Source organism: Lagopus leucura, unplaced genomic scaffold (genome assembly GCF_019238085.1).
Source record: "Lagopus leucura isolate 7727_CA_CO unplaced genomic scaffold, USGS_WTPT01 Super-Scaffold_100050, whole genome shotgun sequence".
NCBI classification, from domain to species: domain Eukaryota; kingdom Metazoa; phylum Chordata; class Aves; order Galliformes; family Phasianidae; genus Lagopus; species Lagopus leucura.
Window position 1 is genome coordinate 299,156 of NW_024962296.1, and position 71,283 is coordinate 370,438.

The 71,283-nt window shown below is 46.6% G+C and overlaps 2 protein-coding genes across 4 annotated transcripts; one reads left to right on the forward strand and one right to left on the reverse strand.

Annotated features, from left to right (window-relative positions):
• Positions 1-14,229: 14,229 nt before the first annotated feature.
• On the reverse strand, positions 14,230-56,052 carry MAPKAPK3 (MAPK activated protein kinase 3). Of its 3 annotated transcripts, XM_042885463.1 has the most exons (11): positions 55,765-56,052; positions 28,237-28,376; positions 27,382-27,446; positions 25,193-25,272; positions 24,210-24,336; positions 22,588-22,663; positions 22,299-22,423; positions 20,258-20,343; positions 17,495-17,575; positions 16,864-16,978; positions 15,863-16,016 (listed from the first exon to the last, which is right to left on the reverse strand). In XM_042885463.1, exons 1-11 carry the CDS (start codon positions 55,987-55,989, stop codon positions 15,958-15,960), a joined length of 1,179 nt encoding a protein of 392 aa, XP_042741397.1. In that variant the 5' UTR covers positions 55,990-56,052; the 3' UTR covers positions 15,863-15,957. The 3 variants fall into 3 exon arrangements, with proteins under 3 accessions (XP_042741395.1, XP_042741396.1, XP_042741397.1); XM_042885461.1 differs by lacking the exon at positions 16,864-16,978 and having other exon boundaries at positions 14,230-16,016; XM_042885462.1 differs by lacking the exons at positions 16,864-16,978; positions 24,210-24,336; positions 25,193-25,272 and having other exon boundaries at positions 14,230-16,016.
• Positions 56,053-61,166: 5,114 nt separating this feature from the next.
• CISH (cytokine inducible SH2 containing protein) lies at positions 61,167-67,991 on the forward strand. Its single transcript, XM_042885411.1, has 3 exons — positions 61,167-61,608; positions 64,662-64,888; positions 65,044-67,991. The coding sequence occupies exons 1-3, from the start codon at positions 61,562-61,564 to the stop codon at positions 65,544-65,546; spliced, it is 777 nt and encodes a 258-aa protein (XP_042741345.1). The 5' UTR covers positions 61,167-61,561; the 3' UTR covers positions 65,547-67,991.
• Positions 67,992-71,283: the final 3,292 nt, after the last annotated feature.

A 71,283-nucleotide genomic window follows, 5' to 3' on the forward strand; every position in this document is an offset into this window, starting at 1 on the left:
GTTCAGCCTGGAGAAGAGGAGGCTCAGGGGAGACCTTATTGCTCTCTATAACTTCCTGAAGGGAGGTTGTAGTGAGCTGGGGGTCGGCCTCTTCTCTCGTGTCATTAGTGATAGGACCAGGGGGAATGGTTTCAAGCTACGGCAGAGGAGATTCAGGCTGGACATGAGGAAGTATTACTTTTCAGAAAGGGTGGTCAGGCACTGGAATGGACTGCCCAGGGAGGTGGTGGAATCACCGACCCTGGGGGTGTTCAAGGAAAGACTGGATGTTGCGTTGAGGGACATGGTTTAGTAGGAGCTATTGGGAATAGGTGAACGGTTGGACTGGGTGATCTTTTAGGTCTTTTCCAACCTTAGTGATTCTATGATTCTATGATTCTATGATTCTATGATTTATGGAGGCAGGAAAGGGAAAGGAATACAGGTCAGAAACATAAAGATGAGAAAGCAGACCAAGGCCATCTGATCCACAAAATGGAAGGTTAGCAATAGGTTTTTAATCCTGCATCACAAACCAAACTTCCCTGAGGCAAATTGCTTAGTTCTTCTAATTTCATTTTCCTAGTTGGTGTACAACTTACCTAATAGAAACCGCATGAACAACTCACTGTTCCTCCAAATACTCCGAAGTTCTTATTAATAAAGATGAGGTTGAGATATGCTGAAGTAGGATGGAAAAGAGCAAGAGGAGAAAAATTTAAAAGAATAATTAGAATAAGGTAGAAAAGATTTCCAGATGATTGGAGCTGTGGTGCAGCAATAAAAGAAAAGCCAACTATAATAGATTCAGAAAAATGTAACGGTAAAATCCTCCCAGCCATAAGTGTTTAAAAGAAAGGACGAGAAGAGGTTTGGAAGTAATCTATTTGCAACATTTGGATCTTTATTATTCATGATAAAACAGAATTTTCCCAATCCAAATTTATTTTCAAGAAGAGCGCGTTAACAGGAAGGGATCACCGTCGGGCTGAATCTTTCAGGCAATAGTCTTTGCTAGTACTAAACAATCACTGAAAGGAGAGCAGAGAAAGAACCATCATCATTTGCTTTTCACCCCATTGATGAGGAATACATAGAAAGCGAACAGATAGGTGCTGGAATGCTGTATTTTCATAACGATTATTTTCCCCCACAAATAAGATCAGTCATCTTATTTTTTTCACCCTTTGCTGTTATTCGCATATAGAATTATTCAAGATAAGGGTGAAATTATTGGTTGTCTACCTAGCAAATTAAATCAGATGAAAATATCGTGCAAATTTTAAGCAGAACTGTTCCTACACACATTTATTCAAAGAGAATTTAATTCGTTTAGAGAGAGAATTAAGCTAAAAGAACAAGGCCTGCTGAATTCTCCCCAACGGGGGCTTCAGATGAAGCTATTTGCCTAAAGCCACCTTCTTTTGCATAATGCTGAACACACAAAGCTCACTTGATGGGGCTGTCGATTTAGCACCTGCCAAGATGGGACCTGAAAAGATCACTGAGTCCAACCCCTGCTAAAGCAGTTCCCTACAATTGGTCACACAGCTCAGTGTCCAGATGGGTCCTGAATACCTCCACAGAAGCAGAGTCCACCAGCTCTCTGGGCAGCCTGTGCCACTGCTCCACCACTCTGAGAGTAAAGAAGTTCATCCACATGTTTGTATGGAATTTCTTATGTTCAAATTTTAATTTTTAACACTCCTAAATTCCTAAGGAACACAATTTAAATCAAAGTGAAAAGGAAAACAGCAAATATTCTTCTTCACAACATCAGAGAAAGTTAAAATCTCAGAGGTGTTGAAAGAAACAGTACTGCCCATATTACAAGAAAAAAAACAACTAAATTTTATGAAAAATAAGCAAAATATATATTGACCATCGTCCAAGCCCATGCACCTGTTGGCAACAGAAACTGTACTTCTCAGGCATAGAATCATAGAATGGCCTGGGTTGAAAAGGAGCACAGTGCTCATCCAGTTCCAACCCCCTGCTGTGTGCAGGTCACCAACCAGCAGCCCAGGCTGCCCAGAGCCACATCCAGCCTGGCCTTGGGTGCCTGCAGGGATGGGGCATCCACAGCCTCCTTGGGCAACCTGTGCCAGTGCCTCACCACCCTCTGGGTGAAAAAATTCCTCCTCATATCCAACCTAAACCTTCCCTGTCTAGTTGAAAGCCATTCCCCTTTGTCCCATCACCATCCAACCTCACAAAGAGCCGTTCCCCCTCCTATTTATACACTTCCTTCAGATGTCTCCAGCATCACACACATGACATCCCAGAGGTCCTAGAACGTGTTATACTCAGCTGATCACCACAGCACTGCCTGCAAAATAGAACTCTGCCTGTCTGCAGGCTAGGGAAGAAAAGCCATTCTCACCAGAACCAATGACAGCAGCATGGCAGACTCGGATGTTTCCAACGGTTCCATAAGAACTCTTTGAAATATAACTTTCATCAGTAATTTTAGCACAACATCAAGTGAAGCATAAAAGCAAAATGGAAAGAAAAAGAACAGTAAATGAAATAACACAAAAGTAATGTTATTGAGCTTGAATACAACACCTCTCCAGAATGCATTAATGCATTATGTATGAATGAAAAGCAAGTGAGCAGCAGACAATACAGGATTTTGTCCTTGCAAATAAGAGTGAGTCCTAAGTGCTGACAGCGTGCCTGGCAGCATCATTCCAACAGCAATGCCAGTGCTACTGGTCTCCCTCCACCCTGTACAAGTGTTTGTCTAGTCCATCAGCAGGGGAAAAACGTGTGCGTACACATCTATATACACATCACACATACACAGTCACTCTCTGGTTCTGAGTGTGCTGCTCTGAAGGGCCACAGATGACACCTGGGTTTGCCATGTCGATGCCATGCTCTCCCTGCCAGCGGCTGCTCTGCACAGCTTTCCATAGACAACTCTGTGCTGCTGTCATGCTCCTAAGTCTACGTTCATCGGAACTCTGACTCATTTTGTTTCTGGAGCACACCACGGCAATCTTTTACAAACAAACACTACCTTCTGAACAAAAATCGCTATGGTACCTTTGCAAACAGTCCGCCAGCCAGTTTCAGATTAACTCAAATCCCTTTCTTGACTTTTTTTTTCCTTCTAACATCTGAAGATTCTACCTCGTCCTACTTCTGCAGTCTCTTTCTTTTAAGACAGATTTATGGCAGCATTATAGTTCCATCTACATAGCCATGAAACCTTGGACCCTGCAGCAGAGCATGAGCTCATTCTAAAAATAAGAAGGCTTCACAAATAAATGAAACCACATAAGAACCCCCATGGTGAACTATGAGTATATTATAGAAAGCACAAAGGGGCCCCATGGAACACAGCAGCCCTGGAGTATTCTGGGCACATTTTTATCCTTACTAAGCGGATGAAAGATGACTCAGTTTTTGAATCACTACAGGATGAAAAGAAATTCACCTTGGATTAGGGTAGATACCATGTATGATGAGAGATAGGCAACAGATTTCTCTATGAAAGTCATTTTTTTCATGAACTTATTTTGATTGTTAGGTGGGTTCCTGTCAAATTAATGATTTACAACTGCTTTAAACATTTGCATTATTTTTTTACTGGATTGGTAAGAAGAAATTCACAACCTCTCCTCGGCCAAGGGAAACAAAAATAACGCATCAACATTCACAGTCTTTGGGGGTTCTGTATGTATTTAGTTATTTGTTGGGGAAAAGGAACTTGGGGAGGAACATGGGGGGAAGAAGGCAGAGGGGGAGAGGGCACCTCCTGTGGGTAAAGCATGAAAAACTATCAGACCAATCTCTAACTAATGTACACTAACAAATATACATACATAACTAACAAATACTATTACCAGATAATAAAGTGAACATGAAAATGCTAAAGGCTTTTCATACAACTTAGTTTTAAACAGAACTGGTCTGCAAATTCACTGTAAATGTTTACCTATGAGAAAGGGAAACCCATTATTTGGAATACATGCGCACTCTCTGCAGTGCGAAACGCAACTGGGTCATAACTGTAGGAATTGTGGGTCTGGGGCACTTGAAAGTTAGGTTTAAATGCCCCTGTAAGGAACTCATGATGCAGTTCCTACCTCAGTGATGTCATGACTGCAGATGCCAAGGTTGGGCGTGGAGTTCAGATTGTTATCTGATATCAAGAATGGCTGTTTAAGGATGCCGCAAATGGAAGAAGCTGTTTCTTTCACAAGTACTAAATTCTCATGGATTAAGTTCTTAATATTTTTAATACAGGAAAGATGTTCTTCAACTTCCACATCGTGGAGAACTGATTAAATCCTTTGGATGGAAGCATATCTGACACCATGGCATATAAAAGTCAACGTAAAATGATGAACCAGTTTATTTTGGATGCCATCTCCAAGCAAACAGAAAGAAGAAGGTTATCAGGAGTCAACATGGATTCACCAAGGGGAAACCATGCTCAACCAAACTGGCAGCCTTCTGCAATGTCATCACCATCCGGGTAGATGAGAGGAGAGCAATGGATGTTGTGTACCTCACCTTCAGCAAGGCCGTCTCTCACAACAACCTTCTAAAGCAGCTTAGGACATGTGGGACAGATGAGTGGTCAGCGAGGCGGATGGAGAGCTGGCTGACTGGCCAAGCTCGGAGCACTGAGTCCGGCTGGAGGGCCGCACCTCGCGGCACCGTATGTGACCCATCGGCCCAAGAGGGCCCAACCCACGCATCTTTGTGTTTCTTCTTGCTCTTACTCTGAGCAGGCTTGGGTAATAATTCAGGCTGTTACTGCTAGAGATCCTTCGGCTGTATCATTTTCACATCAGTACAGTTAGCATTTCCCAGTCAGCTTGGTCAGGAGGAGGATGAACTACAAGAACAAAAGTGGGCTTCACGTTCGTCTTCGTAGCCTAACCACAGCTGATCAGCTCAGCAGTATTATGGGCTCAGATGATCCCATTTGCAAAGCTCTAATACCCCGTTTTGTGGATCTCTCAAATTTCTTGCCTTCTTGTTTCCTCATAATCATTCCAAATCATTCTTCCAAAGTTTTCTTTTCAATCGTTAAGAAGGGCAGCCCTTTAGTCACTGCTCTTCAGGCCTTCACTGTTTGCTCATCCCTCCCTGCTCCAGGGAACCACAAAACTATGTGCAGAGGAAAATAATTCAGTAGTGCCCTGAGAAGAGAGCAAGTGCAGACTTGAAAACCCTTAATGCAGCAACAGGCTCCTTCACAGCTCTGTGTAGGAACTGCAAAGTAAACAGGGAACCAAAGAGCACTTCCCTCCTATCTCAAAACAGTAAGCTGTATCAGCTGCTTCTCTTTGCAAAAGCAATGAATGAATTTCCATTTCTGATGGTCTTTGGGGTTGTCAGCCACCCTCTTGCTCCTTGGCAAAGTAGGTGACACCACTCTGTTGTATAGAGAAATGGGAGGATTGACCTTAGTCTGTCTGCTTGGATATGAATCCTAACTGCTCAGTTTGACTTTGGTTTTCAAACTATATTTTTTGCCTCCTGCACTGACCTAAATACTGCTGTGTTTGTTTTACAAACATGTCAGGGGAAAACTGGTTTTGCCCTTGCCCTACATTTCCTTTTATTTTTTCCAGTTGAGCATGTTTAATATTTTTCCCTCTTTCTCCCTTATTATAGAAGCTACTTTTTCAAGTACAATACTTTAGTCATTTGCTGGAATTCAAAAGCTTGTGAGGGGGCTTCATGTCCCATTATTTAAAGGGCCAGCATTGAACCAATTTATTTCTATTAAATAAACAATTTGCTATTCAAAAACACTTTAAATGTTACTGCTTTGATTAACGTTTATAAGGCTTTAAGAAATTCAGACTGACAAAGAAAACTTCCATTGCCAGAATTTACCATTTCTGAAATAAGGGAAAAACTCACTTACCTCTTCTGAGTTCATTTTCATTCCACTGCTTTTTGTTTCCATCAGACTATTCCCTCTGCACACTTGCCCTCTATCTCCATTTATCTGATTAATTATCCTCACTTCTCTACAGGCTTTGACAAGCTCCCTTTGCTTCTCCAGTTTCATCCCTTTTGTTGTTGTTGTTTTTTCTTTTTTGTGCCTTGTGTGGCTTGAATCTCCACCCTAGCAATACTGACACTCAAAATGAAACATAACACAGACGCCACCAGTGAACAGTATTACCTAAAGTAACAACAAATAGCAAAACATCTTGGTTAGAAAACAATTTTTGGAGAATTTATAAATTAAACAGCTGAAAGAGTTGGAGCTGATGGCTTTCTGTGATACATACTTCCATGGAGAAACAGCCAGAATCAAAGAGGTCTTTAAGACTGCATTGTACACATTATTTCCTTTTAGATAATACAACTAAATAGTCATTGTTTCAGGATCCAACACAAAGGCTGAGCATCACAGAGGTGCTTCTCTTTTTTTCTTTCTACATCAGAGTTGCCTGGTGGTGTTGGCTATAATTAGTTCTTACTAGAATTTCCACAATTAATTATTCCTCTCTTGTCCTGCTGTCAGTTTGTTCTGCCTTGCCAAAAAATCCCACTGCTAAGCAAAAATTTACCTGTGTTTGATCTAGAGAGGAATGATTGTCCACCACTGAAATCACATGTGTGATATCTCACTGTGTTCTCAGTTTCCTTCTCTGCTCAAAATTCATGAAACCTTCCCAAGTATTTCTGTTTCAGACTCTAAAAGGTCAGCACTCCCTTGAGCACCTTTGAAACCAGAGCACTCTCACTATTCTACATCCTCCTTTTCATGGGACTAGCAATGCGCGTCACTGGCATTTCAGAAATTGCAGAGTACATTGGGCAGCATGCAGAGCTAAGCAATCCCAGATGTTACCCACCTGAGCGAGGTGCAGCCTGTGCCCTCTTTGTCAAAGAGCCAGGGTAGGTAGGAAAACACTTACTGGTAATTTTGCACAGAGTCACTCATAAGCAATTGTTTGGTCTTACATTCTCACCAGCAACTGTTTCCTTCCACACACACCTGAACCAACCTGCACTTAATAGGTGCCAATTTGATTCTGTTGCCCCGGGGGTGTTGACTGTCTTTACAGCTGATCCATCATTTACATTTAGTAAAGAGAATCAAGTCCTACATGCAGGTAGGGTGAGATGAGGGTGTCTGACCAAGCTGTGGCCTCATGTGTCCCACCTCCAGTTGTGTTTTGTTGTTTTTTCTCTTCCCAAGCATGCTATTACTGTCTGTGAGTCATTTCATTAATCTGGAGAGAAGGCTAGAAAACAAGTGAATAAACACCCTGCTTCACAGCCTTCTGTCTGCACTGTTTACTTCTCTGCTAATGAATGAACAGCTAAAAAAACAGAATTATCCTAACTGGGGACGTTCAAAGGGACATTATCTCCTCTTTGTCAGTAGCCCTGCCCGGGTCTGCCAGTAATTACAGTACATAGTGAGAAGATAAGCTGAAAATGTTTGCTCCCAATAACAGTGTAAAGATGAGAAAGTCCAGGAAAACAGCGGGAAGGGGGTACAGGCCCAACATCAGAAAGGACAGCACGGGAGTCCTTAACGTGACCACATCTTCCCTATTAAAAGTGCTTAGAAAAGCAACATGAGAAACACCAGGCGCTTGTCCTGCCCTACACAGGAGCCCATCTCCCGCAGTGCGGGGCCGGGCTGCTCCTCACGCTGCGCTGGAACTCTGAGTCCGAGTTGTGCCGCTCACTCCCTGCACAGGCAGGGCTCTTCATCTATCACACATAAAGGCAGGCGAGTGTCTGAAACGTCCTACTCTTCCTTTATAAATTTTACAGCTGTCAGAGGGATCCTATCTCTGGTGACAAGAATAAAGATAGAAGATGAAGGACTAAATGAGAAACAAATTACTGTGGCCTCAGTTTTGCCTTCCAGTGCAGGAACTATAGGAATTCAAGGTCTAACTTCTGCCATTCTGGAAGCCTGGCTTTTACTCTCCCTTGCAGTCCAACAGTCTGACACTACTGCAGAAACAGATATGGATGAACTGATGTTTGGCACAGCTCCCGCTTCATCCCTACTGCTCCCAGAGTCACATTCCCTGCCTCCCATGGAAGCACAGAAAGGTTGCACCTTAGCACTATTATTTGAAACACCTTAAGGTGTTTAATAAGCTCCTGTCAACTTTCAAGGGCAAAAATATGGCACCGTTTCTTCATAAAATAGTATTTAGTGCCTACAGAAAGCATTTTAAATAACATCCAGGTTATTGTGAACAATTTCCAAGCTGAAGCATGATGCCAAGATTGCACGTGAGCTTTACGTGCTCTTCCCTCTTTGTTACATACGCTGAGATTTTGAAATTTAGTATAACGCTTATATTTCTGCACCTCAGCCCAAATTCGAACACACTCTTCTCTGATCTCCTTTCAAAGAGAATCCATTAATTTCTATATCAAGGAGGGCTGACATTCAATTCTTGAGCTGAACATGCAGTCCAGCAGAAAACTCAATTCCACATTTGGGCATTCCCTTACGATTTCTCTTCCTGCTCCCATGGCATAATGGGAAGAAGTTTGTAACAATCTCCATCACAGAAGTGGTATATATACAGTTTTGGTCACATGTGACATTTTATCCCTTCCAGTTGTCACACAGCTGCCCAAAACATGCCCAAACACTTGCAGAAGCTGCTGTGTACATCCCTGTGTCCTTCTAGATGAGACCATGTTATCCACACTGTCCAGGATGGACAGAATGTTGGGACATCATTGGTCTCTGATGCTGCCAGAACACATTGGCCCACGCCACCTGGGCTGCTCAGGACTTTGTAAGATGGCAAGTCTGACTCCAAGCCTGTCAGAACTGATAAACCTGTCCTTGAGTAGGACTAGGGCTGCTCCCAGAGAGAGGACAACAGGATGTGATTCTCCAAACAGCTTCTCATAAAACTGAAGTTTCCCACAGAACTGAAGAATAAGCACTGAGCAAAACTGTCCTCTCATGCTGCATTTACTTGCGTAGAATACACAGGATATTCTTGTGTGTCCAGTGGTAGATGGGAAAGAAGTGACAGAGATGTGCAACCATGCCACATTCATTAGCAGTGAGATCCTTACTTCCTCATGGTGGAAAAGAAACCAAAGGTGAACCCAACAATGAAATTTCTGACTGAATTTTTGGGAGCTATGCACCACAGTATCTCACTACACTTGTAAACAAATATATTTGATTTCTGCTTCTAAATTGAAAGCACTTGGGCCGTAATATTTGAAATACGTTCACATGCACTTAACATATCCCTTCAGAGATGTAAGCACACAAAATCAGCCTTGACACAGAAATCATCGACACACAAGCAGACGACAAGTAGGTCTTAAAAAAATATCACTATCTGAGACTACTAGAAATTAATATAAATCTCTTCTTTCACATATGCACTTGATGATTCTAATCAAGAAAGCTTGAAAACTTTAGTCTTTAGTTGCCTGGACAGGACTAACTAGAAGCTTCTACATTATTACTTCAACTTATTCAGTAATACCTACATCCAAAATATCACCTTTATTTTTTATTTTTCATGGAAATAATTTTCCAATGTTGAGAACAAGATTTAGCCCAAGGAGAAGCAACACCGTTTCAGGAATCCTACAAAGAAGAGTTCCGGGCTTTAAAAAATGCTTCTGCATTAACTCGCACAGTACAGACAACCACCAACACCTAGGAGTGGTAGAGAAAGGAAACAACCCTCTATTTAGACTGAAGTTATGGGAAGAAGGCTTGGTCTGTTGTGTGTGTGACTAGATATGCTATCAAAACAAGTAATATCAACAAACTATTATCTTATTATTACTGAGGTCCTGTCAGTCAGGCACAGAATTGCCACAACTTGAGATGAAGGAAGCCTCGAGTGACAGTGTGGGATGCCTTATGGCACCGAGTGGTGCAGTCTTGGAGTTAATGATTGCTAACCAGGTAATTGCTCCAGGATCCCCGAGGAAAAGCTCAGAAACTGGCTGTGTGTGAGAATGACAAGTTAATTGAGAAAACATCTGATAGCTCTATGTAGTGCCAGCCAAGGTTAGAGCTAGATGCAGAGAAGCTGTTACGAAAGAAGGAGGCAGCGCTGGCTGAGTCACGTTAAATCAGGAAATTCAATTCCTTCCTACTCCTCAGATTTTAAATATCTTATAGCAAAATGCTCTATAAGACTATTTTTTTTAATGTTTAGAGAAGAACCTGAAATACTGCAGTCCAGTCTCTCTAAAGGAAGCACCCATTGCTTCATAGCAGTGTAAAATATATCCAACAAAACTAAGACTAATGAAATCAAGGGATTTAAAAGGAAGAGAACTAGTCCATCCCATTTTACTCTTTGTGGTGAAGTATTCCACACAAAGATGCAAAAGTCGAGAGGAAGAAATGAAAGTATTTAAGTGGCTACTTCTCAGCAAGCTAATAAACAACCAACTCCAAAACATTTAAGAACAGCAGTGCTGTGACCCAGCACTGGAAAGGTACTTAGCAGAGCTGATTGGAAAAGGTTTAAATCCTGTGGGAAATGGGAACAGAATTTCCTATGAAACTGCAATGTTTATTCTGAATAAAGCTGAAGTTAAAGCACCCTGGGCAGCAGCTGAAAGGGCTGATGGCACTACTTACAGCCCACATTCATCGCAGCAACCTCTGAAGAACCCAGCAAGGGGAACATGGCAGAGCTGCATGCCACACCATCAAGGAGGGAACCTCTATAGCTCTGAAAGAAGACCAGCATCCTTTTGGGTTACCTCTCACCCACCCAAAAATATTAGAGAGTGTAGACACAGCCCCTTCTCAAACTGAAAGAAAAGGTACTTCTAGTTGAGCTAATTTCTTTGTTGAGGTCTTCTTTTATCCCCACAGAGAGGGACATTTTTTCTCCTATTATACACTGCTTGGGACTTTGCTCCTTGCCATTTTACACACAATGGAGATCCTTATCTCCTGCCAGGAAGTGGGATTCCTTGAAAAGCTTCCAATATTTAACAGTACTACAAAAAGTTTAGAAGAAAAGGGGTGGTAGAACTGTAACTGAGACAAAAAAAAAAAAAAAAAAAAAAAGACTGCATCATGGAATATGCGAGTCTTGAGCCAATTATTTAGGTTTTTTACTCAAGACCAAAGTCAAACATACAGTGATGAACTAAAAGATGGGAAGATAAAGTCTCTAAAAGCAAAAAGAGGAAAGCTTACCTCACTTTGGCAAGAGTTCTGCAAGCAGAAAGGATGCTCATTCATGCAACTTTGGGAGAGCTGAACTTCATCTGCAAAGCATATTTCAAATCTGAAGCATATTTCTTCAGCTATCAGTCACTCTAAAAAAAGAGCTGTTTGTTTGGTTCAGTAACAGGATTTGCCCCAAAGTCTCATTTATAAACATCAAGCTGAGTCTTGCTTTGGACTATCTCAGAAAAAGAAAAACTGAATCTTTATTGTATATCTACCTTTAGGGAAACATAATTGTTTCTGAAGTCAGAACTCTGGGTTGGAGCAGCTGCCAATATCCCAATCAGAATTTCCTTGATCATTACTCAAGCAGCAGCACTTTTATTTCAAAAACCTTGGTCTTTCTCCTCCACCAGAATTTCTCTTCTAACACATTCTGTTCTAATTTTAGTCTTTTGAGAAGTTTCTTTTCCAGATCAACCCACTCTTTCTCGCATTTAAATAATTTTCAGGTTTTTTTAAAGAGCTCAGCTTTAGCAGGTGTTTCAGTAGCTAAGCAATGAGTATCTCTTGAGAATATCTTCCATGTTTCCCAGACAGATTAGCCTGGAAGTTTCAAGAGAACAATCTTAGGCAAAACATCCATGTCATTTCATTGCAAAACCACAACAGAATCCCTAAGATGAAGAATGCAAAAATACACGTCCCCCAAAAGAAGCACGCTCCCTATAAACAGAAGGTGTGATAAGAAGCAGTTGCAGCACTAGCAATACCAGTAATTATTTCAAATGCAGTAAAATTCAGAAGCTTTGAGGCTTAAAATCGAAGAAAATTAAGAAAATTAGGAAAACCTTTTTTTGAATTATTCAGTTTCAGTGCAGTCCTGGGATCAAGAACAGTGAAGGGCTTGCAACCATGGACCAAATAAATATGTACCAGTGGATGCGGAAGAAAACAGCATGCTGCCAAAGCAGCAGAGACTTCACTACTAATTTGGGGTCTGCAAACTCACACAGCTAAAATACAGTTATTATCAGACGCAGAAGTTGAATTGAAGCATTCAAAGATACCCGCTGGGTACCATCAGGAATAACCCTTCTTTAGACAAAAGATAGTCTGGCCCTTCATGTCACTTCCAGCTATTTGAAAAGCGCATTTTTTTTCTTTTGACTCTAAGAAGCTAAAAATGCTGCAGCACACTTCAGCAATTGCTTCTCCGCAGTCTCCAGCAATATGGAGAAACCCACTGACAGCAACGCCTCTGTGCCTTTATGCAGTGAGAGCAGACCTATGAGATCTTGGCATCTGGCAATCTCACCAGGCAGGGAATTTTGAAATAACGTTAATGCCAGGGCTTGCTTACAGATTTATCAACACTGGTATTCATCTGCAGTCACAGGCTATCCTTGCTGAGCTTCCACATTTCCCCAGAGCGCAGAAACATCCTCCTCCTCCAGTGGAAAAGCAGGCTCTAATGAAGAAGTTGCATCTACTCTGCCGTGTCAGTACAGAGGTAGCACCTGCAGCAAAAATATCAGTTGCAATATAATGCTACAGTAGACATTTCCCATCTTACTCAAAACTCCCCTTTCTACTCCCTTTACCCCATTAAATTCACCTAACCAGAGCAAAATAATTCCCATTGTAAAGCTGTATGTAATACTCAAAAGATGTTTCGTACCCACTGCAAAGATTTCAGGGAAATGTTTCTTCAGCAAACATTATTACCTAGGATTGCTCCAGCCTCAATTTTCTAGGCATGAGAAGTGTTCAAGCATACACCTGAGGTCAACTCACTCGTCGGCCTCCAAGAACTTTCAAGAGAATTCTTTCCTTCGAGGTTCAGAGCACGCACACCCAAGCCCACCTCCTTGTGAGCTGAGGGTGAAGGAGCTGCGATTCAGGCTCCGTTCTCTGCTCAGTGCAGTGAACTTCCCAAGGCTGGCTTCATCCTCAGGCTGGGCACGCGAATACCTCAGAGCAGCCGGGCACGGGTCGGCACCCCCCCTACATCTCACACAGGTCTAAAGCCTTACCGCCTGCTTACGGCTACATGCAAGTATTTAAAGGCTTTCGCCCCATCCTCCTCGCCAAATCTCCCTCGTTCTCAAGAGCGCCTTTGTCTAAACGCAGACCAAAGCCTGAATTGAAAAGAGGACGGGAAATTAGATCGAATCGAGTCTGCAGCACCCTCGTTACTCCTCACGTCAGAAGCGGTTACATAATTGGGCTCCAGACCGCAGGCACTGAAGTGTTAAGAGAGAAAAGCGATCCCAGGACCGCATCCTGGGCTCGAGCAAGTAGATAACACAAAAGCAGGCCAAGAGCTTACCACTAATGCTAGTTAATAACTGCACCGTGTCAAGCAAGGCCCGTCATACGTGCGGCCAAAAAGCGAGCAGTGCGAGAAGTGGAAGCGGAATGATTTCATCCGCGCTCCGTGCGCAGCTGCTGGTGCGGGAAGGAAGGCGCAGGAAGGAGCGCGGCGCGGACAGCGCGGGAGGCGGCGGCAGCCCAGGGCTATGGAAAGGAATGGGGGCGGGGAACCGGGCACGGCCCTTCTCCAGCTTCTGCCGTGCAGGAAATAAATAGACCTTTTAATCTGCTTTCCTGGAGGCCTTCTCCATTGACCATTTCTTTCTGCTCCCCCTGCCCAGCTCTTTACCTCCTCGACACGGCTAATGAATACACAAATGCACGATGGGTTTGATAACAGCCCGTCCCTTCTAAAAGCGGGCCACGAATTGAGGCCCCACGCTGGAGGCTCTAAAGACCATCGTGCCTTATGACTGCGGGTAGAGAGCCGGCCACCGCCTCGAGCACGCCAGGGCCCTTTAAAACGTGCGTGAACGCAGCTAGACGGCTTTAGGACTAGAGCAGATGGGACGGCGAGCCAGAAACATCGGCGGCGCACATCGGCGGGCGTGAGGGCGGAGCTGGGAGGGGAGCCCGCAGCGCCGGGCAGAGAGGAGTTGGGGGGGGGAGGCAGCTGCGGGCAGCAGGGGGCGCTGCGGAGCAGGAGGCCGTAGCTGCGTGAAGGCGGGTTGGTTCCACGCAGATCTCGCAGGGGGACACAAACTGCGACACGAACAAAAGCAGGGATAACAAGACAGTGTTGGAACGTGGTTTATTAAAATCCATTTATAAAACCCTAGCTCGACACAGAAGGACGGAGGCCTCGTCCAATGCTAATAGTTGGGAGCGGGGCTCTCCAGGAGGGTCAGAAGCCTGCAGGTCTCTGCCGGGCCCAACAAAGCCGTGCTGCAGTCAGATCTGAACCTCAGCCCCCCAGCCCTGCTTTCCTTCTTTTTTAACCTCCTTCTCAGGCTGTTAACACAACAGCACTGTGTGTGCCAACTACAAACAGCTTTTGCCCGCACCACTGGAAGTGTATAATTTTCATTCTAGACTCTGATAATATTTTACAAACATTTGCTTTACCTCAACTAAAAAAAACCTACATCATATAGCAAGAGAAAATATTTTAATCATGAAGTAAAACAGATTATCAAACCAAGGCTAGGATACGACAGAACAAGAATTAGAATAGTAAGAAAAGAGTGCATATCCTTAAAGGTGGCTTCCCACAGGTGACAGAAATCTTTGGATCCAGAAACACTGCCAAAACATCAGAAATAAAGCAGCAACCTCTCCCTCTTTGCTCCCAGTAGCAAGTAATCCCAGCACATCAGAACTGGAAGGATAGCACATGTCAGGCAGGGGATCTGCAGGGCACTGCAGAAGGGATGCTGGCAGACACTGGAGGCCACTCGCAGAAGGTGCCATTTCCTCCTGAATTCCACTGTTCTCTTCCAGACCCACCTCCCATACACAGTTGTGTGTCCAGCTGCACCCTGGACACTGCAGATCCGTAAGGAGCCATAAGATGCTCAGCAGTACACTTGTGACTAATTCAATACTGATTAAAACTCTTGATGTGAAGTACTGTTTAAATTAAAAACATCACGAGACGAATCTGACAGTGGTATAGATGCAACAAAATGGTTACATTTATAAAGCGAGTGCGTAATTAGAGGAGAAACCACAACAAACCCAATTCATTACGTAAGACTACATGAAGACTCTGTGAAAATGGAAATGTATGGATGCTTTTTTCTTCCTACAACAGGAATAAGTGCTCACTGCTCAGATGATATTCTGGAGCGGTAGGAGATACGTTTGGAAACACTGACTATTCTTATCTATTCAGGCACGAAATGCTGTCCACATACATCCAAAGTAGAACTGCACCTGTGCTACTCGTACAAAAAGCATTGGCATTTTTCTCCTTTTTCAGTACTACTGAAACTTTTTTGAACTCCTACAACACTTGGCAGAACACTTGGCATTTTTTCTATTCCCCAGTTTTAAAAGGGCAGAAGAAGTTACTCTCATAGATGGCTATGAAAGCCTCAGCACACTAGCATGCTGAGACTGTCTCCTGTTCACTCACCCAACACAGTGAAAGCCAAAACAGAACCCTGTAATATTTCTGGTATTGTTATACTTTCCCTAGCAATACGCAAACAGAATCTTATCATATAAAGTAGCCTTTATAAGCAAAGCCCTGATTCAAGATAAAAAAAAATGTTCTCTTCCTCCTGCTCCCTCTTTGCAGGACAGATTCTTTGCAGTCTCTGTGACTGCACTCAGTCACCTCAGCTGATCGTACTTGTTCATTTTAGATTGCTCTTTTTAACACATTTACCCTCCACCCACAGGTCCCTGGCTTCTCTCCTCATTGGTTATTGCACCCTGGGGCTGCAGAAGAGGCGCCGGACTGCTTCTGTTTCTTGCGGCGTTTGTTCAGGAGGCGGTTGTTGGATGTTTTCAAGTCTTTAATTTTCACCTGATCGTAGTCCACCCTCATGGTAGCCAAAGCACTGGTCATCTCCTCCTGGAAACAAAAAAATTAAATCTCTTGAACACCCTGAGGCAGAGAGAGCACAGCCTCCATATACCATTGCTAGGTAATGAATGTACAGAAGGAATTCTGTTGTGCCACAGCCAGGAACAACCAAACCCTTTCTGCTGCTCTGGGCTATAACTGAAGGCGTCGTTCTACTCATGGACTCATTCAGGAGGAAATATTCAGTGTTTCACATGTGGGTACACAGGACTACGCTCTGCTGGCCTGATTTCCACCACATCACTATGCCCAGCATAACTTACTGCCTGGCTCCAGGCCTTCAGCAGCTGCTAAATCCAGGCTTCTTATAACAGTCAGTGCGCTGCTCTCCTTGCTCCGTTACTAAAGGAACCAGAATAAAGAGTCCACACCAGAATAAAGAGTCCACACAAAGTTACTTAAAAGTATGCACTTCAAATTCATGTGCCTTAGCTTGAAATAGCATTTAAGTGCTGGCAAATCTTAAACTTTTAAATAAAACAGATTTTTGCTCACAGCCTAAGTCAGTGAATGCCTATGCATTTAGTTCAGAAAAGGAAAAAAGATTAAATATTATAGGAATGCTGGTGACCTCTGGGACCTGTACAGAGCACAAACATAAGTTCTCAAGGAAGCGAAGAAGCTTAAGAGAAAATATCTGCTGGACCCCTCTGACTAGGGAGGTGCGTGTTGCCTAGATTCTATGAAATTTTGTCATCATGCGGCTGAACAGATGAGACTACACACTGGTAATTTAAATAAAACCAGCAATCAGTAGAATACCTTAAAGGAACGATGCAATTAGCAAAATGCCAAGTATTATAAGTGCAGAAAGTTAATTGTAAAAGTATGCCACCTGATAAAGGCCAGCAGGAAAGAGTTAAGGCTTGCAAACAACTTTTAGGCTGCCCTGTTGTTGCACTCTGCAGGAAGCATTCAACTGCCATCAGTACAAATAGTAGGTGATGCACCTGGTTAGATTAAGGGAAAGACAGATACGTTTTTTCTTTTTTTCCTCCTCAGTACTAAAACTGCCACAACAAGACAAGGCTGAGGTTATTTAATGTTGTTTTACAACACAAGAACAGAGTAGAAAAATAGAACGCAGCCCGACCCTGCCTCCCGTCCTGTCCCCCTCCATTTTCATCATATCCTTCACTTCACCATAACGAACTCCAAACTGTCCCTTCTCCTCTGTGCTGCATGCAGCGGCTCAGCGGGTAGCATCATTAAAACCTTTGATCATAAGCATTTTCTTTGTTGATATTTTGCACAGCTGTAAGGCTGTCAGGCGAAGCTCAGACAGCATTCTTCTTTTCTAAACAGTTATCATATACACTACTGTTCTAACTAGGACTGTTCTTAAGCTTCCGTTGCTTAGCATGGTTGTATCAAAATTACCATAACCGCCAAGGAAATAAGCATCCACAGCAAAAAGAGCCCATCCAGTCTCTTATCTGAATGGCCTCAGGAAATATCTGACTCACTTTAACTTCATCCCAGTGGTCCTTGTCCTCTTGCAGGACCCGTGCGGTATGGAGGGGTGTTGGTGGCACTGCCATCGATCTCTGAGAAAAGCAAAAAGCACCAGAAAATGAGTTCTGCAAACGCAGTTTTGGAAGTGACTGCTCTTCTATGTGTATAGAGGATATAAAACTTCATCTAACATCCTTCAGTGCCCCCATTATTCATGCTTTCCATCACTCCACAAACCAGTAGATAAAAGCTAGCCTGTGTGAGGTGGTCTCCATGTGGCAGTATCACTGCAGAACATGGGGAGACAGAAATCAACGCTGAGTTTCTTTCATTCTGCTCTCTTCCAGCTCAGCCAATAAACCCAGGTTGGATAATTTTTTATGCACATTTCCCATTTTTAACAACTTAATTTCACTGTTCATTAATTGTTCTGAAGTGCTTAACTTGACCTTTATCTTCTAGGATTTGTAGTAGGAGATTTTTTTGTCTTGCAGATACCTTCACAGAGATTACCAGTTCATCAGATCATAAATGTGCCCAAAAGAAGAAGCTGTACTATCTTTCAGAGTAAGTACTGATTCATTATTCTGGCACAGTAGAGAAGAAAATGAGTGCATTGCTTGCGATGCTCTTCCACACAAAACTGAAATCTATGTTCACCTGACATGGCAGATCGGTAGATATTTTAAATTAGAATAAGGTACAATTTCTAAAGCACAGTTTCCTGGTTAAATTCAGCAAGAAGTATTCCTTGCCAGACATAAACCAAACCCTAATTTCATTCTGACTGTCTATCTTCCACATGTTTTCCCACGCAAACTTGCTGTCTACTGCTGTGGCATCCTGTGTGTCAGCAAAGGCTGAGGAGATCACTATATTTATCACTGCAAAATGAGCCTCACACTGGAAGCAGTGCTTGTACTCCACCAGCCCACAGCTTCAATGTATCGAGTTCTGCCGCAGGTACAGAAGGGGAAGCAGAACTCCAGACTCCCATGTCCTCTGGAAAAGAACTCCAGCTGGCAATGGCATGGGTTTATCAAGCATGGGTGAGATGGAGAAGAAGCAGATCAGCCTTTGTGGTGTTCCTGAACAGGTGCTGAATGCACCCTCCTACCTGCTGTCAGCAAGCTAGAAGATTATATCCTCCATCTGAGCTGTTTTTTTTTTTCATAAGCCACAGTAACATCCACAATAAAGGCCACGTATTTTTCACAGGTTGCAATAATAACAAAAATGTAAAGAGGGGAAACAGACTATACTGCTGATTGTGAGGCATCTCCATATAAACTTAGTAACAGAAAAGGAAGAATACAGACATTAGTTCTGTTGGTCTTTCCCTTCCTCTGCTGCATGGGAAAAACAGGTTCAGTGGAAAAAATGTGAATCTGCTGCTCCTGGAGCGTGCTTCCAGGAATGGTATTCGAGCATAGCTCGTTGGTGCTGCAGCCTATAGACTTTGTCTCTACTCTCCTCCTCATTAACTGGTTATAGGAACATTTGAAGTAACATGTGTTGCTGTAGGTGGCAGCTTCCTTAGCTATTAGGCTCTCATTCTGTGAAATTTATCGCCTGCCGACTTCTGGAACACCTCCTTTTCTTCAGCCTTCAAACACTTAAGCTGGAGGTATTTATTCTCAGTGATTACACTTTTATTTGGCTAAAAACAAACAAACAAGCAAACATGTAAGACTGCCTAGATTCTGTTACAGTTTTACAGTCTCTCTGTAACCTCAATTTCTCAGCTCCCACAACTCTAAATGAAGACATCTAACTGCTCCATCAGAGTGTTATGTGGCTACATTACCATAAGATTCTAAGTGCTTTGAGATATTCAAACATTACAGAAATGCTGACTGTAACTTGTGATTTTTTTCTGTCCCTCCCTCCTGAGAAACAGAAAAGACAGAGAAAAGACTATAGGAGGAAAAAGAATTTACAGTTCAAGCTGTTCCTGGCTGATGACTTTTTGGGCAGTAAGAAATAAGTCTGGTTCTCCTTTTAGGCACAAATACGAGAACTACAGGCTATTATTTTGATCATCTTGAGTGATACCTATGGAACAGACATGATACTCTGAAACTCAGTCTGATTAACAGATGGCATTCTTGTCTCTTGTTTGAAATACTACTGCATTAATAAAATGAACTTCTACCCATCTCCCACCATGCAGGAAAAAAAAGAAAATCAGATAAAAAAAGAAAAATAAACTCAACCAGGTTACAGATTGAAACCTGAACTGAGACCATTAATAGCTCCGTGTAGCACCTTATCTGGCCATCTCTTACAGGGCACTGAGCCGAAAACCCTGCTCCTCCCCCAGGCATTTTCCGGGATCTGCCAAGGATGAGAATTCCCGCTAAGCATAAGACTCTGCTCACACTAACACAGCTATGCACAATGGTGCCTAAGACCACTAATAATAGCTCTCTCTAAATCCTGCACTGATGAGGTAAGTACAGTTTATTTTTATATTTTTTAGAGGGAGTAACGCGCGTATGTGCTGCAGCCAACAGTGACTGCCTGCTCACAGAAGACATAGATGCATTTTGCTTCTGCTTCCAAGGATGCTACTGTGGGTGTCTCTGTGTGTCCTCTGGTAACACGAAGAATTGTGGTTCTACAGGCAGGTGCCCTTCTGTGAAGGGTATAGTAGGTTAATTAAGTTATGAGCAATAATCGTCCTTCTCTTGCTGTGCTACGTGGAGCTATACCATAAGCTCTGCATGCAAGAATTCATCTTGCTCTCTTGTAAAAAGCTACAAGAAACTCACGTTAATCCAAGGGTGATTCATAAATTGGGAAATTGTCATCCTCTCTGTTGGGTCTGTCTTCAGTAAGTGGCGAATCAGTTGTTTGGCTGAAAAACAGGACCAACATAGCGTGTTGTAGTCTACTACTGTGGTCCCAAAAAAAGCTCGAGAAGACCTGCTGAATGAAGAAAGGTAATTTTCCAGAACTCAAAACAATGTTTCCAAGTTAAGAAGCCATATACAGTGTGGGAGGTTATTATGCCTGAAGAGGCAGAACATGGAAATATCTCAAACTGAAAAGGTAAGAAGGAAGGACAAAGGACTGGAGATTCCATGCATGCTATCTGCTTCACAAGACCAACAGTCATGAGATCAAGAACTTAAGAGAAATAGAGGAGCATAAAGCTGCTGGTTTAAAATATGGCAACAAGCCTAGCATTATGGGCTGAATGAATGCATAAGCTGACGTTTTGAGAAGTGACAGAAGACAAAAAACTAGTTGTGAAAACAAAGACAGTAAACTGCTCTGACAACTGAGAGGCCACTAAAAAAAACAACAAAGTCAAAGAAATGGGTTACATAAACTGGCTTTACATCAGCTTTCTGTGAACGTGGCATTGGCCAAAGCAAGAGGTACTAACTCTGTAACTGAGATATGAGATGACAAGAGTTTGAACAAGAGATTCAGTAATGTGGACAGACAGGAAACACCACACCCAAGGGACATTATTCAGAAAGAATCATAACTTCCTTGGGAGAACCTAGAAAAACTTCTGAATATGTTCTTTCATCAGCATTAAACGAAAGATGACTATGCTTTGAAAGGCCTGTGACAGATAGAAGTTTGAGACTTTAATGACAGAGGCCACAAAGATGATATACAGTAGAGAGTACCTGGAGGCTAAAATCTAAAAAGTTTTAAAAAGGAGGAAACCATGAGCAGAACCCACTGATTACAGGAAGCTGGGGGGAAATTCAGAAGTAGCCTCCAAAGACAACATACTGCAGGAATGGTCTAAAACGAAATGATGACAGGACCATACAGAGGAGGGCAAAAAGAAGCAGGCTAAAAGAATGCCTATAGGCTAGCCAAACATTAATATATTCAAAGGCAGAGGACATCTATCTTCACTGAAGCAAGCATATGGAAACTACATATTTTCCAAGCAAATGTTTTCTGAACAAGCTTTGCTAGCATTACAATAACTACTGTAATACAAACAAAATCCAATACTGACAAAATGGTAAGCCAGAAACCCAAAGATTAAGCATCTTCTCTACCAAGATGCAGTAGTTGATACTGCACGCTCAGTCACGAGTTGTTACAGCAATGCCACAATCACAGTATTCTTCGGGATATACTATTAGTGCTTTAACAGCAAGTGTGACAAGATGTTAACAGCAGTAGAATAATGGGCTTGTTAGAAAGAAGATGTGCTCAGAAATTGTTGACCCTTCTCTCTAAAATGGGCAGTTGAGACCTCCAGGTTATGACACTGTCAGAATAACAGAATCAAAACCATCCGCTTTCAGGACCGGTTTGAACCCATTCAGGTCACAGCTGAGCAGCAGCAGGTTTTGGTCAATAACTTATACAAAATAAATTGTTGACCTTGATTTAAGTGGAGGCTGGCAAGCTGCCATGTCACAAAGAGCTAGCATAAAAAGTTGCCGACCTTGCTGGCTGTATCACCAAAGAGGGCAAAGACTGAATGAGTTCTGAACAGAGTTTGCCTTTCTTCCAACTTAGCTTGTGTTACAGCTACCCTGACAATCCCCTTTCTCAGGATTATATATTTTTGTTTCCTGAGGGTTTAACTCAGGCTTTCACTAGCACTAGCTGGATTTGAAAACAAGCTTTCAGTCATCATTTACTTTTTGTAGTGCTTTGTTGCTGGCTAGTGTCTGAATTCCAAGTCCTCTTACAATACCTTACAATAAAAATACTAATATTAAAAAAAAATTGAAATAAAACTTAAAATCAGGTTTTTAGAAAAAGTGCTGTGTGAACACTTCTCCACTGCACAACACTGCACACATCAGAGTCACTGAGCATTCTTACCTTCTTCTGACACTTCAGCCCATTCTGGATTGGGAAACCCATACTGCCCCATTCGAATTCTTCTCTTCATCCCTGGAGAAATAGCTTGTCCGGTGTTTGAGTAGAACGGAGGGAACCCACACAGGCTGTAAGAATGGACAAAAGAAGCCTTATAGACTAGAAAGCTCTTAAACTCCAGTGCAAGCTTATGCTCTTCTGAAGGTAGTGTGATCCTAGTGACTGACTACTTGTAAATGCAGATTTAATAACATCCGTTATTTCTGTTAATCTAGACTCTTCAAGTACTTACAGAATGTATGTGATGACGCCCAGAGACCACATGTCACATGATTTGTCATACTTTTCAGGACCAAGGACTTCTGGGGCTGGAGAATTGAGAAAAAAGCATAAACTAACAGAATACCACGTAATTCTTCGTGTTTCCACCACTTATAAGTAGCAGCATAATTCAACAATAAATATAGGAGGCATTAAAAAAAAAAGTAAAATCGAACCAAAAACCCCCATACGCCACACGCTGCAGTAACAGTGTGGTATTTTCTATTGACAAGTTCCCAAGCACATCTCTGTAGCTTTAAAGAGGAGGAACAGAACTGGCAAAATGCCCTGTACTTTTCACCTTACTGTCTCTCTGCTCAGGAGAGTACTAAGATTACAAAAAAGCAAGAAGGAGGTACAGCTAAATGTGTACAGGGAGACACAGCACTGAAAGAGGCCTGAGCATATGTTCCAGCAGTCAGAACAGAAAGGACCTGCTTAGCTGTGATATGATTTTGAACAGTACCTATGTGGAATGTCTGGCTTTTTCAACTACAGAGCACTGTATTTTCCTTTGGCTTCCAGAGCACTGCATCTTTCCCTAAGCAACAAAACTTTACAGAAATGCATTCAGGGGGACATTTTCCTCCCCACACCTCCTGGGCAGGTGAACTGATAGGGGCCCTGGATTTGTAAGAAATGACTCTCTAAACATATGAGCAATCCTACTGGTTTATTTAAAAAAAAAAAAAAAAAAAAAAAAAGGTGTTGAGAAGGAAAATGTTAGCCTGTTTATATACAAATATAAAGGCAGAAAAACATGGATGTGAAAATTCTTTAACATTTTATCACCTATCCCAGTTAAAGAAAACAAAGAAGAAAGTACCAGGAAGAAAACTACTGCTATGGTAGGTTTCTACTAACAAATGAGTACCAACATCTTCCATTACAAAAAAAAAGAGGTCATGTCCACACAGAAAAAGGGAACTAACTCTTCCAAAAAATTAAGCCCTTTCTCCTCCAAAAAAATTCCAAGCACAGACTGCCTCAGTCGTACCATATGGTGAATGACTATTAACTCAGAGACCAAAAAGGACATACTCTGAAATGAGTGCACAGAGCACAGCCTGATGTGGCATTCATTACGCAGCGCTTTGGACAAAACGCAGGCAAAAATTCAGCTGTGACTAAGTCACTTTGATCTTTTATTATTAATTCCTCTATTTGCCATCTTTAAGAAGCCTTACAACTGGTGGAGTACTCTCCCTGATTTCTTATTGCATTAGTTAAGCTATGGGAAGCTTTGCAAGGAAGCACCCAAATAATTATGAAGCCAAGTTCAAATTATGGCTATTATTGCATCATCCAGAGGAAACATCAGGTTTACTTCAGTGTAACCAGATGTAAAACGTTCTCTCTCCTTGATCCTCATTCGCACCCCTTGTTAAGGCTGTTTCCTACTAAGGAAGAAAAGGAAGAGTGCTGGACTGGACCCAGACTAGGCTTTGGGATGGGCTGGATACTATTCTAATTCTGCGGGCTCCCTTTTTGCACTACATCCACAGGAGATCTGCCACCTGTTCCTACAGCCCACAGACCCTCTGTAACAGGAGGAATGAGAAACACAGAATAAATGCATTTTGGATGACTCACCCACATAATAAGGAGTGTAACAGGGGGTCTGCAGTGCATTTTGTACAGTGGTTTCTTTGGCAAAGCCGAAGTCTGTGAGTTTAAGTACAGTATCCTTTTCTTTTGATGTGTAAAGCAAGTTTTCAGGCTGAAAGACCACCAGGAGAAAGATAAGCGGGGTAATGAAGAGAGGCCTCCAACAACAAGCTGCGCAGTCAAAACACTCCTGCTTGCCTTGATCACCACCAATATTTGGATCCCCTCTTTACCTCACACCCCACCATATCGCACAGGAAGCTCCCTCCCAACACACCAGCACCTTTGCTCAGAGCAAGGATCAGCGTCCCTCGCAACACGGCGTTAGTTCGCTGAGCGTGTTCAGGGAACATTTGAGGCTATGCACTTCAGTTTCTGTGCTGGTGACAGGCAGTGGCACACAGCTCCACAGTATGTATATGTACACATGTCTGAACTGGTAAGCCATTCTCCAGTTCCTACCTATGGAGCATCTCCACCACATACGTGTAACCCTCAGCGACGCCAAACAACGTCAGTTCTCCTGCCAACTAAACGCACAGAAGCATCCACAGAAACTTCATAAACCCTTTATTACAAGGAAAGTACAGTTCAGAAAACAAATAATAACCGATAAAGACTGCAGATGATGATACAGCACCTAGTCTAAGTTTACTTCAGGCAGTGTTATTTTCTTGTTAATTAACTGAGTTCCAAGTTGCTGGTACCTCTTCAGCTAACCATCAGACTGCATCCCCTTGCATCCTCTACACAACCGGAGAGCTGTGATTAAGTCACTTAGCACACATGAACATTTTGACCTTGGACTAGAAGTGATCTACTTGTGAATAAATCCCCTCTCACACTGGCAGAGGAACAGGAACACTTAGATAATCTATTTGTACTCCCAGTTCTATTTAAACCACCACCACCCATTTATTTTTCCACCTTACATTCTTTTCTCCTGACCACACACCTCCAGACCTCACCTTGACGTCCCTATGGGCAATGTTCATTGAATGCAGATACTGGATGGCTGTGCCGATGTCTCTCATTATTTCAGAGGCCTCTAGAAATACAGTTTTAGGGAAAGGTCACATTAACATTCCCACTGTAACTCAGGGACATGCTTGGGAATGCTTATGACTTACGAACAGCTTGCTGGAATACATGGCTAGCATCGAGAGTAGAGTATCTAAAATTAGCCCTAGCAGCTGTGTTTTGGTTTTGCAGGCAACCATACCCCAATCCCCTGGCTGCTCAGCCCTCCTCCCAAGCAGGCACAGCAACCAAACAGTTGAGAATTCTGCTTTTCATGAGCTTGGAAATTTGTGCTTTAATTTTCTCACTGGAAAAGCAGAGAAGGTACACAAGCAACTCCCAGCCAGGATGCAGCTCTGGTAGTTCAGGACATGACCTTGGTTATCCTAGACAGAAGTTTAACTTTCAGCTTCTAGTTCAGGGGTAATGGGAGGATCTAATAGATTTTCTAAAAATAGAGCAACATAACAATATAATAATTAGAGGACAGGTCACATCTTTTTCACTGTCTTTAGAAGTTTTCCTTGGAAGAAATAAAGTCAGCAGTTCTACTCTGCAGAGCCCAAACCTCCTACTACCAAACAAGATGTTTTGAAAATTTAACATATATCCCAGTGGTAAATTTTCTGGCTGGTGAGCTGCCTTCCAAGAGCAGTACTCAAGATCTGGATGAGTTCAGTTACACACGGAGAGTTTCGGAGCAGGGAGGTGTGACATTCCCCTTATAGCAAATGAGCATTATATTACATCTTCATTAACAGGGAAACAGAAATAGCCACTTCAATTTGCTGCTCTTTTCTGCACAGGTAGGAACCTCAGCTGCAACAGTGAGAGGGAAAAGAGAAATTATTGTACTGTAACCTGGAAGCCATTTTCACATCACTTTTGATTGAGATTATGCAATCTCAGGCAATAATAACCAGAAAAGCTAAAAAACACCCATCTCCTCAAGGGAAAGCTGTGCAAAACTTCTCCCTTCCTGGCACAGGCTGAGAAGTCTGGCTTTAACGGCGAGTTGCTGCTGATGAATAAATGACCAGTGAACCTGGGGAATCCAGTGCTACAGGGCTTATTCATCTCAGGAATGAATGAAAGGCTATTTTTATCTCAACACACAAATGGTTTCTGAGGAAATACATAGGATACTATATAATACTATCTAAAGTAGAAAAATCCTGTCAATAGCACTAAGGGCCATTAGAACAGTTTCCTCCCTGGAATCTTGCATTTTAGAGAGGAACAAAGTGTCTGAAAATGCTCATTCTCCAACACAACACTCATATCAGTTCAAGGACTCATCCCTGGCCAGGAAACATGGGAACACAGGATCAAGAATAGCCCAGCCTCTATAGTAGCCTTCCTAAACACAAGCTCAGGTATAATTTACAAGCTCAGGTATAAACTGTTCCTCTTCAAATCATTTTGTCAGGACGCCAGTTATAAACACTAATATTTTCACTCCTGGTTAGAAATAACCTTGTTTGTTGTGAATGGGCAAGAAGAACCACATTCAAGCACACCTGTAGTACTCAGTAAATAACGATCAACACTGACAGTAAAAATGGCAGAAGTATTTTACTGCAAGCTCTGTCACTGGCTCCTAGCAGGTCTTTACACATGCACACAGTCCCTATTATAGATGAGGAGGCTCGTTTGCAGCATGGCTAATAACACTTCCTTTCAAGTAGTACTTTAAAACCCTCGAATAAGAGATGTTTCATAAAATGTGATTTGCTCATTATATTCCCCACCTCACAGCATAGTTGTTTAAGGGACAGCCAGAATAAAAATCACAGCAGGACCTGAGCTGATGTTGGGAGGTGGTCTGGCAGGAGACCAGAGACAAGAGTAATAGAGGCTGCAGTGGCTCATAATTGAAAAAGCTGAGCAAATATGTATAAGGAATTTTCCTCTAACCTTCCACGTTGTGCCTGAACTTGGCACAGTCTGGTAACTTTTGATTCAAAAGAAACTTTGGAGGTAACTCTTTACTACAGAATTGAAAATAAATAACATGGAAACCTACCAATAAATAAATAAATAAATAAATAAACAAAAGAAAAATCTTGTAAGAGACCTAAGTAGGGGGAAAAAGCAAAGAAGCAATTTGTCACAAACGTGAAACGTGATTTTTCACCTCTCTCGGTGAAAGCTTGGTCTCCTCTCTCCTGGATCCTGCTAAACAGCTCTCCTCCCTCCATGCTGAAACAAAGAACACACAGAAACAACAACAAAAATACCTTATGTGAGTGGGAAAGACCAAATTAACACCTGACTGCGCATCTGTGAACCATGGCAGAAACGGATTAGAAGAGATTACAGACCACCTCCCATGCCAATGCCTCTTAAACACCACGCTCCTTCAAACCAATGCACAGAGCCACTGTGATATGGAATAAATAGAAAACAAAGCAAAACCAAGGAGTTTTGATGCTTTCTGCTTAATGCACACTGACATAAGGAACACGATACTCGCAGTTGGGAAGTCAGATATGTTGGCAAAAGGAGGCTGTTTTGTGTAAGGATAGGAGATGAAGAAAATAGGAATCAAAGGTAGTGAAAAATGTTATTATTTGTCTCTAGTGAAGACACCATTGTGGTATTACAGATCACAGAGAGAATAGGAAAAGTTATAGCGGAAACAGAATAAAAACGATCCTGTCAGATCACAGGACTTGTAGTTGGAAGTCCACTCGAAGTATATCGTATCTGTACAGACATATCTTTCAAGATCATATTGACTGGCCAGCTTTCATGAGGATAATTGTCAGAGTACAAGAAAAATTTGTGTCATGCTTAAGGTTCCTCATTCTCCCACTGCACAAGTTGGCTGAAGCAGCTGTACATTTACCTACAAGTTCTATAGAAACAACAGGCTTGCTGCCCAAACAAAACTTGTGCTAATGAGAAAGCCCTCTTAATTCTTTTCTAAGCCAGCATTTTCTCTCTCTGCTCCCCTCACCCCTCAAAGAGCAGTGCTGCTGGTCCATACCATTCCATGACAATGAGGAGGCATCTCTTTCCATGATGTATGTTCTCATAAACATCCAGGATGTGGACAATGTGGGGACAACCCGATGCCCGCCAGTGATATTCTACTTCCAGACGAGCTTTTGGGTTGTCATACAGGAGCTGAAAGAAACAGAAGAAAGCAATGACACCAGCTTGTATCATTTGGCTTTAACGTGGTACGTAAATGCAGCCCGTTTTTGAGTTTAAGGATGGTTCCAAGGACTACCTGGGGCACTTTTCTCCAGCCAAAAAATGTCAGTCCATCACAGGACTTCCACCACCTCTGAACTGTCCCACTTTCTAGACTGAAGAATACAGAAGCCACAGCTGGTCTTTCAGAGCTGAGGAGTCTGGAGTGGCAGCAAGGAGAGATTTTGAAGAAGGTGGATACAGAGCCATCTCATCTAACTCCAGATGAGAAAATGCAGGTTTCATCCTACTTTTTTTGCAGTACTCACACTGCAGTCAAACAGAATATGTTGTGTAAGGGGAACTCCTGTAAGGAAACAAGACCTTGTATGGCCAGATGGGCTGGAGCCCCCCACTTTCTGGATGGAGCAGAGACTCATTCTGCAAGTAATTGTAAAAGAGGAAGGAAAATTCAGGAGGGAGGCACAGCTTCCCTCCCACACCTTCATTTTATGTCCATTTTATAGATTTTTTTTCAATACAGCTAAGTATTCCACAGAAATCCCACCTTCCTCTTGGAGGAAAAAAAACTGTTGGAAGAAGGTGTAGTCTCAGGACACAACCACTCAGATCAAGAAAAAAATGCCCTAAGCTAGGAAAAGTAATTCTGCCTTCAGTTTAGGATTAACTCTGTTCCGAAGCAAAACAGATTTTATGATCACTTCTCTTCTGCCCAGTTTTGCCCTCCACCACCTCCCAGTTTTTGCTTTAGGGATGGCTCTCAGGACATCTGCTTTCAATGGAAGGAAAATTAAGTATACACCTAAGGGTTAAAGCCTTAGCAGACAACGGCACCAAGAGGCTGCATAAGATTTCCTTCCAAATAAAAGCATCTGTTAGTCTGGATCCTCTCATTCTGTTCCCCTGCTAAGGACAATGAACCTCCAACCTGCCCCCCAGACGCTGGGAGAAAAGTCTTCCAGGTGCAGTGCAAACCCTTACAGTTCAGAGATTGAAAGCAGTAAGATTTTTCATACTGACTCTGAGCAGGTTTCTTAAACTCGACAGAAACATCTCACAGCATCAGGGTCAGAACGGCCCTTTGAATATCTGAATGCCTGCACTTCTCCCCCTGTCACATGCAAGGCTGGTTTATTTTAAAGGCGTTGATCTCTGGAAGGGAGCTCTAAGAGCTCATCTTTCCCATCCTGGAACCTTGCACACGAGAAACAAGTCCCATCCCTACACCATACGGCTGCGATTTCGGTTTGGTACTTCATACCCTGTGGAAATAATCATTGTAATGATAGAACAGCAACACAGTGGGTGCTATATAAAGCATCCTCCAGTGCACTGAAAGGGTAGAAAAATACCTCTGATCTAGTTACCTTAGAAAAGGATTAAACAACTGTGCAGGGCCTCTTTTCAAACACAGAAACAAAAACTACTGCACTATTTGGTATTAGCCTGGAGCTCTTCTTGTGTTTGCCATCAGGTCCCATCCAAAACACAACTGCATGATACCTGCTGAAAATATGTAACCTGCCATTAGGGACCTAAGAATCAGCTCGGGAAAATGAGATCGCTTCTCCATCCAATTGCTGAGCTTCCCAAGGCTCAGTGTCTCAGACACCTCATGGAATGCAGAAGCATGATTTAAAGGTCATGGGAAGGAAGTCACAAATTCTAGTTTCTGTACTGACTCCAATTGCAGGCAATTTGCATCACTTGGATAAAGAGCTTATTCCCCTCTGCTGCTCCAAAATCCCTGTGTCAAAACAGACACAGCAACACAGCACGGACAGCTGTGTCACCACACAAATTGCTGGTGGACCCCTGGGCAGAATGCAAAGGGATTCTCTTCTCCTCCAGGCTGGGAGTAGGGAGAGATTGCTGTGCTTCTGTGACGGAGGAGGGGATGACCCGCCTGAGCAGACACTCTCTACCATGGACGGCCCCGGGGGCTGCTCAGCTCTGCCCCATGGGTTCCACGGCCTCAGCATACTGCCAGCTTCTCTGTGGTGCAAACAGCTGAACAAGCTTTCTCACCGGGTGCAATGCCCTTGCAGCCAACCCACTTCTTCCACAGCTGTTGCTCTGCACCCAGAGCACACTCGTTTGAGATCACTCGCTATCCGCCTCTTCCTTCCTGCTCCAGCCCAGCGATGGCCTGATTTCCAACACAAATAACTTCCTAAAAAAAAGAGATGGCTCCAATTTGGACAAAAAGTCCATTACCAAGCCTGAACTCGCCTGCTATACTTTTCATCCCCAAGCCCATTCAGCAGCTTTCCCTTCCCAGCCGCTGTGTTCCAGGGCCGTCCATCAGCATTTTCCTCTCTGCCCTTCTGAGCTTGGGCCTGCGCCTGGAGGGCTCTTCAAAGGTTCAACACTGCAACAATATAGCTCCAACACCCTCAGGATTAACCAGGCTGCTCAGAAAAGCTTGAGGGAATTTACTGCTTGGATGTGACTGGATCAGCGCCACTTCTGAGCAGGACACTACACAACCCTCCTCACCTTTCCTGTGCTGTTAATTACCCATAACCATTATCTCTACTAACGTTAATTGCGCTATAATCTGCGTACCTGGCGTTTGCGGTGTGCAGAGATGGTTTTCATGTTTGCAATGAGTGCTTATGGAAATTTCACTGAATTGAATTCCCACTCTCCAAGGTATCTTTACAAGGCATTTGGATACTCGAGGATCTGCAAATTCTGTTCTCCATTCTTACAAGCAGGTTTCATGTACCCCTCAGTGCTAAGCTTGGATATACTCATATCAAAATGACACTTGGAAAGCAGAGGAAAGGAAGTGCAAAAAGAAGAGTACACACACCAAAACGTGCCAGAAGCCAAGCAATGTCTGATGCATCAAACAGCAACCTTTGAATTTCTCCTTCTGAGCCTTAAACATAAATTAAATCTTATATCTACATCTGGAAGCTATAATCTACATCTTTTAAGTAGTCTCACAAAATCAGACGCCTGTACAACGAAAGCCAGGCAAGGCTAAAGGTTACATTTCTACAAAATGTAGGTGATGGTTTAGAAACAGCCTGAAATTCTAGCCCAGTGGTAGCAAAATTGTAAGTACTACCATCTTCTCGAGGCTGAAGAGAGTCCTCAGCCCGCTCCTATAGCTGTGCCAGCCACGCTACCACTGTGCCCAGGTCTCTGACAATATACATCAGAGCTGAGGGAATCACTGACAAACCCAGAGCTTCAGAAATTTTTCTGAGACTGCTGGTTCATGCTGTGGTCTGAAAAAAAAGGAGCTCCAGTCTCCCCCTAAACTCCCACATGGAACAGCTGAGTCGTGACCCCATGGGCAGCAGCATGAGCCAACCCAACTCCTTATCAATTAAGCCCCAAAACATTGTCCCATCTCCCAAATTTTTGCTGTTCCAGATCAGAAATCCATTAAGAGAACTTTTCAGCTCAAAACCCAACACATTTCATTCAGAAAATCTGGGCAGAGAGGGAGCTGCCCCATGGCCAGGGCCTGCACATTGCAGCTCAAGCTCCCCAAGCTCTGGAGTACTGCTCTAACTCAGGTCAGTGAGTGCCTACCAAGCCAAACTTCAGGCCTGCAGCCTTGCTGGCCAGCGCTGTGCAATTTCTGCCTGTGCAGAATTTCTTGATAGGGGAAGGAAAAGAAAAAAAAAAAAAGAGAGAGAAACTAAGAAGTGACACAGTAGCTTCTAATTGCTTTTCCATTGATTCAGTGTTGTGTAAGCAAAGAAGGAGAGCAGGAACCCTCATACCTTAACAGACCAATCTATACAGGAAACAGCCTCCTAAGGACCCCAGAGAGCAGCATTTTCTGGACTCTGAAACCACAACAGCAGAGAGAAGATCCCCATAGGCAGAGGTGTGTGACAGGCTGCGGGCAGGAAGCAGCGGCTGCTTTGTGACTTTCCCTCTTCACACGCGCTAGCACAGATGAGATATTACTATTATACTTGCCCTCCATTCTCCACACAGGGAATTCAGACCCTTGCACGTATTTGTTTCATTTATTTGAAATTTCAGCAACTCCCTCAGGTTCCAGCCCTGCCAGAATTAGAGCTGTCACAGGCTCAACTATCACCTACTGCACGCACCATGCTGGAGCAGCACCCAGTGCTGCATGCATCTTTCACCCGCTCCAATTCCAGACCCCTGAACTCTCATCTCCTTCAATAGACAATCACTTTTATCACCCCTACAGTCTATTTTGCTCACAGGAAGGTTCCCCACAGAAATGGAGCTGGAAGAAACTTTCAGTTCCTGGGATCCTCAGCAGAGACACATGTGTATTTAAGCAGAGCTGTTATTTTTCTATCTGAACAGAGAAAGCCTCTGCTCAGGCATATGTGGGTAAATGCTTAACTTCTTTCGCTTTTTTTTTTTTTTTTTTCCTTCATGTAGCTGTTACAAAAAATGCTGAATCCTACAAATAAGCCTGTGAATGTAAATTCACACTGATGCGCAGAAACTAACACCATTTGCTGCATTCTTTATTCAAGAGGAGCTGATGGCAAAAGGAGGCTTGGATAACGTTTCTTTCATCTCTACTCTCTTATATGCTACCAAAAAAAAAAAAAGCTATCACTGTGGCTCAGGACATCTAGTCTTTTCTTACTCCCTGACTGTTTGAACATCTATTACTTCAACGTTAACAATCTTTATCTGTTTCAGATCCCTCCACAAGGGATAAAGCCACCCTTTGTATCTGAACGCAGAAGGAACCGAAGTTACCCAGAAATTCTTCTTTGTGCATCAGCACTCCCCATCAGTCAAATGGCAGAAGCTCTTGCCTGTTTGCAGTGGCAGCCCAGCAAGCAGGAAAATGCACAAATGCAAAGCACAAAGAAAGCAATGACTTCTTGCTTAATAAGACCCAACACACTTCTGATAGAATTATTTAGTGCCCCAGCATCAGTCCATAGGAAAAGGACAAAACCAGAGTAGCACAAGGTCATCACCAAACCTTCCTCCTTTTATTTCAAATTCAGCTGAGGTTGTTAGAAATGGCATCTCCTTGGAACCTTTGCTGAACCTGTCTGTGCTGCGGCTGCCATCACCACCAGCGCTGAGCTCCACAGCTGGCCTCAGGGGTGGGCTGCTGCATGACACTGACAGCAGAGCCCAGCAGCACCAGCTGCACCACGTGTGCCTGCAGGACCTCTGCTTTTTGCTCGGCCTAGTGAGCATCAGAATTCATTTCCTGTGCCGAAAGATCCTGCTCTACCACCTCTCCCCTCTGATCTTCCAGGCCCAACTCAGCGATGGCAAAAGTCAGTGCAGACCTTTGGTGCCTTGACAGCATGGAGAACGAAGAGGATGGAGAGCAGCTCACATGGTGCCAGTCGCTCTGAGCCCAGCCTCCCATCTGCACGGAAGGCTGAAAGTTCTTACACACGTATTTCAAGAGGAAGAGCAGAGTGTACAAGGCCAAAGGCACAGCTTAGCACAGACATGCTCCTTCGCAAGAATCTGCATGCTGGACACGCTGAAGAACCGAGGTCTCTGAGTGCTGCCTCTCCCCATCCCCAGACAGCACGCACTGGGTGGTGTTCTGCTACAAGCCTCTCTTCTGCAGTGCATTAGCCAGGGCTCCCAAGCACCAGCTCTGGTGCGGTTTGGGATTTTATTTACAGCAGTAGCATCCAAACCACAACCAGGCACTTAGTAACACAACTCTGTGACCTGAGGTAAATAAATGAGACATACCACTATTAATTCTCTAATTACACATGCATCTAGGCATTCATTCTGCAAAGGTCAACTGTCTTTGTTCATAAATGTTAGTGGAGATGCAGCAAACAACTCGAATGGTGAAGCAGCTGGCCAGTTTACATTCCAGAAGTATCTTCTTGCACACACAAGGCAGGCACAAAACATGGCAACAGAACCACACTGATAAAGTTGTTTCTGTAGGAAAATGAGCAAAAAAAGGCCCATGAAGAAAATCAACTGTTCTGATAAGTACTCCAATTATATCAGATTTGACTATTTGAACCACAAAAACAGGCTGTACATTCAATGCTATGAAGCACACAGAAGTTTCAATAGAAGTGTGCTATGCAAGAGACAACTTTGCATTTTAATACTGCACTTGCTCTGCAGAGTGCATGGAGACATCATTATTCTTAGTTACACTCAGCTGTTACGGCTACAAACTACCAACATGTGGCTTCTATATTATTCAATACTGCAACCTGAGCTAAAAAATGTCCCTCCTGAAAATTATGTCACTTTTTAATTACAGTTCTACCCTCATGCCCTCACCAAGAGCTTCACTTCCCTCCTGCCAGCAATCATGTCTGCAACTATCCCTAACACACATACATCAGTCATCTGTTGTTTTTACTTCCTAAAAGGGTATAAGATGATGCATATGAGAGAAACAATCTAAGCACACAATGTACTAAATAACCATTGCACTCTACTACCCACATTTTCCCTGAGAGTCAAGGAAAAGATGAAACGCTGTCAGTGTTATTTGTAGTGGTTCCTGCTCACGCAGTGCCAGCCACCACCAAAGCCACCTGCAAGCTGCTGCACAGTGGGACAGCAGCAGGGTTAGCAGGGCACACAGCTCTGTTGGAGCAGGATGTGGTAGAGGCACAGCCCAGGCAGAAAAGTGCTGCCATCTAGGTCTGATGCTTCCTTTCTTGGTCTTTCCACTAATAAATGGTATCAAAATTAACACAATTGATGATACTGAACAAGGCAGAAGCAAGAATTAGCAATGTGTTTAACCTCACTAACCTCAGATAACAGCAGCTCCAAGAGGAACGCCTAAATGCCCTCTTGGCTGACTTCGCCTCCCCTCCCACAAATTCAGAATGGCCACCCATGCATGCAAGGCCTGGCATCATGCCATGCAAGGACAGGTCTTTCGCACATAGCCCTGCTCTTCCTCTTCTTTTATTTATTTAACATCCTTTGACATTCCCTTTCTCCACACCCACACTTGGGCTTTCTCTCACATCGCCTATCAGGCCAAGCAGCATCTCTCTTCTGTAACACCATTTGCCTCAAGTATTCCTCTTTCAACACAAATCATTCTGTGATTCTGAGACAAATCGACCCAAGAACCCAGAAATAAACAAGGAGCTCTCAGGTCTGCCATCTCCCACTCCATAGATTCACCTACTTCTAAGTATTACCTTAAAGGGTCACACAGCTAAATCCCAGACATCAGTGGCAGTACTCATATCCCTCATGGATGAGGTGTCAAGGTTTTATTCAGTTCTCAGGAATCCAACTGGAGTGACCCAGGCAGATCAATACCAATTGCTTACTCCTGAAAGCCATCACCTGCAGGAACTTGACTTGTCTTCAGAAATAAAGCTCCGGAACCTTCAGCAAGGACATCAGTAAGACCTCCCTGCTGTTACCGTTTGTTGCCATTTATGTTTTCATGCTCATGTTTGCTGCTGGCATTTTCAGGCAAAGATCTACATCTTTCTAAGTCTTAACACAGTGATTGATGGCTTAGATGTGCATCAGGCAAGAAGATCCCTGGAACTGCTTACCATGCCAAGCAGAAATGCAACAGAATGTGTAGCTGAAAAGAAACAAAACCAAATCATTCAGCACAGGCTACAAACGCAAAGGAAGCCATTAGGAGAAAGAGAAAAGTAAATTTATCTCCAAAGATTTCTCACACTTATTTTGTCTGAATCTATATTGTAATAAACCTGGGGGAGGGGGGATTCAACAGATGGGTTCAACATAAGCAAGCATTGGTGCAGTAAAGCTGTTCCTGATGTTGCAGTTCTGCACCCAGCCCTGCATGGGTCACTGCTCCCTGCTTCCCCAGGCACACAGGTTCCCCAGGCTTCCCCGAGCTCCAGAGGGCAGTATACATCTCTCATTTTTGCTGCCCATTTTATTTGTGCCTTTAGCCAACTTGCCTCCCTGTATTAGGATGTGTGACAGATGGGAGCAGAGGTCTCTGGCCCTAAGAATCCATGACCCACTTCTTTTTCAGATGTTACAGGAAAACTGCTCTACATTCCCTGCATTCAGACACCACAAAGATAGAACAGAACAGCCTAAATAGAATGGGTTTGGGTTGTTTTTGTTGTTGTTGTTGTTTTTCCTTGTTTTTCCCCAAATTCAAGGGCATTTCCTTCATATTTCAGAACAGATTTCTTCTCGACTCCTGGGTTGTGCTGGCTGCTTCATGCCACATGCACAAGGCGTACAAGACTATGCATGCAAAAGGCAGATCCCAACAATATTTGGGCATCTGTGGTTTCCATACCTCAGCTAAAATGGCATCAACACAGGGGTCTGAAAAACTGAGATTTGGCAAAAACCATCACTGAACAAAAAGCAACCCAAGAATTTCCACTCATCATTTTTCTGAGCTGGAAGATGCATCCCTTTCCTCCTCCTAAAGCATCACCTGCAGCATACCTGCTCAGGGCATGCTGCAGTGCTGGCTCATTTCCACAAGCTGGTGTGCCTGAAAGAAAGAAGTCTGGGCTTCAGAAAGGGCTGGAGAGGCAGGGAGAAAGCTGGGACAATGGAGAGAAGGGACTCGGCAGGTCTTTCTGGCCTAAAGTCACCTGCTCGATTCTAAGAAACATCAGTATATGGAAGCAGCCACTGCAGAAAAGCACAAACAGCTTTCGACTCATTGAGAATCAGGAAAACACGTCCGCACCAAGGCTGTGCTAGCAGGAAGCAGGCTGCCTGGTCCACCAGCAGGGCTGGCCAACACTTGGCTGGAGACAGTGGCACAGGGGAAGGCGCTCGACCAAGATGCTCTTCCCATCGTGGAGACAGATGTCCCGGTGCAAACAGGAAAGGATGGGAAATTCACAGATTTTGGACATCATACAGCACTCCATGTTACACAGGTAACTCTGGAGGTTACCTGACATGTATGCAGGATTTTGTCCGAGACCTGTCAGGTGCTGCTAATCTCAACTTTCCTGTGTTAATCCTATCACCGAAAATGTTCGGGTGTTTATTCACATATGGCCGCACAACACTTTCCAAACCATACCACTTGTAATACTTTAAGAAATCAACGCTTGGTTTGTCTTTGTCATCTGATGTGTCATGAGATGAACAGGTGGCATTATTCAAACCTTAACACACCAAACCCTTCAGCTCCCAAAGTCTCGGTTTCCCCCCAGCAGCTGACTATTCCCATACTCTGATACTTTGAACATGGAGGAAGAGAGGCTTGTGCTGCCAGAGCTCATAATTATCCATCACTAGCTGCATCCCTGGCTGCAAAACCAGCACTATTTTTGTCAAAATTAAAAGTTCCCAGGTGAAGATACACAACTCATTATTATAAATGCCTTCTTAAGGTCCTGGATAGAATCTCTGCTCCAAAGCCACCAAGAAACTCTGCATTTAACCATCAGAAACCCAAAGGAGGATATGCCCATTATGTCCAGGCGCCAGATCCTCACAATGCCTGAATTATGTCAGGGTCTCCCACTTCAATGCCTGGATCCTTACAGCTCTCACAGTCATTACATGCACGTGAGGAGGACTGAGAGGAGTCTGAAGACAAGTTGTGTGAGCACTGGGAGCTGCACACCAGTACTTGCAGAGCTGCCGGAACGTGAGACAGCTGCACTTCATTTCCAAAACACACGAGCACCACCAGAAGATAACTACTGCCCATTTCCCAAAGGAATGCTATGTGAACACAGCTCCTGTGCAGCTCCCTTATCCCCAGGAGCTTTAGGTGGAAAGAGCCCAAGAACCTGGGGCTTGGAGAATGGGAACAGAGCTCTGCCGTAACTGTGACAAGCTTACCGAGGCAATTTCTAATAAAGGATTTTCAGCCTCTGCAGCAGAACAAAAAATTCTCTTGCCTTGTGAGAAAGATGGAATTAGGTTTGGCTGCAGAAACAGGGCTGAAGTCTGGATGCTTGCTCTCATTACTAAAGGCACGTTTTTCACTACCCCAATACAGAATACACCATGGAGCACCTCCTCTTCCTCCCACAAAAACCCTTATTGATGGGCTCAGTATTGTTAGAGAGATCCAGGCTCATTCAACATTACAAGACCAACTGGACATTATGAAGCATACAGGCTCTCATATCTGAACTAAGCACTTATTTATAGAAACTAAACCAAAAGTAAACATAACAAACAGCAGAGCCAAGAATCCCCATTGTTTTGCGAAGCGTGGGGTGCTTTGTTCCCTGGTAGATTCGCCCACCCAGTTGTCTTAGATACCTTGCAGAAACGATTGAAAGCAACAGGTATCCGTCAGAAGCCAAGGAGAGAAACAGAGCTAAATCCCAGGAGGCAGCAGTGCTCCCTTGCACTTGGGAGATGAACTTTGAGCTTCCATTCAGCAGAGATACTGCTCTATCTAAAGGGCTCTTGATTATAAATACTCTACAGCATTCTAGATTCTTGCAGCACTGCTCAGCCCAGATTTCACTTAGGCCATGCAAAATATCATCTCTTCTGACTATGCAATCCTTCCGAAAAAACCCACAAAACCAAAACCAACCAACCTGCACACAGTTCATAGCTACATTCCTCTGCTCACCTTTGCCAACCCCCATGCTGTCAGCCTGCAAATAAAAACTACTGTCAGAGATTCCCTTGTGATCAGAACCTACTGCATTCAGCGCACGTTTCACACTGCACCCACAGCTCAAACATCCTGTCTCTAAGTAGGTACTGGCGGGGTGCAGCCCTACCAATATATGCATGATACAAAGCAGAGCCCATGGCCAGCCCTGCCCTGTGCCCCCCATGTCAAGCTGACGCTGCGCAGCCCGCACCACCTCTCCCACAACTCCCTAACATGGGCTCCTTTCGCTGCTCACAGCACATGAGCTCTGTGAGTTCCAAGATTTTTGCAGACCCATTAATATTCTTCCACATAGACAAGGTGTCAAAACCACGCCACTAAAAATTACAAGGGAACACGCAGCCTGTGTAGTTTATTTTTGCCCAGGATGACTTGCAGCATTTGTTGTAACCACCGCAGATGCCCAGCAGCACTGGTACCAAAGTGCAGGCAGCGCATAGGCTGGGGTTCCTGACACGGTGCAGGAAATGAGGTAACCTCTGCAAAACAAAGTGAGGAAAAGGAACGAAAGCTGAATTCTCCATCTTGCACATTCCTCTTGTCACCAAGAGACTGGACACATGGACCCCCCTTCTCTCCCATGTCTGTCACAAACATCTTCTGGTACAAATCCTCTGTGGATGTCACTTTCCTTGTGCTTTATCACAGCATGGTGCTTTCAGCACAGATTGTTTGAGAAGCTCAAACACAGACAAGAGAGGCTGTAATAAATCGTGATAACATTAGTTCTGTGCATACAGCATAACTCAGTAATCTCATTATTCTATTGTTTCTTTCCATTGCTTTCTCTCTGAACCATTTAATACTCCATCAATAAAAATGTGATAAATAAAACATGGCAGATAGACTAATGGTTCTTTTGCAGCTCGTTCTTGCTATCCACAGACCTCCGTGATACTTAAGAGCCAAATGCCACTTGACTTGTCATTTCAGATATTTTAACATTAATGAATTCTAGGATTAAGGCTGCTTGAGTAACCTGAATTGCTCCCTTTGCAGGTACGCATTAAGCGCAGTGCTATCTTGTGCTGCTCCTCCCCTCTCAGCTCCATCCAACCTGAACCCAACTGCAGTGTAGATGGGAGTGCAGAGCAATGGGGTCTGCTTTCTGCAGCCTCTCCCACCTCCTCTCCACTTCACATGGGAACTGGAAGGTACAACAGAAGAGGCAGGAGCTTGTAAAGACAAAGAACAGTCTCATAGGTACCACAGCTGAATGCTACTCTCAAAACACCGATACTCTCTTCCTGATGTCCCTTTCTGATGTCCCATGCAACATTCAGGGAGCCAGCTGAGCCAAGCAGCAGTCCTGGTTTACCCTGTCAAAACACAAACAAAAACTCAACATTAAGTCACCCCTGACTCAAATAGTTCAAACAGAGGTCCTAGAAACCAGTGGGCACTTTCACTCCTAGAAGCACATCCAAGTCCTCTACTCCTCACACGCAAAAGAGGAACAACATAAACTTATCTTAAAGCAATGTTGAAAATAGCATGGACCCAGGCATCGCACTGAAAGCACCACAGTACACAGCCAGGAGGAAATGCAAAAACTGTTTTCAGAGTAGGTCTTGAATAAGCAGAAACAAAGTCGTGGCCACATACTGAACAAGGACAACAAAAGCAGCAATTGAAACCAGGCATCCAGCGATCCAGTCATTCTGCCTGTGCACTGAAACAGGCTGACATGGGGCAGAAAACACCAAGGGCAAGAGAGCAAAAGTACATGCAGCATGGATGCTGACATTATGCCTGGGTGCTCTGCTTCCCAACCCTAAACAGGCACTCTTGGAAAGAGTCTGAGTATATGTGAGAGACACTGACTGCCCAGTGGTTCAGGTTTGTTTGGTTTCCAGCAACAAATCAATCCTGACAAGACCAAACCCATTTGTGCATCCTCATACTGATAACCCACCACGATTTACTTGCAGGGCTAAAGCCCACCTACCTACTGCACAGACCCCTCCCACTTACACAAAGAGCAGCCAATGACAGTACACATACTATTAAAAACACAGGTAAACAAGGTGTACAACATTTTATACCAATGGTTTTCCAGCTACTTGATGACTAGAGAGCAACCAGGAGACTGGGAGATTCCGGGATGCAGTCCTCCCCAAGGGGTGAGGGACATGGCTCACTGAGCACAGGTGGGTGGGCTGATGGATGGACTAGCTGATCTTAATGGTTTGTTCCAACCTTAAAGAGTCTGCGATTTTTAAGTCAGTATATGCAAATGATACAAACACAGTTGAAAATGTGATGGTTTGGTGACAATTGTATCTATCCAGGAGAACTGCAGTTAAAGATGCAGTACTCTGTGTTGAAGCTGGACTTGATTATCCTTACAGGTCCATTCCAATTTGGGCTATTCCATGATTCACTGTGACATGAAGCTTTCCCCCTGCTGGACCCCATCTCTGCCTCCAATCTCTTATCTTAATCTCAAGGTCCCCTCCTACCAAATCTCATCACCCAAAGACCTCCTCTAAACCCCTGAAGCTGGCACTGGGGCCCTCTGTCAGCCAGCCCTACACCTGCTGCCTCCAGTGAATTTCCTTTCCTATCCCCATTCTCCACCTGCAGCCCCTGCTTCTGTCCCTCTACTGGAGCTCCTTAGCCTTGATCCCTCTGCTCTGCACACATTTACTGCTCCCATCCTGGCACCCAGCCTATCCTGGAGCCAGCTGTTACTGTTAGAACACAACACACCTCCACAGACCATTAAAAATGTAGAACTCAGCTGAACTTGGAATGATTAAGGGTGACACTGCCCCATCCTAGAACGAAATTCAATTTTAGAATGAAATTGAACTCTCGATACACTTCAAATCCAAACAAATCACTGGACATTTAATTTGCATTTTATGCAGGTAAACTATTTTTTCCTTTTAGTCTTATCACTGGAAACAGTTGAACAATTTCTACCAAAACAAATCTTGCCCAGGAAACGCTAACCTTCAGGTCTGGCCAAGTACCAAAATGAGAGCAGGCAAGCAGACCAAGGCCATGGCACCATTGTGCGTGCTGGGACCCTGTGGGCAGGTACATGTGCTGTCAGCCCACCTCTGCCTTTTTCTAGAGACACAGCAGCAGCCCCTGCTAGGACTGCTCCAACAACATCATCATCATTTTCCCCCCCAGTTCTATTTTTTCCCTTTTTTACACAGGATTTGTGAGATTAGTCACAGTCTCGATGCCTTCACTGCAATAAACACTTTTCTTAACAGATAGTTTGTGTGATCAAGGACAATGATCGTTGGCTATTTTTGCTCCGTTCTACAATTAATTCTGCTAGCGCCTGAGAAGCTGATGACATCAGAAGAGTAATCACCATTTTATCTGAGATGCCTTTTCCTGATGCTGTCTTCAAGCCGTATATATTTAGCTTCATCACTGCTCACCCTTGTGAGCATCCGTCATCCAGAATGAACTCCTCTTGGAACAACTCATGGTGAATGTTTCCCCATTCCCCTCCATCCATGCTCTCTGTCGACGCTGAATTCCACAGGGTGCAGGTGGTGCTTACATCCACACATGAAGAGGCTGCAACATGAACATTATTCTGTAGTGAATCAGATGAGTCCCGATGCACAGATGAGTCTCCAAGTGCAGCTACATGGAAGGTTCTGACATGCTGCTGTGCTGCCATTAATTCATCCTGAAAGGAATAATCCCATACTTAAGTATTAGCCTGCATTGTCCTTGGTGTTTTGTTTCTGCCTATTCCTCCCACCTTCCAGAGAGCTAAATGCTGTCACCTTCCTGCTGAGTTCAGGGCATCATACCCACTGCTTTCCTCTGTTATTATGTAGTCCCTTTTGTTTCTACTTGAGAATCATTTACAAAGGTAGAGGAATGGACATGACACAACCCTCAGCATCTTTTCTTTTATCATTTGCTATAACTTCTGTTCAAATTCATGCTCAGTTATTCTAGTGAGACTGGGTGCAGTCTTCCAAGATAGAAAAGCACTGTTCAAGATTTAAATGGTTAACAAAAAGAATCTCTAGGTCTGTTGTCACCTGCCCAATTCAATGATTAAAACTAGGCAGAATTTGTCTTTCACCATTATACCACACAATTTTATTGTACTACGTTGCTTCCCAAGAACAAGGTGTAATTTTCTATCACTCAGATTTTGGTTGATAATAATTAATATCAATAACCTCAATTCATTTTTCTGACTGCTCACCTCCTTAAACAGAGTAAAAAGTCACTACAGTCCATGGTGGCACTGAGGGACAAGGCTGGTGGATGTGGTGGCAATGGGTTGATGATTAGACTATGTGATCTCAGCAGTCTTTTTCAACCTCGATGGTTTTATGATCAGAAAGTTCTGGTGAGTCAAAGCCTTGTGCATCCAATTTCTTCTGCTTACACATACAGCAGATTTAAGAGAAATTATAAACTGGCTTAGATATGCAGGAAAACGTAAATTGGAATCAGAACGCCCACCTCAAGGGTCCAGTGTAACATTGCAGAAACCGGGGCTGCTGCGGGGTCACCAGAAGTGCAGAACAGTTGCACTGAAAGGCAGCAGCAGCACACCATCTATTTCAGGACTTTTCCCTATATCCAGGGTTTACATTGCACACACAGCCTGACCACCTCCTGGAAACAGCAATGCTGACAGACTGATATTTTCACAGCCAGTGGGAAAACAAATATAAGGTCAAAACTGAATTCCTAGTTCAAGCCAAACTCTGCCAGATTTTCCAGGAAAAAGGCAGAAGGCATTTCTGAGTGACTTATCCAAAGAGCTGGACTTTGTTGTACAAGTGTGCTTACTATCCAGCCTCCAGTGGGCTACGGTTCCCAGTAATTAATGCTTATTTGCTCCCTTTTTTATTATGAATATAAACGTTGGCTCTTTTACTTCAGAAGAGAGAAGACATGCAAACCTTACACCATAACTTACGTATAACTAGTTTAAAAAAAAAAAAAAAGAGAGAAACTTTGAAAACTGATTGGGGAACGTATCAACAGTAGAGAGAGAAAAGAACAGAGCAGTAATACATTTCTGTAGAGCACTAATACACTTCTACCTGGCCTCAGAAAAGTTCAATCGTAAATATTTATTTTCAAAGCATTTTCACTTTTTTTCTTCAATATACGTCTTACTAAGTGAAAAAAACATACTGAGCCTCCCCAGGTTTAGCAGTCTGGAAAAAGATTAACAATAAATTTAATCACAACTCACAAGTGGAGTTTCTATTTACTGACTGCTAAATGGATCCGAGAGAAGAAAAATGGAAAAACTGCAGAGATGTCTTACGGATTATTAAAAATTAGATGAAGGGAAAGTAATGAAATAGAAGTTTTGGGGTAGAAGGTAAAATTGACATTCACTGACATTTAGCAGTTAAAACGTAATCCTTCCAGAAAATGAACACCACAATGTAGAGGCAGCAGAGGAGGGAATCAACCCTTGCTCTGACTACGCAAGAGAAAAAAAAAAGTTAATAAGGATGGCATAAACTGAATGAAAGAACAAAACCATGAATATTTGCAGGTGAAGTTCTTCCAAGCACACAGCAGGATGACAGAAGGCCCCCAGATACTAATTTTAGCCAGGATTTTGGCTAGACGTATTCCCTACAAAACAAGCAGTCAGTTACAAACCATTGCTGATGACACGTCATACTGAAGTAGAAAAGAGACTACTGCTCCTCATTTTGCAGTGGCAACAATTAGCGACCAATCCATTGTAACACAATGCACAGAATTTGTAAAGGATTCTATTCATTTATTCTATAAAGGAAAACACTTTATAAGTCAAACCATTTTCTAAAAGCAAAGCAAAAAATCCCTGTGTGTTTAGAAGAGTTCATAAATGCAAATAGAGAACACAAACTTCTTCATGACCTATGATGCTTAGGATAGATGGGAAAGACAACAAGAAAACATGTTCAGCAGCAGCACAGGCATTTTTTCTAGCCTTTCCTTACAGGCCTGTCGCACAGCTCACATGACTCCGCTCACACTCCAAACTCAAACCATTCTCCTTCTCTAAAATTGCTCCCCCACGAAACACACTCCTTTGCTTGTAGGAGGCAGGCAGAAACCTGCAACAGGAGCAGCCCTACGCCTTTTAGCTCATACTGCTGAAATCAAGACAGTCAGAGACACCAACAACTAACTGGGAATATTTTGATCTAAACAAGAATTATTGCTGTGTTGGCCCAACGCTTATAAGAACTTTTTCCATGCTTCCCCTGAGACTTGGCTTTTGTGCAAAAATACAACACAGCAATCATTCACCCTCTCTCACACCTCCCCAACAATAATTCAGACAGCAGAGAGGTGGGAAAGACTCAGAATTAATTGCTCTTGTATGAAGTCTTTTATCAATAACATATCACTGTTTTCTCCTCCCCCTCCTGCAGCAAGAAGTTAGTTTCTATAGCTCTCGAGTTCAGTGCCCCATTTTACAATGGTAACAGGCATGCAGCCACAGCTCAAGTCAAGGCAGCCACACTCACCTGCCAAACAGAGGTGTGCCTGCAACATGGGGCTCTGCAGTGTGACTGGAACCAGAAGTCACTCTCACCTCCCTCTGCCTTCTGGATGCCTTCAGTCACTGCATCTCAGTATCAGTAAAAACTCATTCTGGAGCTGGGAAACTGGAGGAAAATTCCACCGATACCAATCCACCAGAACTGAAACTGCTTCTAAATAAACTGCCCGTTCCCCACTCACCACTCTCACATATCAGTCTGCTTCCCTCTCCTTTGGTGCTGGAAATCCTGAGAAGTCACTTTGTTGGCTTCCGAAAAAAGAAAGACAAGTGGAAACCCACATGGCCAATCCTGACAGCCCTGGTAAAACACCCAATTCCAGCAGACAGGGCACCAGAACCTGAACAAAATCCACAGATTCTGCCCTTTGTAAGAAAGGCTGCATCAAGAACTCTAGCACAGAGCCAGATACTCGCTATGAAAGCAACAGAAACAAACAGCAAGAATACAACCAGCTCCCAAAACGGGTTGCAGTTCTTTCCTAAATGCAGCTACAAAGTTTAGCCTTTAAAACCCATTAATAGGAATCCAAAAATTGAATTAAAATCATATCAGCACTTGAATACATGATTTCATTTGCATATTTGAGCCAGCTTAAAGCATTAACTTTCCTTTTCTTTGAAGTTTCAGCTTCTGGTTAAATGGAATGAACTGTCAGCAGCTGCTTTTCACTGCAATTTCTATTAACACAGTAAATAAGCAGTAGAAAAGTCTGAAAAAAGTTCCAGCAGCATTAGACTGTTTGCATTTCCACAGGCCAAGCCTAAGAGAAGTGTTCTCCAGCCCTCACAGGAGGAAAAAAAAAGATTGGAATATGAATAGGCACTGTGAAAAACCTCTTGCACTTTACATTTACACCCTAGTTTAGACAAGAACAACTTGTCCAGGAAGACACACCTTACATGAAACTCTTATGCAAGTGAAAGGCTCTGCTAAGGGCTAAGAGCAAGGCTCCACCTCCCTGTGCTTGGTCTGGAGGATTCCATACACCTACTGCAGCAACACATGGCAAGCAGTGAAATGCCTTCTGGACAAGGAAGCTGCATAGAATCACAGCACAGTTAGGTTGGAAGGGACCTCCCAGCCCTATCTCAGACATGGTCTGCCTCCCCCCAGCTGAGGCTGCCCAGGGCCCCTGCATGGCCTGGGCACCTCCAGGGATGGCACCCACAGCTCCAGGCAGCACTGCCAGCACCTCAACACACTATGAGCGAAGAATTTCTACCTAATATCTCCCCTCTTTTAGTATAAACCACTTCCCCTTGTCTTAGTGGAAAAAGGCCACTCTCTCAACTCTTTATAAGCTCCCTTCAAGTACTGAAAGGCTGCAGTGAGGTCTTCCTGGAACTTTCTCTTCTCCACGCTGAACACCCCCAGCTCCCTCAGCATGTCCATGCAGGAGAGGTGCTCCAGCCCACTGAGCATCCTCACAACACAATTTTTCAGGTGCAGTAGGAATGACTGCATCTAAGGGGTGGGTGCCTCAGAAAACCCCAAACTGGAGCAGGCCTTCTTTTGGCTTCCCATGGCTGGGCAAAGCAGAAGGGCGAGCAGAAGGGCAGGAAGCTCTCAGGCACAGAGTGGCCATCAGTCCCTTGGACTGGAAGTGGGGAGCAGAGCTGACCACAAAGCCTCCGCTCCGTGCGGCCACAAAGGGGATGTTGTGCTGCGGCATGGCAGCAGCAGGGCCCTCTGCCTGGAGCAGGGACATCCCTGGTGGCAGAAGCCCTGTTACTGTGGCAATCAGGCTGCTCGTCACAAAGCCACATTGAGGAGAAGCCACTTAGGGGGACAGAATCAGGCCCTGAGAGAAATCCGTCCTTAACAACAAGACGCTTGATTTTTCACCAAGTACCCCAAGGAGGGATGGTATTTCTCACCATTGGAACCAGCAGCAAGGAGGATGCTGGCAGTGCCGAGCGCCAGGCCTCAGAACACTGTGCATGGGCTGGATGGAAAGGCTCCATCCCCAAAACACAGGGCTGGTTTGGTCCCAAGGCCTCAGGGAGACTGAGCTGCTCTCCTCTGAAAACAAAACCAAGCCCAATTCAGTTCCCAGCAGAGTAGAAACCAGCCGCAGTTACAAATCCCTGCACCCTGCTGACTCACGCCTTGGCAAACTGCTCTCCCTGGCCAAAATTTCACCACACGGCAAGCTCCATGCACAAACAGCACGAGTCACCCCTGCCCTGACACTTCCAGTTTACCTATTTGAGAAAAGCTGTTCAAAAAAAAAAAAAAAAAAAACCAAAACAACACAACAACAACAAGAAAAAAAAAACAAACCCAACCCCCCCCAAAAAAGGACAAACAAAAGGGGTTTTCAGAGCTCTCCCTTAGCACAGCCCACAGATCTGCCCTCAGCCCTGAGGCTGTCAAACGTAGCAGCAGCCTCGAGAGAAAACCACCCTGGGAAAAGGCCCGTGGAGAAGAGCCAGAGCTGGAACAGCAGGATTTAAGGCCTGTGAACGGTGCGACTTGAATGAGATTGGCTCCTCAGCCTGAGCGTCTGAAATCACTCAGCAAAGACGGCACGCTCGGGATAGCTTGTTTCTTTGCTTTTTTTAAGCAATTTGGCAAACCAGTGCTTCTGGGAAGAAATTTAATTTTACATGATTTTATTATTTGCTTTTCCTCTTAAAACAGGTCAGGAAAGCTTCAGACCAAAACGTCACACACTGCAAGGACTCAGGAGCAAGGAGGCCATGCATGATTTATATGCAGAGCAAGACTCTCCCCCGTCACCCGCAAGGCATTAAGAAGCTGGAGCATTGCAGCTTAATCTCATTTAGGGAGCTTTGAATCATCTTAAATACTTGGGAACTTTGTGCAAAATACCACAGTCCACACAATTTCTTACGCCCCGATCCAGACAGCCCAGGCTGCCAGCTCTCACTGGCAGCAATGGGGAGTTCTCACGGTTTCTGAGTGAGTAACCACGTTGTTCCTTCCATGCTGCCATCCCCTTCCCATGCATGAGACCTTCTTGCAGTACATGATCCACAGAGCACATGGCTCAGACAATCCTGCTGCAGTGAATCTATTGGAATGTCACCCACAATCTTAAAATCCAGTGTTGTAAAAAGATACTTAACGTGGAAAACTCCTTAATGAGGAAACGCGTGTATCATACAAGAAACAGGAACTTTTCCAGTGTCCAGCAAATCGTACTGCAAAGGCATTTGGGGATGCAACATTTTATGTATGACTGTGAAATTAAATAATCCTTTTTTCCTTTCTAAATCACCACGTACAGTGAAGAAGTGAGCACAGAACAGCCTTCACATCCAAAAGATTCCTTGAACAAGTGTCTCAGTTTCACACTGGCTCTTGTTCCCAATCACAAGACATCTTTCTTCCCCATGCTGCCTGTGAGTTTAACACAGGGTGAAGATATTCTTTTTTTCTGCTGAGACTTAGCTGACAGCAGGCTACCACGAGTAGCTCACTGTCAGACACGGCTGCTCTGACACGGGGTGTAGCACCTATGGAGAAAAACATACCAAGGGAAAAGAGGTGTGTGAGCCATGACATTCAGGAGAGGTCTTAGTCCTTTCCAAATTGTAGAAGATACTGATGGTATTACCATAAGTCAATGAGGCTGAAACACACCTGACTGGTAGATGAACTTCACAATTCTTCCTAATAGTTCCCTTGCAATAAAGTTAATTTACAAAATCACAGAATCACAGAATTGTAGGGGTTGGAAGGGACCTCCAGAGATCATTGAGTCCAACCCTCCTGCCAAAGCAGGTTCCCTACAGTAGGTCGCACAGGTAGGCATCCAGGCAGGTCTTGAACATCTCCAGAGAAGGAGACTCCACCACCTCCCTGGGCAGCCTGTTCCAGTGCTCCGTCACCTCACTGTAAAGAAGTTCTTGCGCACATTGGTGCGGAACATCCTATGCTGCAGTTTCCAGCCGTTTCCCCTTGTCCTGTCTCCACTCACCACTGAAAAGAGTCCGGCTTCACCATTCTGCCCCCCACACCTCAGATATTTATAGACCTGGATCAGGTCCCCTCTCAGTCTCCTTTTCTCAAGGCTGAACAGACCCAGCTCACTCAGCCTTTCCTCATAGCAGAGATGCTCCAGGCCCTTCACCATCTTTGTGGCCCTCCGCTGGACTCTTTCCAAGAGATCCCCATCTTTTTTGTACTGGGGAGCCCAGAAGTGGACACAGTGCTCCAGATGAGGCCTCACCAGGGCAGAGTAAAGGGGGAGGATGACCTCCAGTTACACAAAATCCAGTTACCTGTAATGAAACCCCTAGCTGGCATGAATCAGCAAGGTTTTCTTTTAGTTAAGTGGAACAGGAGGATTTAGACTCTAAAGGGAAGAGACAGAAACAAAGAGGGGTACCAAGCCCAGCGATGAGTGCTGCCTGATCACCACATGCACACACTCTGTCTTTCAGCACTTTCTTCCCAGCAGAAATAAGGCACATACCTAAGACGACTCAGATCTTTGGGGTGAAGGCAGGGAATGCACCTGGACCTGCCAGGACTTTGCTGCTACGCAAGTTGGGGTGCAACTTGTGCCAGCTTGCTAGTCGATGGGAAGACAGCACTGCCTGTGCAAAGCAGTGCCAATGTCATTTGTTTCATGGGATGGTTTAATGGTTTTATAGCATTTACCCTTCAGCTTGAACTCCGTAGGCTTAATGAACTGCTATTGAACCTGGGAGGAATTTACTACACAAGGCTTTAATTGTTTCAGACAGAACACATACATACATTAAAAAAAAAAAAAAAAAAAAAAAAAAAAAAAAGCAAGCATTTGCTGTTTTTCAAATAAGGAAGAAGAGCAGTCAAGAATGGAAGATTATCCTAGTAAATTGATGATGACTACCTTTTCTAAAATCTCGAGTCCAGCTGGCCCTCTGGAAAAACGCAGAAAGACTCAGGCCTGAAAGGCTCAAGCCTTGGATGACTCACTGGTTTAAAAACAATTCTTGCAGCAGCACTGACCCACTTTTTAATCAACTGAACGTTATTTTAGGTATTTTATGCATATTTACGTAATGCCTATCAAGATTGGCACCAAAGGATAAGATTTGAGGCCCAGTCTTATGCTATCCATGTTTTCGGTACTCCTCCATACACTGGGGACTGCCATTCAACAGGAACTTTTCTGAACTCATATTCTACACCATATCTGTCTTTGATCTACCAACACATAGCTCCTGGAGTTTATTAGTCATACTCAGCTGTGTTACTGACGCTGAATTTACTGTAACATGAGATAAACCAGTATAAATAGGCTGCAGGAAACATGGTAGGTAAGAGGGAACTACAGAAAATGTCACTTAGCATGCTAGTTTCCTCCTGAAATACACCATCAGTCCTGCAAAGCAAGAGCTCCTGCACCCCACACAAAGCCTAACCAACAGTTGCACTTGGCTCTCCTGAATTCCCATCACAGCTGTAGCTTAGTACAGCATTCCTTGTTCTAAGAAGAAGGATGTGGCATAATTTTCTCCTCTAAAAATGCAATCCATAGCATCCAAGATGCTTGTTAACATTTCCCATTCTAAAAATCAATCAGCCTAAAATAACTTCCACTTTCCCCATGTGCACTGCTTTCTCAATCTCTGCATTCTCTTCCTTGATCATCATTGAGGCAATGAGTGGGGTGTTTTAGAAGTACCAGTTATTACAGTAACTTGCAAAACAAATACTTTGACTGTGAAGTCTCCTGTTAGTGAGCAACCCTGAGCTGACTTCAGGGGATGCAAGCTGAAAACAGATAATCCAGCAATTAACTTACGTGATGCAGAGCTACTTAACTTAATCAGGAGCAGGAAAATTGAGTAAGAGGCAGAAACACAGCCCAAGACTAAATGAAATTAAGGTGATGCAGAACAGCTATAACCTTTCATAGCAATTCCACTCTGGAAAGCAGACACACACCCCTCTGTACAGCCCTGTGCGTGATAACGATCTCGTGCTAAATTTCTGTTACCAATTCTTGCCTGACTACAACATTATGCTGATACTCACACGGATTGTAGTAGAGACTCCTACTCTATTATCATCATTTATATCATTCACTAAGAGTTCCTTGAAGCTTAAAGACAAAGAGCCTGTTCATTTTTGCGTTCTCTTTTTGTTTTGTTTAATGAGTGGACTTCCCCTATTTGCCTTCAAATCAGCCAATCACACATGCTGTAGCTGGCACTCACCAGCACAGGCATTTTCCACGAGGCGGGTCACTGCTTCACTCGCTGCTGTTTGTCCTAGAGGATAAGAGCCATGAGCCAGCAGGTCTGCTCCTACATGCTGTGCCTTAGTCTGAAAGCCTCAGATGACTGCAAGGCCCTCACAGCGCCTGGTTCACACGCTGTATTAGGGAACAGGCCCTTCTGCAACTGTTACTGTTATTCGTGAGAGTTCTCCTGAAACAATGTACTTTGTTTTCCTGAAGCCCCAAAGACCTTTGTTTTGCTGCTGTGTCCAGGCAGTCCTTCCTTTTCTTCCTCTGGAAGGCAGCAACATGTGTTTACTGAAGCTGAATAGCATGCCAACAACATACAATGTTTCACATCCTGAACCATCCACCAAACCCTGGAAAGGGCAGATGCAGAATGTGCCAATGCTCCAGCAGCAGAACAGTCTCCAGCTCTCCCTTCTTGATCCCGACTCTGTCAGAGCCCTCTCTACCACCTTTCTTTAAAATAAGGTAGGTCAGATGCGTTGAAATATTACTTTGACACTGCCTGGCGTGACTTTGTACAAATAAAGATAAAGAAGTGAGGGAACAGAATGAAGCACTGGATGTTCTTCATGGGAAGACAAGTGACAGGAGCTGCAGTGATGCAGGCAGGCAGCCCACCACTGGGGTCTCGGCCAGAGGGAGGAACAGCACAGAACACTCAGGCTGGGGACAGCAGTAAAGCAGCAGAGGTTACACTGTGTAACCCCACAAGATAAAGTGAACGGAAAGGAGAAGGCTGGCAAAGGAAAGCTAGAAATAAAGGTGACTACATTTCATTTGGCTGCCATTTCTGGATTGGCGATGGAAAGAGACTTGATGTTTTCTAATTGCAAGGAAGAGACAAAAATGCAGCTGCCCTCTGGAAGGCCATTCCTGGTCCTGCAGACCCGCTTTGTTTATGCTCCTGCCCTTCCGAAGCACAGCGCGCTCTGTTTGGAAACAGCACTGCTCAGCCAAAACGTCCCCATGCCTGTGACAGTAACCAGCTTAGGTTTTCTCCAGCAGGATAGCAATGTGTGCGGCATTTCAGTCTAACAGAACAAAGCTGACAACACATTTTAAAAACGCGTAGCAAATCTCAATGCCGAGCAGAGGAAGCTAAGCCATGGAATACTACAGGAACACAACCACAGCCCTGCAGGATCTCTGAGAGGCTGTCCTGAATTTTTCTGCATTAAAGTGATTACCGACATTCTAACTAGCTCTGATTATGGGCACAGATGAAAGCTGACAACAGGGAGCTCCCATTACAGCGTGTAGAGCTGGACTGACACATGGCTCTGGGAAGGAACATTTTTGCCTGTTTGAGCCCTTTCCTATCAAGTACCTCAGTTAAAATTCCTTCCATTGAGTAATTTCTATCCAGATCCCGGCCGCGCTGGCTTTGTTCCCATGTAAAAGAAAACCTGCAGGCAGAAAGCAGTGCCATCTGCCAAGTCAGAAGCTTCTTTAATGGACAAGCGTGGCGTGAAGGGGAACAGACTATCATGCTCCATCTCCAGCAGCAGGAGCTGCTGAACTATTTATCCACAAACACAGATACCGATGGAGGCTGCACAAACAGCCTCCAGGGAATGTATGAAGAAAATCACCCAGTATGTTTTTTTCCCCCTCCTGCTCAACTTGCAGTCCAGTCTGTCCATTCTCTCCACCCAAGAGATCAGGCTGCAGCAACCTTCACTTCCCATTCCTGCAGCTGGATGTCAGCGCACCCATTGGCACAAGCAGTGGCAAGGCCGGAGCACCATGGCCCTGCCATCCCTACACACAAACACACACAAAAGTTGCCTCCGAAAAGCCATTTTTCCAAGTTTTCTTTTTAATTTAGTAAGTGTTCTGACCAGATGATTTGCTGTGAAGTCCTACCTGGTGCTGGGGAACTGGCCCTGTCAAGGTTTCACAAAAAACAATGGGCAAACTTCTCTGAAAGCCTTCATCCAGGTCTACAAAAAAGATTTTATGTCCTTTCCAATTAACCAAGTGATTTCCAATTATCCAAGGAAAGTTTTATCCTTCCTTGTCGGGTAATCTTCTCATTAGACCATCTTTGGAGAGAATAGCAGGTTCTCTATGGACTGCGGGCAATATTACTTAATGGCATATTTAACTTTTTTTTCCAGCACTTAAGCTCACAACAGTGAGAAATACATACATGTACACAGTGAAATATTATCTGCCATTTAAATTCCCAGAGAACTCCTAAGGATCTTAATATTTCTGCCCATTTTGGAAGGAAAGCACACACATGGCACAGCTGGGAGCACGATGCTCACGTAACCATTTCAGCGCAGTATTGAACATCACTGACAAAGCCCCTGCTTGGCAATGGAAGTGTGCGCTGTGGCTTTCCATATCTTTTAAAAGTTATGAAAACAAAACAACAACAATGGCCAACTCAGTCTGTGCTAAATGGAAGCCAGCATCAGAAGACTTGGTACAGATTCCTCCTCTCTGCCCAGCACTGCAGCTTTGCTCCTCCTCTCCCCCTCCCCAGCTCTGAGCACCAAACTAAAGCACTGTACTGAATGGGAACATATTTCCTCTGATTCCAGAGCTGTGGAATTGGCTGTGGAACACCCCTATTTCCATTGGATTGTGCTCCCAAATGGAAATTTCTATCTTAAAATACTTCCATAAAACCTCTGAATGGCGTAGACCAAATAGAAAATCCACTGAACTCTTCCAAAAGAGTAAAACAGCTTCTGTATTAACAGAAGGCATGCTATCCCTCATCACAGCACCCTGAGCATGGAAATCACGTTGAAAGCACCCCAATTTAACTCACTTGGTGCAGAATATTTAGGCAGGAGGAACCAAATGAGGAATCGCACCTCAGAGCCACAAACCCCAGGCAGGTGCAAAGCCCCAGCACTGCCCACTCTGTTTGCCAGAACTTCTAGTTTCCTCCATGATAAACTCCTGTGAGTCAGCTATGTGCAGAGAACACAGAAACAGCGATAAAGATAAATGAGAGCAATGGAAACACGGCCATTAATCAGCACGTTGTGACGAGTTTTTCTATTTCATCTGTTCAAATTATTATTATTTTTTAATAGACAAAGCCATCAGGTACTTCCAACCTCTGCCGCAAGGACTGTGCCGCACAGCAGCTCTCAAGTGACTGAAGGCCACGCACAGCCCTTGGCTTCCAGCTGCCATCCTGCTGCTACCAAATGCAGATCAAGGCTTAAGAAATAGAAATGCACCCCAAAAACACCTTCACTAATCAGGTAAGCTCCAGCAAGAACTCAGCAACACTCCTACATCGTTCTCACAGCATTTGCTTCAGCTGTTTTCAGTCCCGTTGTACAGCACCAACCTGGTTTGCATTTGGGCCAGTTATTTTTTGTTGGGTTTTTAACCACATGCTCTAAAATCATCAAGAAAACCTCGAGGTTACAGGCTAAAAGGCAAGTGAGTTTAATGTTCCTGAGTTAACGGTCTGTGTTCTTAACTCATGTTTATCACTACAAATCCTCATTTCCAGTTCACAGCTACTCGCCAGTGCTGGCATTACCTGTGCATGCCCAGGCGGTGCCCTTCAGGAAACAGATTGCAAAGATAAAGAGAACAGAGGAAAGGGGAAGCACCCCTTCCAACAAGAGGGATCCTTCCAAAGTCATGCACCTGCAACAGCGAGCAGGGCCCTGCAAAAGGTCTTCAGAGGGAAGACAGCCTAAAGAGCAATGAGTAACTAAACCCTTCCCAGTTTGGGCCTATTGAATTACAGAGACCCAAAGCAGCTTCCTTCCCCAGTGTTGCGTAACACATCCATTCAGAATCCAGCACACTCCCTCACAGCACACACCCAGATGTTCTCTTCCCTGCTTTATCTCTTAAATACAAACGAGGCTTTTGCCACTGGTAACGTTCTCCTCAGCACTCACGTGAAATATTCTGGGACAGACTCACGGGCGGGCTGCTATCCCATAAGCATTGCGAGCATCTCCAGGCTGGGATCCCTCACCACGGGAGACGTCAACGGCAAAACAGGAGTGTAACAGGGCATTAAGTGAACCGCAGCCTCCAAAGCCCCAAGGTAAAAGGGAACAGCCCACATACCTTCAGAGCACACTTCTGCCCCGTCTCCTTGTGGAAGCACTCCAGTACTTTGCCGTTGATTCCTAACCCCAGCACCCGCTTGGACAGCTTGTAGTCATCCGTGACGGCGTGTTTCTTTATCTCTAGCTTGACGTGGGCCGCTCCCCCGGGCACAGGCTTCACGCCGCTCCTGCTCTCCACGTGGCTCTCGGGCTGGGATTCCCGCTCTCCTCCATCGCCTTCCATAGCAGGCGGCAGCTCGTGGCCACCGCGACGCCCACCGGGCGACCCCGCGCTCCGTCCCAGCGCGCTCAGACGGCTCACGCAGCGCTCGCCATCGAGTCCTGGACACAAACGGGGGTCAGCGCCCAACGCCGTGAGCGAGCCGCCCGCCGCCCTCCGCGGGCCGCCCGCAGCGGCGGAGAGGCGCTCGTGGAGCGCTCAGCCCCCGCCCCGCAGCTCCCAGCCCGCACCCAGAACTTTCTGCCCGGCCGCAGCACGCGCCCGTGCCGAAGCTCGGACCAAAGTCCTCGGCGGAGCCCCACGCTCAGCGCAGACGGCCCCGCACCGATAACCCCCGGCGGCCTCCCCGCATCCAGCGCCGTGACAGCAGCCCCCACCTGCGGCCCTCGGCGGGGCGAGGTTGGGGGAAAGGAGACGCGAGGGGCGCCGCGCCACAGACCGGCTCTCGTCCCGCCCCGCGGGGTGACACGGCCCGGGGCCCGCCGGAGGACGTTACCTGCCCGCGGCGGCGCGGCCCCGGCCGACGCTTCCCGGCGCGGCGTCCCGGAGGGCGGGCGCTGCCTGGGTCCGCCCCGGGCAGGTGCGCACCGCCCCCCGCGCCGAGGGGAGGCCCCGGCCCGAAGGGAGCACCGCGGGCGGGCGTCGGCTCGGCCCTGGGGGGACCGGGAGTCGGGCTAGGGGCTGTGCTTTGTGGAGGCGGCCTGAGGCACTCGCGTGCGGCGGCGGTGCCCGGGGATGCCCCGGAGCGCTCCGCGGCTCGCGGGGGGCAGCGGCAGCTGATGAAGTACGAAGAAGGTGGGAAAAATACAAACAAACAAAAACAAACCAAAAATGAGGGGGAAGGGGGACGGAAGTAAGAGAAAGAAGCGACGGGAGGCGCGGCTGCCGTGACGGCCGCGGGTGGTGCCGCAGCGCGCCCGTGCGGCGGTGCCCGGAGGAGCGGCCGCGGCAGCGCACGGCGCAGGGCTCGTCGCGCTCCGGGGCACTGACGAGGCCGGGCACGGCCGGCAGCGCCGCGTCCTCCGTGCGCGGATGAGCCGTACGGGGCCGGCCGATAAGGGCCCCTGATGACTTCACCCACCTGAAACTCTGACAAAGCCTTTTCAGCCCCGGCCCAGGGGCCTCGCTGCAAGAATGGCCACAGCTGAGGCAGAGCGAGCAAATACATTCCCTTCTTTCTTGTGGTCATTTTATAGCTGGGGTAGGTTGTCTGGGCACAAGATGTACCGCTGTGCTAGGGAGAAGCATTACACCCCGGAATCATTATGATTGGCAAAGACCTCTAAGATCACCAAGCCCCACCATCCCCCCCCCCCCCCCACCTACCTATATCCCTCAGCGCCACATCCCCACAGTTCTGGAACACCTCCACAGATGCTGACTCCCCCAGCTGTGCCAGAGCTCAACCACTCTTTTGCAGAAGCTCTTCCTCATATCCAATGGGGGCCTCCCCTGGCACAACTTGAGGCTTGCCCCCTCTTGTCCCATCACTGTTAACTGGGAGAAGAGGCTGACCCCCACCTCACTACAACCTCCATTCAGGGAGATGTCTGAAGTTTCCCCGAGCCTCCTCTGGAGGGAAGGATCCCAGTTCCCCCTGCTGTACCTCCCAGGACTGGCAGTGCCAGGGACAGCTTCCAATCAGAAGGAAAATATTATTTATTTATGGATGTTTGCTATTTGAAGTTAAAAACAACCACAGTATTGTTACACACTAAGAGCCCACTGTGGCACTAAATTTTATCATCTTCACAAAAATCCCTAAAACTGCACATTAAATATTAATCCTGTTTTTTCCAAAAGTACCCAACAGCAATGACACACTGTTACAATCAGAAAGATTAATGCCATGGAAGGACAACAGAGGAGTAGTAACAACAAAGGAAGTAGCGTGGATGGAATTTCAAAGAAGTAAAGATGCTCACCCACCTCCAAAGATCCAGGCTCACAGAAAAGACCACTAAGGAAGGATCTTCAACCACAGATCCTTTCCCAGGGCCATCAGCCCTTCAGTGAGGTATAAGAGAGGTGCAGGCTCTACCCCTTCCTATTACACTGCTGTGTAATGCTGTGTAATGCTGTGAATGCTGTGCCTTCACCTGTGCTCCCAGGGCTGACCGGATCCTTTCCCAGGTGCCCAGTCAGTGCTTCAGGCCGTGACTCAACAGTTACCATACACACACACACACACACCAAACAAACAAACAAACCCACCCTTATTTTGAGAGGGAATTCAGTAGCTTGTCTGCCTTGCCCCACAGTAGGAGCAGAGTTTATCAGGGAAAATCCCAAACCAGGGATTGGTCTGGGACTTTCCCTGATCTTGAGGCCCCAGTCTTGCACTGAGCAGTGGGGCAGCAGCCACCTCAGTGCTCCAGCCAGCACACAGCTGGAGTTGCTGCTCCTGGTATCACAGCTACTCACTCCACACAGAGAGAGTTTTATGGCTCAAATACCACTACTTTGGATGATTAAGGTTAATTTTGGCCATCTCATCAGGTATTTTATGCTGCCTTTTTCCTACACCGCAGCAATTCAGTGTCAGCAATATCAGGTGTCAAAGCCAGTTCAGACTGTGAAATATCTCATTTCTCAACAAAAATAAAGTGAAATGAAACATCTCAGTTTGCTGTCAGGTGGAGAGCTGGGAAATCTGGGGTCACCAAATCCCTGGGGACGGCGTGCTTTGGGAGAACGATACCTACCCGCATTTTGCAGTCATCTGAGTTTATCTCAGACAAAAGGGATTGGGCCGGGGTCGGTCCTCACACAGCAGTGTCTCGAGGAAATCAGTATTGACTGCAATAAAGAAAATGCCACCAGCAACTGAAAATGCAGTGACACATTCTTCTGAAACATTGCCTCCCCCAGCTGCATTATACAGATGTCCCTGGGCAGAGGCTGCTGTGTCTGTCAGCCTGGAAGTGGGGACGGACTGTGAGGCCGCAGCATCCTTTCTGCATTTCTAAGGAAATTCTTCAGAAAGTGCTGTGTCTGTGCCATGGCAGGAAGGGAAGCTCTGCAGGAAGCTCTGGTGATACACAGCAGGAAATGGAAGCCGCTGTATGACCTCTAGGTTGGGCTGTGGTGTGTGCTGCACTCTGAAATGTGGCCCATGCACCTTTCCTTCAGTTCTGCTCTGCAGGTGTTTGCCTCAGACTCAGCAAAGCAAACCAAAACAAACAGAAAAAAAATAAAAAGGAGGGAAAAGAGAGGAAGTCATAATAAGGTTTCTGTAAGTTACAAATCCTAGCCCCGAACCCACTGCTGTATCCAGGCCACCCGTATCCTACACCACACTGTGCCCTGATGCCTGGGGGTCCTCAGCACTCCGTCCTCATAGCACTGCAGGGAGATGCAGTGGATCTGAGAGCTGCACTGAATGCCAGCAGCTGTGTTACAGGCACTCACTGGGGGTGTTTCAGGCCACAGGGCACTTGCAGAGGGACACCTGGGCACCACGTGGGCAGGTTGGATGGGGCCCTGAGCACCCTGCTCTAGTATTAGATCTGGAGGCTCATGGTCCTGCCTGCAGCAGAGGGATTGGAACTTGATGATCCTTGGGGTCCCTTCCAACCCAGGCCATTCTATGATTCTACGATTCCCATTTCAGCAGAGAGAAGAAAAGCAAACTGTTTTTGTTTTTGCTTTTCCTTAGAAGTACCACAAATCAAAAGCATCATAAATCCTCTCATCTGTCACCAGGAGATGGTGCTTCATTTTCTTCTGCAGCGGAGCACAGTGAATTAATCTCTCACCGAAAGAGATCCCAGCGCAGGAGCAGAGGGGCGGCCGTCAGCCCCGGGGAGCCGCAGCCCAGCGGGCGGTGCTGCGGTGCCGCAGAGCGCCCGGGGACGGCCGCGCAAAGCTGCCGCCCAACGTGGGGATACCGCGCTGCCCCGCAGCTCTGCCCCTCCGCCAGCAGCGCCGCCCGCGCCCGAAGGACGTCGCCAGGTGGAGCCCGATGCCGCCGATGGGACGCACGGACGCCGGTGCGGCTCCACGCGCAGACCGAAGGCTGGGAGCGCGGCGCGGTGCTGCAGCTCGGCACGAGGTTGTAGAAGGGGCCGCATTAGGTACGAGGGGACCCTCCCGCTCCCCGCAGCCCGTGCCGGCACCGCACGCGGAGGGACGGATGAGCGCGGCTCCACGCCGGAGCGGGACGTTCAGTCTGCGGGAACCGCCCTGAGCCTGGCCTCGGCTCCGCTGCCCCCAGTGCCCGGCGGCCGCCCTGCGGCCCTTCGCCTCCGGTCAGCGGGGACGCCCGGGGCAGGAGGAGGATGGAGCCGACGTGTTGAAAAATAAAGGCTTTGATAGGCCCAGAAGGCCCTGAGGTCTGCATCGCCCAGCTTTGCTGGGTAAAAAAAACCTACAGAAGGGGGCCGCTCTGAGTGCTTATTTGAGGTCGCTCCGAAAGTAATACTTCCTATTTATTTTCGTGGAAAAGAAAACAAACACAACGAACACAATAACGCTATTTAACAGATCAACTTCTCAGCGACAAAACACAATTATTTCAACATAGCCACCACCGTTAGCTATGCATTTTCACCGGCGATGATGAGCAGTCTTCATGGTAACAACCTGCACCAGCAGAGGTGACCACTCTGCTCCATCAAAGTTGACAGTGTCAATGGTTGCCATTTTTTTTCTGCGCGGAGGCATTCAGCCCCGTCCCTCCGTTCCCTGCACCCTTCCGTGTCAAGACGCTATTTTGTCAGACTGCCCCTCCGCTGCCATCTGTCACAGGGCAACGAAACGTCACGGGATGTCGGCGGAAAGGTTCGACCTCTACCTCCATCCCACCGCCATCCGCCTCCGCGGGCCGACAGCACGAAATAAGAGGCATTACTTTCGGAGCAGCCCCGGCATAGCTGCACCGCCACGCGGGGCACAGCGGGGATCACAGCGCTCGGTCCGGGCGGAGACCCGCGCATGCGGCAGGCGGCGGCGGCGCCCATTGGCAGCGGCGGGCGCGGCGGCCTCGCGTTCCTGGAAAGTTCTTGGAAATGGATCAAAGGCGTTTCCGCGAAGCGCGACGAGCGCAGCCGCGAGGCTCCGAGCCGAGCCGAGCCGAGCCGAGCCGAGCCGAGCCGAGCCGAGCCGAGCCGAGCCGAGCGCCCAACGCCCCGAGCGGCCCCGCCCGGCGCCGCGCTGACATCACGGCGCCGCGCCGCTATTTATACCTGCCGCTTTTTTTTCTTTCTCCTCGCGTGGCTGCTATCGGAAGAGTGATGCGAATACAATGCGATTCCAGGAATCCCTCGCTTCCTGGAACAGATTAAAAGGGGCAAACAAAAGATTACTTAGCGGGTTTTTTTTCTCGCCGAGCCCCAGTACTTGTGCAGCCCGAGCCGAGACGCGCGTCTCTCCCCAGCGCTCGCGGGGACCGTATTTATTCCTTCACGTCTATTTATTATTGACGCCGAGCGCCCCGAACGCTTCTTTTTGAGGGCGCCCCGCGGGAGGATCGGACCGCGCCGCACCGCTCCGCCGCCGCCTCCGGAGTGCGGGACGGGGCACAGTGCGGCCGGGCACAGCGGGGAGGACGGGCACTGCCCCTGCCGAGGCCCTGATGCTCTTCCCCTGGCCCGGGAGTGACATGATCCTCTGCGTCCCGGGGTAAGTGCAGTCCCGAGTTCCGCGCGTTCCGCTGCTGAGAACCGCGAGGGGTTCGCTGCTTCGCGGTCGGGGGCGAAGGGAGAAGGACAAATCGGTACAAAGCGGCAGTGGGGCACCGGCGGGACCCGGTCCGCACCGGGAGCACTGCAGCCCCGGAGCGCTGTGCGCCGTTGAGTACATCGCCGTGCCGAACCGCTGCGCCTTCCTTCCCTACCACTTTTCTGTGCCGCGCGTTTGGGACGCGCCCTCACGCACCGCGGTCAGCCGGCGGGGACGGGTGAGCGCCGAGGTCCCGGGGCAGCGCTCGCTCTCCACTCCCTGTGCCCCGCTCACGCTTTCCCAGCGCTCTGCTCCGAGGGCCGGCGGAGATCTCGCTTACCAACACCTCCCCGCTGCCTCCCTTGCTCTCCCCTCGCTCTTCTCTTCTCTCAGTGCGGCGCTGCGGTTCCCACCGCCCCGGCAAAGCGCGTTCACCGCTCAGCCCGGAGCGCCCGCACCGGAACCCCCCGGCGCACCGCAGCTCCCCGCGCGCAGCCCCGCGCTCAGTGCCCCGATACCGCCCGGATCCCCCCGCCCGTGGGCGCTTCCGCAGCTCTTATCCGCCCGGCGGCCCCGCAGTCCGTCCCCGCGCTTCCCGACCGTCTTCCCGAGTTTCACCGAGTAGGGAAGAGCCGCAGAGCCGACCGCAGCCTTGAGCGGAGGATCTGTTCTCTGAACTCTCCTTCCCAGGGTGCTGGGACATGCTCAGCACCGGCGCACGGAGACGTTCCGTCGCCGCTCCTCTCCGGTCCCCATATGCTACTTTTCTACATTTGTTTTTCTCCCGGCGCAGCGCCCGTGCCCGCCACCCGCCCTGATCTCCGCATTTCTCTTCCCGCTTTCTTTCCTACAAGCGCTTATTTCCAAGCATTTTCCCCCGTCCCCACGCAGGGCCGAGCGCTCCGCGCCCGCACACCCCGCTCCCGCGGCTCCTTCCCTGCAGACCCTCCAGCGGCGCTCCGCACATCGCTGCCGGCGGCCGCTGCCCCGTCCCTCTGCCGTCCCTCCCGTGTCGGAGCCGCTCTCCGTGCTCACATCTGCTCTGTGCCATCATCTTCTCTATGGAGCAGCTTACCGGGAGGATGTAAAGCCCTCCTCCACTTTGGTCCCAGTGAGCTGCTCCGAGCTCCCTTCCAGACTCCCTTCCAAAGGCACAAGGCAGGGGGAAGGAGATGGGAGTAGAAAAAGAAAAAAAAAAAAAAACAGTCCATGTTAGGGACAAAAGAAAGTTTTCCTCGTGGTCAGAACTGGCAGGCCTGAAAAGCTTTCAGGAGAAATTAGTGGGTAGGTCTGGAATTGGGGCAGTGGTACACACAGGTGTGGGGTGGCAGAGATGTGGGTAGCTCCCGGCCGGGCACCATGCACATTGCAGTGCCTGGTCTGTAGGGAAGGGAGAGCAGAGAATGTCCCTTCCTGGGACTGCAGGTAGACATGTGCTTGGGAGAGCACTGCACGAGGACAGCCATGGGGCTTTAGGAGTGGCACCCCTTCCCCTGCAGCCACAGCTCGGGGGACGCCTGAGGGAAGCCACACGCCAACAGCCGGACCTGGAACAGCAAGCATTCAGTGCGCTGTGAGGTACAGAGAGCATCCCTGTGGCATGGGGTGTGGGGGAGGTAGGGGCTGCCTCCATAGATAGGAATGACGAAACTAGAGTCATATGCCCCGCAAGGCAGCAGATAGCCCGCTCACCATGGTGCTGGAAGAATGCTCTTTTCTAAAGAGCTGCAGGATGGTGGGGGTTTGCCATGTCTCACATGGGCATGTGTCGTCTCCCTTTGTAGGTGGATTGCTACCACTGGTTTCACACAACCATTACCCACACCAGCAGTGTTCTGTTAGAAGTGCAGGCTCATGGCACTGACAGGTGCTCGCTCTTAAATCCTGGAGAAATTGCCGTCAGGCTCTGGCCAGCCTGCTTTCCTCCCCAGCCCCTTCTGCTTCCTGCTCCTGTCCCCAGCAGCCACCCCGCAGCATGTCCACATCCATCCCTGAAGGGCCACAGTTCAGCTAAGGCACAGAAGGAGCCGATGGGAGGGGAAACACCATAGCCTCAGCTCCTCCCTGCAGGGCTGCCAGAGCAGCGCTGCCACCTCTGCGGTCCCTGTGGGTTCTGCAGGGCAGGGACAGCCCCATTCACCTTTTGTTCTGAACGCCTCAAGCACGTGGGGGCACAGTGTGTGACATGGAGGGGGCAGCCAGCCCAGGGATGGGACTGAGGGCAGGGATTTCACTGGGGAGCAGAGCTGTGCCCTGGGCATGGTGCTCAGAGCCCCGTGGTGTCCTGCAGTCATCACCCAGGACTGGTGATCACACCAATGTCCCCAGTGTGCCCTTGAGTGCCAGGCTCTGTGTGGTGCAGGGGTTTGGCTGAACCAAGGATTCCCATCACTCTGCCACCCGACCTGCTTGCCCTTAGCTCTAGCAGCACATTTGGGATCAGGGTTGTTTAAGTAGAAAGCAGGTACGACACAACCCAAACAATTCTCAATTCTGCTTCTAATTATAGTACAGTAAATGACTAAGAGCCATTGACAGATGCAGAAATGCTCCAGCTTGTAACGATGAAGCTGGAAAGCTGCTATGAAGCTCTGAAAGTACCATTAAAAGCCAACATCTAAAACCAAAGGCGTTTTCGTATCAACCTGTATTGCAGACAGAGCAGCTGGTGAAATAGGCTGATGTCTCCCCTGTCCTTAGGGTTCATCTTCAGCCATGTCTTTTCTTCCAGAGCTGTGGGTGCCATCCCTGGAGGTGCCCCAGTCCATGCATGGGCCCTGGGCAGCCTGAGCTGGGGGCAGCCAGCCCGTGGCAGGGCTGGGGCTGGGGTGGCTGGGAGGTCCTTTCCAGCCCAAGTGTGCTGTGATTCTATGATTCCCATGTGCCGATCTCAGTGTGAAATGCAATGTTATTGCAGTCTGCCTGTAGAACACAGCACACTGTAGCACAAGGCAGCACACACCGAGCAGCCCTTCATGGCTGAGAGAGGTAACACGCTGTGCTCTTTGTTTCAGACCTCACCCCTTGCTGGCAGAGGAGAAGATCCAAAGGCTGTCGCTGCGTGGCATCGCGGAGGATCTGACGGAGCACATCATGCAGCCCCTCCCGGTTCCAGCCTTCCCAGAGGAGCCTGCGCCCACCTTCGCGGCACCGGAGCCAGACGGCAGCACACCACAGACGCGGGACCCCGAGGAGGATCTCCTCTGCATTGCAAAGACCTTCTCCTATCTGCGGGAGTCCGGTAAGAGCCGGCCTGGAGCACAGGCTGTGCGCTGTTCCCATGCGGTGTGCATGTGGCTCCGGCCCGGCTCCGGCTGTGCAGGTCCCAGCCCCAGCCCACTGCTGCCCCTCTGGCCTGCTCCTTCCCTAATGAGTGCTCTCTGGGTGCTTTTCCAGGCTGGTACTGGGGCTCCATCACAGCCAGCGAGGCCAAGCAGCACCTGCAGAAGATGCCCGAGGGCACCTTTCTGGTGCGGGACAGCACGCACCCCAGCTACCTGTTCACGCTCTCGGTCAAGACCAACCGCGGTCCCACCAACGTGCGCATCGAGTACGCTGACAGCAAGTTCCGCCTGGACTCCAACTACTTGTCCAAGCCCCGCATCTTGGCCTTCCCAGACGTGGTCAGCCTCATCCAGCACTACGTCACGTCCTGCACGACAGAAAGCAAGAGTGAGGCGCCATACCCGCCGCCAGCCCCGCTGCCCCCCGTGCAGAAGGAGGTGGCGGTAGCGGCTGTGCACCTGAAGCTCCTCCGGCCGCTGGGCCGCCGGGACAGCATCCCCAGCCTGCAGCACCTCTGCCGGCTGCGCATCAACCGCTGCACCACCGAGGTGGAGCGGCTGCCACTGCCCCGGCGGATGGGGGACTACCTGAAGCAATACCCCTTCCAGCTCTGAGGCATGGCCGCCGCCTCTCGGGCACGATGGGTGGGAGCAGGACGAGAGGACTTGGCGTGTCCTTGTCCCACTGGCCCCAGGTGGGAACTGCACGGCTCTGACTGTCTGCACGGACTGCACCGCCCTCCTCCCCCCATCTCTCCACGTCCATTCCAGCAGGGAGGAGCTGGCTGTCCCAACACCGGGGCACCACCTGAGCGCTGATCCTCAGGCCAAACCAATGGCGACCATGAGAAAGTGCTGTAGGCATGTGCACACTACTTGAATTCAGAGTTGCTGTGACACAGATGTTCACCTTGTTATTTTTGCTATTTATTTCCATGGCAGTTTCTCTCCTCATGATATTTTAAATGCACCTTTTACTTTATTGTTTCTTTTTTTTGTTTTGTTTTGTTTTGTTTCTTTTTGAGGTAGAACTAAAGGCTCCCAGCCAACTGGCAGCCAAAAACCTGTGGGAATTTGGATGTTGATCTGCACCCACATGGTGCCTGTTTGAGCCCGTGCCTGCACAGGTCCCTGCCATCCACATCCAAACTCCTGCAGACTCCTGGGCTGTGGTGCTCAGCTGGCTGCACCCAGACCCAGTGCTGCAGGTAAGGAGGATTTTCTCTCCCAGCTGCAGGGGCTGAGCGCTGTAACCTCAGAGCACATTGGGGCAGCTTGCACCCACCCCAGAGACGCACGTTGTGCCCTGGGGGTACTGCTGGAGGAAGCCCTTCTTCCTCAAGAATTCTGAGCAGAGCTTCTGGATACTGAGCTTTTGCTAGGGAGTACTCATCCCATCCTGTCACCCTCTGCATCTCAGAAGGACATTAGTGACAAAACCAGTAACCACAAAGCCAGCTCTCCCACCTGACGGCGGAGGCGCTTGCTGGCAGGGCAGCTGGCACGGGGTGGTGGTGTGGTGTTGTGAGCCCCATTCCGAACGATGCCTCCCTGACCAGGTCTGGGGACAGCCCTGCTGAGCTGCGCCAGGGCCGCACGGCTTCAGGCTATTTATTTATTTATTGGGGGGGTAACAAGTGACATGCAGCTCAGCAGGAAGAGCCATCCTTCTGCCCTGCTCTGCCACTGCTAGCACCATTCCTGAGCCCTGCGGCTCCCATCAGAGCCGTGTTCTAGCGCGCGCTGGAAACCACGTTTAACTTCTTTCTCTGCCAAGGTCCAGACCTCTCTTCCCCCTTTTTCAGACTTGCATGTTTGCTATCTTTAAATAGATGTTCTGCTCTGGATTTACTTCTTGGAGCCCATCCTTTTCATGCCCCTTGGAATGAGGCACAGTGGCTTTCTGCAGCTCTTTGCAAGGAGGCTTAGGGCAGCTGGGCTCTGCCCTCAGATGAGATGGAGCCCCTTCTCCTTCATTCCACAATCCCATTTCTTCCCAGCCTGTAAGAGCCACATCAAGCTCAAGGCTTTATGCACAGGACTAGAGAAATTGTTGCTTCTTTTGCTCCTATAAGACTCTATAATTTTGTCAAACTTGAAGCAATGTTAAGGGTTCCTCGCTCATTCCTCCCTGGACCTCTCTGAGGCTCTGTAAATTATTAGAGACAAATGCCAACTATCTCTGAGAACTGAAAGGGGAGGTGAGAAAGGATGGGACAGTGACCCAGGAGACAAGTTCAAAAAACAGGTGGAATTTTTTCCACCCTAAGTGAAAGTTGCCCAAAGGGCCAATATGCCCCAGTGTGCTCAGTCTGTGTCCTTTTTTTTTTTTTCCTCCCCACATTTATACAGGTTTGTGCTCTTGCAAGCTTTGTTTTTGATACTTCAATGATTGGCAGTGTGTGATGTCAGGTTGGCTTTTTATTGTATCCTTCCACTTCGCCCCATATGGCAGCATCCATGGGGAGGCACTGAATGAGAACTTAAAAGGCAAAACAAAAACATTCTTTTTTAAATAACATAAAACATAAAACCACTGTCAAGGCTTCCTTTTATCCAAACACCTCTCTGCCTGAGGACACTGGGAACAAGGAAACCACAGCTCTGCCAGGAGCAGCAGTGATCTCAGGAAGCCCACATGGCTTAGCCACAGCCTACATCTGTACAGCACACATTACAAAGAACGGGCAAGTCATTCAGCTCTCCAAAACCTCCTACCTACTTGATCTTTCCTCTGCTGGGGTAATGGGGAAACCAAGCTCGAAGGTTTGACCTCATTGCCCCAGGAGAGTGCAGCTGAGTGGTAGAAGTGTGTAAGGAGAAGGAAGGGCTGGTTAACCACCAGCAGGTGCTGAGCTGGGGGTTGTAAGCTCATCTGGGCAGGGACCACCTCCGTTATCTGTACCACATCTAGCACAATAGGGTTCTCTAGGTGCTACTTCAATACAAGGAATAAACAATACAGTTACTCCAAAAGTCAGTTTCTTCTATCTTGAACAGTTTGTTTAAATTCACTTGACTTGGATTTTCAATAAACGTTTTAAATATATTTTAAAGCCACTCAGCGTGTAAATCTTTGGTGAGATCCAGATGGATGAGTGCCTTTGCTAGTCACAGAGATCCTCCCTGGGGAGGCTGGGCAGTCTTGCCCATTTCTTTTAAACAGCCAAAAGGGAAAAAACCCTTCAGAGTTGTCAGCAGCGTGGCCTGGGTTCCACTGCACACAGCCAGACAGCAGCAGACCCTAAGTCCCACCTCATCCAGGGCCGGAGGAACGTTGTTTAAGGATGTAGAAAAAGAAAGGGATGATTTTTGTATTGCTTCTGCATGCCATAGAAAACCATTACAATCTAGGGGAAAGGAGATGGAACGTAGCTGGAAGTTTGGTAACTTGTTTACAGCAGGCTTGACATTGGCCTCAAAGAAAAATTCTGCTCATGGGGGTGTTGAAAGAGGAGCTCAGAAAGCACAGACCCGCTCTGGATGAAGGCTGATGGCTCCAGCTTCCTGCCCTCGTCCTGAGGCCCCCCATCTGCCCCACCATGGGCAGACATGGGCCACACACCAGTGAACCCTCAGCTGGCAAGGGCTCCACTGCACACTCGTCTCCCACGGGCACAGAAATCAAAATATGCTCAGAAAAAGAAACCCACAACCTCAATTAGATCCTTCCATTATCCTAATGCACCAGTTCCAAGGTTTGGCGCTGTGCTGGAAGGTGTTCCTAAGCACCTGCTGCTCTTTGTGTGCTGGTCATGGGGCTGCCAAACACCAGCAATCAACGTTTCAGACCTTCACCAGTGGGTTTCCATTGCACACCAGCCAGGAAACTGGCAACGGAATGTTCTGCTTACGGTTAAGTTGTGAAAAACAACCACATCCCTCCTGTTTTATGGGAAAAAAAGAAAAGGGATGTGGAAGGAGTAAAATACTGAAAAAGTGGAAAAACAAAAATAAAAGAAAAGCTGCATCCACTTTCAGAAGGGAACTTGGAAAACCCTGGGAAATACTGATACATTACTAAGTACTTTCCTTGTCTCTTAGCTGGGCTGAACTTTTCCCATAGCTGCACACACAAAACCCTGCTGTTCCCTTTCCACAGAAGTGATGGGCATGAGTCAAGCCAGCACAGCACAGCAATCACACATTATCTTAATGACTCCCACTCCTGTATCTTCAGCACATTTCCTGAGAGCAAGCAAATTCACGTTCTGAGAACTCCTGTCCTAAACCTCCATAGGAACTGACCTCATCTTTTACAGTGCAGATCCACAGAGCGGGAGCATTTATGGCTGACCCACATTGCAGTTGAAATCCCGCACAGCACCTCTCTTGGGGACACCTTTCAGTTTGCTGAGGCACAGTAGTACAGCTGGGCTGAACTCCCTCATTATGCAGGTTCTGACGGCAGAGAGACACACAGACATGGAGCCTTCCTTGAGAAGCAGACTGACACAATAGGGAACAGGAAGCCCAGTCCATGACCAAAGCCACGCTACCGTGGCTCCCTGCCAGAGCAGAAATACCCTGCAGGCACATATGGTAACATTTTCTGCCTTAAAAAATCACCATTTTAGAACAGCAACTCGTGGAAGGGGAAAATAACCTGCTGATGTGCACATGATCCTTTCCTCTCAGATTTGCTAAAATCCCTCTCCTCTCCACAGATCCTCTCAGGAGCATGACTTCCCTTCACCCAGGGCAGATGAGCTAGCAGGGACGGGAGCGTGTTTCAGCCTCTTACGACAGGCACAGTCAGGTGTGTTACAGCAGTCATATCATTACATGGCACTTCCAGTCCAAATTCCACTGTCGGTCTCATCTCATGCATTACCTATGCAATTACATATATAATTGAAATTAACTGGGCAGTGGATGTGTGACTCTTCAGCTCTGTCCAGTCATGCTCTCATGTTCGAATCTGCCCGGATCCACTTAATCACGGACCTCCTTTGTCCCCTGCCGACGCTGCTGGAACACGTGCAGTGCTCCTGGAAGGATGAACCATCCCAGCCCTCCGCTCACCACAGGGCTGCAGCATGGGGCAAAGCTCTGTCTGAGAATGTGGACCTATGAGGTTAATGCTGCCTCGTGCAAGCCCCACTTTGATGCTCCACTTATGTTGCTGCAAAGCACAGTGGTTGCGTGGCTTGTGCTACACGCTGCTCAGTGAGCAGGGAAAGCAGCCCTGGGGCGTGACCCTGGCGCTGCAGCATCAGCCAGGCGGCCGTCATCACCTCTGCATACAGCAAAATCTGGCCTGAAGGAAAATGACAAACAGGGCTAGGAACAAAAGGAGCCTAGAGGCTCTCAGTAGTGGCATGGCATAGACTGGTGAGTGTATGCAAACATTTTAGCAAGAATTAGGGTTTGTTTGTTTTTCAGTTGGGAAAGAAAAAAAAAAAAAGAGTATATTGTTTAGAGGAAGTCACTGAAAGGCAAAATGTAGACATGACCAAAGGAAAGTCATTCCTACAGTTTCACTATCTGTCTGGGCAAACTATGAATAAGGTTCCTGTAAGGAAAACACAGTTTGGATCTTAATGCAATCATTTGGAGGGCTTATTGGTTCTGAAAGGGATAGGAAAGGAATCATAGAATCCTTAGAGTTGGAAAGGATCTTCACAGGTCATCTAGTCCAACTCCCTCGCAATGAGCAGGGATGTGCACAGCTCCATCGGGTTGCTCAGAGCCTTGTCCAGCCTGGCCTTCAAAGTTTCCAGGGACGGTGCACCCACCACATCTCTGCGTGTTTACAACAAAGCTTCAGCACTTCAGCTGGTATTTGTTAAAAATGAAGACAAAACTTGATCAAAAAGGAAAATTTTACTGCAAACCACCAGGGTTCAGTCCTCACGCTCTCCTAATCCTCTGGTATCTGTTGCAGTGGGAGACACTTTGCAGTTAGCTCTTCAAGTCAGCTCCATGAGGAGCTGATTGTGCATTCCTTCAAAATCACCAGCTGAGTAGCTCAGATACAGTAAAAAGCAGCTGGCAGAGCAAGCAGCTTGTCCCAGAAGAAGAGGGACCCATTGGGACTGCTTCAGTCTGACAGAGCGTGCCGGGTTTGTAGAAAAGAGCTTTCCTTTTGGGGACAGGAGCACTTTTCTGCTCTTCTATCTCAGCTCTAACTGGCAAGGTTTTTTCCTGAAGCACCTTTACTTCCTGACTGTTGTATAACTGTACTTTGCAGCAGCTCAAATTTGAGTTGTGAACATGAATATGACGCCAATTATTGTAAAAATAGGTATTAAGTGACTGCTCTACTTTGGAAAGGCATTTGCTCTATTGTACACCGCGCAACTACAGCAACAATAAAACCCTGAAATAATACTGGCTACTGAAGTATTAG

Coding starts and splice junctions, on each gene's coding strand:
- MAPKAPK3 (XM_042885463.1), bottom strand. CDS start 55,989: ATGGAAGGCGATGGAGGAGAGCGGGAATCCCAGCCCGAGAGCCACGTG. Junction 28,377..55,764: donor GGCAGAAGTGTGCTCTGAAG/GTATGTGGGCTG, acceptor TGTTTCTTTCAG/CTCCTGTATGACAACCCAAA. Junction 20,344..22,298: donor GGCTGAAGTGTCAGAAGAAG/GTAAGAATGCTC, acceptor CCTGTTTTTCAG/CCAAACAACTGATTCGCCAC.
- CISH (XM_042885411.1), top strand. CDS start 61,562: ATGCTCTTCCCCTGGCCCGGGAGTGACATGATCCTCTGCGTCCCGGG. Junction 61,609..64,661: donor ATGATCCTCTGCGTCCCGGG/GTAAGTGCAGTC, acceptor TCTTTGTTTCAG/ACCTCACCCCTTGCTGGCAG. Junction 64,889..65,043: donor CTCCTATCTGCGGGAGTCCG/GTAAGAGCCGGC, acceptor GTGCTTTTCCAG/GCTGGTACTGGGGCTCCATC.